This window comes from Eucalyptus grandis, chromosome 5 (genome assembly GCF_016545825.1).
Source record: "Eucalyptus grandis isolate ANBG69807.140 chromosome 5, ASM1654582v1, whole genome shotgun sequence".
Taxonomy (NCBI): domain Eukaryota; kingdom Viridiplantae; phylum Streptophyta; class Magnoliopsida; order Myrtales; family Myrtaceae; genus Eucalyptus; species Eucalyptus grandis.
The window spans coordinates 39,553,354-39,612,955 of record NC_052616.1 but is presented as its reverse complement, the minus strand read 5'-3'; the positions used below and the strand labels follow the sequence as shown (position 1 = coordinate 39,612,955).

The 59,602-nt window shown below is 39.2% G+C and overlaps 2 protein-coding genes across 2 annotated transcripts; both read right to left on the bottom strand.

Annotated features, from left to right (window-relative positions):
* Nucleotides 1–997: 997 nt before the first annotated feature.
* On the bottom strand, nt 998–5,651 carry LOC104445067 (probable inactive purple acid phosphatase 29). Its single transcript, XM_010058870.3, has 4 exons — nt 5,258–5,651; nt 4,336–4,727; nt 3,050–3,494; nt 998–1,353 (listed from the first exon to the last, which is right to left on the bottom strand). The coding sequence occupies exons 1-4, from the start codon at nt 5,544–5,546 to the stop codon at nt 1,319–1,321; spliced, it is 1,161 nt and encodes a 386-aa protein (XP_010057172.2). The 5' UTR covers nt 5,547–5,651; the 3' UTR covers nt 998–1,318.
* Nucleotides 5,652–41,677: 36,026 nt separating this feature from the next.
* LOC104447397 lies at nt 41,678–47,322 on the bottom strand. Its single transcript, XM_039314111.1, has 3 exons — nt 47,318–47,322; nt 47,073–47,156; nt 41,678–43,270 (listed from the first exon to the last, which is right to left on the bottom strand). The coding sequence occupies exon 3, from the start codon at nt 43,212–43,214 to the stop codon at nt 41,829–41,831; it is 1,386 nt and encodes a 461-aa protein (XP_039170045.1). The 5' UTR covers nt 43,215–43,270; nt 47,073–47,156; nt 47,318–47,322; the 3' UTR covers nt 41,678–41,828.
* Nucleotides 47,323–59,602: the final 12,280 nt, after the last annotated feature.

Genomic DNA, 59,602 nt, shown 5'->3' with positions numbered 1-59,602 from the left:
TGGGAAAAGATAGTCGAGTGCACCCTCGGCACATGTTAGATTCTGTTTTGTAACCAGTATCCCTGTCCTCGTGTTCTCAGCAGTTCTGAAAATGTCTCACCTTGGCTTCTGTACTTTGTCATCTGGTGTTGAGAATGTGACTATCCCTTGGGAACATTTGGAGATTACTCGCTTTCGATATGACTTTCCCTAAAAATTATGCCTGCCTATTTAGTCCACAAGTTGAAAAGGGCTTTGTCTTCAGGACAAATAATGTAGCTGTGAAATTACATGTCTCCTCGATAGCAAGAAGAATGCCGACATCTTCAACCTCTCTCGTGCTTATGACAGAGCAAACTTAGGGCAAATCTGACTCCCATCTTCCATCATAATTTCTTGCTCGTTATTAGCAGTAGAGCTTATTATACTTTTTCTTATTAACCCTGGAATTGACTTATCTGGTTTGAAAACTCTAATTGTTTTGGGACTCTTGCATTGACACTTTTGGTGAGCATAGAGGATATCTCGAAATAAAATGCGATATATAGGGTAAATTGCGTATTCGACACAAGAATGGGGGCAAATCAAAATTTTCCTCAATTATTATTAATGAATAACTTGTGTGTATGGGACAAGTCAAATCTCAAAAACAACGAAAAGATGCAAACTCTCCTGTTAAGATTCAGTAATTTTCATAGAAAGCAAGTAATTTTGAAAAGTCAATAATTCGAATCAATCTAATCGACCTAGGTAAATGGCTCAAATAGCTAGTAATAACCTAAAACTATGTGATAATTTCATCGAAAGAAAAGTTGTTGATAAGTAATTCTAATAGTAATTTGACAAAATTTGATAGCAAACTTCTGAGTTCTGCGTGGAACAGGCATTTAGACATATCCATTCATTGCATTCCAATTTGTCATACAATACAATATGCAATGCAACAATAAGACTTGCCAACAAAAGCCTACGAAAGTCTATTTGCGTGCAAAATCTTTCCCCGCACAATCCTTCACAATACTCAGGACAAAGACAATCCTTTAGATAGAAACTTGTGTACAAATATGACCAAAATATAAGTGGATTTTATTCAACGAGATCCTATAATCTGCTAATACTGTTCAACTTTTACATTTATATGTTTTATTGGATTCTTATCTAGGCAGAATATAAGAACAGATGAACAAGAATCCCCTTACAGCAGCATCAATCTACCTCCTTTCCTCAACACAAATAGTACTCCTCCCTGGGGTATAAAGTTGCAAGCAATTAGGCTTGCGAAAATAAGGTGCTCCGCGATTATTCCAGCATACAAGTAGATCTCTTCCCATAGTTCTGTTCAAGCACCACCGATCTGCTTCTTTCTGCGAGTTCCTGCTCCTTGTAAGTTGGCAAAATGAGAAAAGCCAGAAACAGAATACAAGCTGGAATCCAACTAAGTTATGCAAATGAGGCTAGCAAAGTAGTTGATGCAATTGAGTTGATTCCCTTCGATGGTCTATCTCAACCTGTGTGTCTGTGTGTCTGTGAGTGCAGGCAAACATGTGCATGTGTGCGGCTGAGTGAAAGTGGGACTGTTTGGTAATTTAAAGTGAATCTTCTCGCCATCCTGATTTTTTTTTCTGTGCCCTTTGTGTCTTTTTTATTTTTATGGCTGCAGCTCCACTTTCTGCAATGACTATTGTATATGTTCATGAAATTATATTAAGCTTCCACTATCAAGAGAAGTAATAATGCTTTCCCCTCTGCTTTTGTAGAAGTTTCATTGCTTTCCTTGCAGCCAGTAATAAACACCATGAGAAGATGAAGCAACTTGATAAGATGGGCTTTTTAACAAGATAAAAATTTCCAGTTAAACAACTTTGCTTTGTACTGCTTATAGTCCAAAGCAGATGAACAAAGATTCAATCATACATAGTGAATGCTCCTAGTCTTGGAAACACTAGAGTTTGCCAATCATCTGGGATACATTAAGGAGAAGCCCCTGTCTCATCGGATAGAAGAATTTGGAAAGTTTACAAAGCAAAGGTTCCTCTTACTCTATCAGGTAATAAAGGAAAACATTGAAAAAGGCAGTTGATTTATCCCATATCTAGCATACTCACTGAGATTATTCTAAAAATTAGCATGGAAGTGGTGAGATGAGAAGGATGCGGCTCTAGAAAACTTATATTGTGGGAAGAAGGATTAGGAAGCATAATTTATTAGGTAAAAACCAAAAGTATATGACTTGTACTAAACTGTCGGTCATCTTTTAGATTCTAAAGAGGGGTCAGTATTCAATTTGCATTACATTATTACGCAAAATATCACAGGGAATATGTCAACGGCTCAATTCTTTCTGCAATGATGGTGCAATCAAATCCATTCTGAAAATTCAGAGTTCTTCCAGGCGAGTCAGATGTCGGTATTTGAGAAATAATTGATTTGCCCAAAACTGAGGATGAAGATAGACAAAATTGGTCAAAAGAGGTTTAAACACAGGAAAATGAAACCTCAATGTGATCTAGCAAGAAGTCTGCCTTTGCGGCAAGGTGCAGGTAGATAAGGCATGGAATGCTATAAAACATGGAGAGATATCTCCAGCAACCTTGTTTGAGAGAGGCTTTATTTGTTGTTGATAGTTCCAAAGAGGGGCCAGAGGATCTTGCTCGTGGAATAGGGAGTAAAAATTATGAAAGGAACCATACAGCAAGTTACAGAGAAAAAGGCCAGTAAATTTGTGGGCCTGCTTCCTAAGCTTTAAATATCAAAAGCTATATCTACATGGAGATGAAATCGATCAATCTGGAGATATCTAGGAAGCCACTTTGATATGACTTGAGTGAGATTCAGCAAGATAATCAAAAGATGAGAATATGAAAATTTTCTATATGATCCAATTTCAGTTGAGAACAAATTGGTCTAGGCCAAACAGATTTATGATCTCTTCCCATCACACTGGTCATTAGTGTAGCATATCCAGCTTACATGCATACTCTAAACAAGTGAAGACCTCTAGACTATTTGCTGAATGACGGACGAAGACTTGAAGCGTGCTGCATATTGACTGAGATTTTGTAATGAATACCTTTAGTTCTCTTGCTCCAAAGTACTTGACCATCAATTGCAGTAAGGTGTCGATCATCAAGGCGCTTCCATGTTTTAATTGACTTCACAGGACCCCATGTTGCCTTGTCTGTTTTCTCTAACGTTGCCAAGACCACCCTTGCCCTCCTTGCCCATCCAGCCTTCCCATAGGCATGGTATCCAAAACCCCCAGCATAACAAAGCTCTATACCAGTTAATTCACCACAAAAATCATTAAGGTGATCATGGCCCGTGAAAACAGCTTTAACATCACCTGCTTCTACCATAGTTGCAAAGAAGCCCGAGTTTACAGAAGCAGAGCTGATGCCTTCTTGTTTTACACCAGTAAAATTTGATGAATCAAAACTAGCAAACTCGGGCAATGGAATATGGAAGTAAACAAGCCCTGGTGCAGGTGCTTTCCGGTGCTTACTCGTATATGCTCTCTGAAACACAAATACCCAAAACGAACTAGTTAATCACATAATTGTTGTCATCAAGCTGGGATAAAGCAGAAGAATCTTAGTCTGTTTCTTTTCTCTGTTAAAATGCCCCAAGACTAATCATTGATGGCTCCTAGCCCACGAAACCAATTTAGTAGCACAACAGCCTGATTGAGATGGCTTGGTAATTGGCTAACTGTTTTGAAGTGCACAAAGTGCTTTGCTGGAAGCAAACTGATTTTTCTTTCTTGAGCGAAGGCTCGGGTTTACATTCATCAGGAGCATATATGGAAGAAAAGGATGGAACATTTCTAAAAATCATCCAACACTCAGTAAGATTATTCATGAAGAAATGCCAAATAAAAATAAAAACTTAAGAATTAAATGATCCTAATTAAGAGATAGTTAGAGACGATCCTTCAAAATATGTATGACCAACACTTCCATAAACCATATAGTGCTTGGATCCACAGCAATGTAGCAACAGTGGGTCAGTTACAGCAACAAAGATTAATTTCTCATTTTGAGTTTGCATTTTCTACCTATAAACCAAGGTGATAAATTGATTAAGTACCTTAGCTCCTCTTACTCAAAAGCAAGAAAAGAATTTTCTCTTCATTTCTTGCCCTGGAAAATTAAAGTCAATGCAGTTCCTGACCAATGTTCTTTTGTTTTATGACAGACATTAGTACCTCCATTAGATACCCAAAAAGAACATCAACAACTATGCCTTTTCCTTCTATGAATCTACACTCGATAGCTATCCATTTTGAATTGATGTTCACTCTGTTGTCTGTAAGGAGGACAGTAAAAGACAAAATAAAGGAACTGGCAACATTCATACCCGAAGCTTCTTAGATGTGTGTTGAAACCAAACTTGCTGAGTGGGTTTGATCCAATCGTAACCGAGGATTGACGGAACTGTCGAATAATCTCCACTATCAAGGAAATAGAGATTCAGGACTGATTTGTTTTCAAAACCAGAGCCTTCAACTCCATGGACCTCCAAGTTGTAATTCCCAAAACCATCAATTTCAATCCCGGTAGGATTGACCTGAGACAAAGTGTGCTCGAGGGTAACTATGTGTTTCATAACCCCTTCTCTTGACAAGGTGGACTCTTGGTCGTGGTTTCCCAATATGGCAGCCCATGGTATGCTTGAGGACACGGCGGGGGCAAATGCATATTCCAAAGATTTTGCAGCATCAGTCGCATCGAAGCCAAATATATTATCCCCTTCATCACATTGTAAAAGATGAAACAGTTAGCTTTGGGTACCTTACAACCTCTCACCTATTGATGCAAAGGGAAGCAGAGCCAAATTAGAGAAAAAAAAAAAATCAAGGGACTGGAGAATCCGAAAGCTCCAACCAAGAATGGCCATTAATATTTCAGATCTTTCAATATACAAAGACACACTACCGGCCAGAAATTCAAGTATTCCTCAGCGCAAATTCTAATTGCCCAAAAATTTCTATAATAAGAAACCCAGAAACCCAGAAACCCAGAAAAACAATTGCCACATTCAGAATCACAGCAGAAAATCACAGTGAGATCGTCCTTTCTTTGACAGCTGCAACTCTCACAAAAGACAAACAGATCCCAGCATTCATCCATTAAGATTGGCCCCTAAGTATGAAATGCAATTTGCAAAATCTCTCTATACCTCAACCGACTGCCATCTAGAGTGTACGCGCATACCACACTCACAAGCACAAAAAGACAAGATATGGTGGCGTCTTGAGAATAGGGAGAAGGGGAATAACCCGTGAACACGACGAGGTCGGGCTTCTCCGCCTGGATCATCCGGTGGACGAAGGCGGTGGTGTTGAGGTCGGAGCAGCCCGCCATCTGGGACGACAGGACGTCCTCGCAGGGCGTGGCCTTGCCGTCCCCGTAGTGCATGTCCGCCACCTGCAGTATCTTGAATTCCCCGTTCTCCCCGAACTGCAGCCGCTTCTGCCCCGCTACTCCCGCCGCGCCGGCGAGAGAGCTCAGGCAGAGGACCACCGCCGCCGCCAACAGACACGGGACGCCGGCCGCCTTCCTCTTCATCTTCCGCTCCTCCGTGCTCCCGATGCCGACGGAAAACAGAGCTCCCCTGTTCAGGCGCGGACAAAAAACAACCGAGCGGAGTTCGCCACTCCACAAGCCGAACAGCGGTCGCGAGTTAGATTACCGATGATTTATGTCCAAGGAACGATTTGACTTGACTTGGAGAACACGTGGCGATTTCTGATTGGCGAAGTCATTATTATACAGCGTACCTGGTGCAACCTACTTTTGTCTTCTCATTTATTGGGGTCCATGCTGAATTTTAGTAATAAAGGAGTGACGGGCTTTGAGTTTTCTGATTGGCCACTAAGCGACATTCGAAAAAGTTTCATGCGTAAAGAACACGTCACTGAAAAAGAAATCTACATAGGCTCGTGACGAAAGGAAATTGACTAATCGATATAGCATACTTTGGTGATAAGATCATCTTTTTGGATTCATCTAATGTAGGGTCAAACTTGTTCCATTCGAAACCGACTCTTAGAGAATACTAGGAAGAGAGAATATTTAGAAACCCATTTAATTCAAAGTTGAAGTAAACAGAGAAAGATTAAGAGAGTTGGAATGCCCCAATTTCGGGAGTGAGTACCCCAATCTCAAGATGCTCTCTTCATGAGTATCACATGATGTCCCAAATCCTGAGATAGAGAGACGAGGAGGACTTTATGACTTTAAATATAAAAGAAAATAGTAAGTGAAAATTGGTCGGAAAAAGCATACTGAAATTTCACCCAAAAAGTTTAAGATTACATTAGTAAAGTTGAAGGATTTATGATTGAATTGACATTATAATATATTTATGACTAATTTAGTAATTTTACCCAATATACGTCACATACTCTAAATTGTAGAAAAGCAAGAAATACTATCCCAAAACTCAAAAATTGTAACAACCCATAAACAAACTCAAATAAAGCCTTCCCAATATAACCCATAAGTCCTCTACACCAAATGACCTTGGAAGAATCTATTATACTCATAAACCTTTAATAACATTTAAATTGCAAAAGCCAAAAAATTAGCTTCTCAAGCCTCTATAATCTTCCCCTGCCAAAAACCTCCATAATCTTTAAAAAAAAAAAAAAAAAAAAAAGCTCCTAAAAAAATCAAAATAGGGCGTTGGCCTGGTAATAAATGCACCACATCAGAATTACCCCTATAATATAAAAACCCTACTTTTACCAATAAACCAGAACTACAGTAGCCAAATCAATACTCAACAACTAATTAATAACCTCTAATTACTCAAGCAGCTTAGATAAACCTAATATCCTAAATAAGGATAATCTTTATATAACATATAGTATACAGAATACCAAGAATATAACAACAAAACCTTAAATTGTGGGGGGAAAAAGCCATGAAAGCCACAAATGATCTCTGATCTTGAAATAACCCCTACGCTTGAATAATTCTGATTTCATCCTAAAATCGTTAAAAATGGTCAATCTTAAAATAATTCCTAAACTCAAAATACCTACAAGTAACCCCAATTTTGAAATAAGCAATACATCTGAAACAAGAAAACTCAAATTGAGCATCAAATAACCCCCATCTAACCCCAAAGCCCTTTAGAAATCAAGAATTACTAGATAGGCTCAATATCCTAAATAACTCATAAACCCCATATTACATTAACAAAGCATCAATAATATAACACCAAAATGTAAAAATAAAAGAAATAATCATGAGTAACCATGATCTTGAAATAACTACTAATTCTAAAATAAACCCAAGATAGCTCAAAACGTGTCTCAAACCCCCGTATCACACTTCTTTTATTTTTGTTTGTTCAAATTCGGCGTTTCTCCAATTATTCGTCCTAGTATGTTGAGTTTAAGACGGCAAATCTTCGAGAGGGACCCCCATATCACACTTAAACCATTAATAAATTATCAATATTGAAATAGCAAAAATTCCTTCATATTACGTTGAATGGGAAACAACACAAGAGCCAAAAGTGTAGCCCCATACCCACGCTCAAAAGTCTTACTAAAAACAAGAATATAACACCAAAACCCTAAAGATCCAAAAAACAACATATTATTAACCCCTAACCATAATAAAAATATCCCTAGACTTGATATAGCCCCTAAAGAAACTAAGAAAGAGATTCAAGTAACCTCAATAAAACCCCAAGCTCTACAATAAAGCTCTACACCAAATGGGCACGAAGAATCTATTGGATAACTGAATGTCATAAAGTAGTCATAGCACCTAGCTTGAAATCATCTTTGAATTACCTTAACTAGATCTTAAAATTATCAACAAATGCTCAATATCAAAATAAACCCCTAAACCAGAAATGTGACTGCTAAATAAAGACTCGATAAGCCCTAAATAACATATAAGTAGCCAAAAACAAAAAATATAACGAAACCAACCCTAGAATACAAAAAGATTCGCAAATGAATATGTTTAAATAATTAACTCATCTTTTCCAAAAATAAATTAAAGTAATATCCCTTTTTATTCTCATCATGCTTCTTTTTAATAAATGAAATATTATGACAGTCAAGTTAATGTCTATAATCTCTCTACATGTCACATAGGTCAATAATCATGCCCATTCACACAAAAGATGAAATTGAACAGGATTTTGACCGGTTGTGCAACTGCTGAAGCTCATTTTACCCAACTTTTTTATTATTTGTGCATACAGATGTCGAGAAAATATGGGGGGGGGGGGTATGTTTGATTAAGCCATCAATTGTTAAAAGACTTCTAAAAGGTCTTTAAGCGTGGCAACCTTCAACTGGATGATACTGCTTGATCGCTTAATTACATACATCTTTCCATTTTCATTGCATGATAAAAATAGGGTGTCATATGTTAGTTGCGAAAGCACACCCAAGAAGATTTATGTACCTGATTTGAAATCAATCATTCTTGATACGAAATAGCTCTATTACTAGCTTAATGAAACTGCCCCTCACCCTTAGCATTTAGTAAACGCTCTTTACGTGACAATAATTGTGTGTTGGAATTAGAGGAGAGATTTGAACACTATTCATAGAGTTTTTAGCTAGGCCATCTCATCATGGGTTGGGCTCAACTTAGTCTACACTAGCCAATCTCATATTAAACTAATTAAAAACTTTATATCTCACCTTATTAGACTAATCCCATAAAATTATAATATTAATCAATGTAGCTCACATCTAAAAAACTCTTACATCATAGACTCATATGTATGGAAGGTACCACAAGTGATTGAGCCGAACAAGCGGTGGTAGAGTGGTGGACTAGACGGGTGTTGTTATGATCTAGGGAATAATTGTACAAGAAGAGAAAAAAAAAGGAAAATGAAAAAAATAAAAAAATAAAAATTAATAATAGTTTAGAAAAAAATTAAAATATTATAATTGTCCACATCAATGTTGGTTGCACCACATGAGACAATCAATATCGACGTTAGTGATTTTAAGTCAAACTTAACCAAATAGACTCAATTGACAAAATGTGAAAAGATTTAAAACTCAATTAGCATAATTGAAATTTTGGAAAAAGCCACGAAAAATCCCGAACTTTCCAAACCGTGACACATTTACCCCATCAAGGGCATTTTTGTCTTTTTATTATATTTTTTCTTCTTTTTTTTTTTCTTTTTCTTCTTCTTCCCTCCGTTGGCCATGGCGGAGGGAAGCCGGCGTCTAGCGACCTCGCCAGTGTTGGGCGAGGGCACGGTCTGGCGAGGGCAGGGACACCCTCGCCCAGCGCGGGTGAGCCATCCTCACCCGTCGCCGCAAGGACGGCCCTCACCGGATCGACGAGGGCAGGACACCCTCGCCCGTCGCCGGCGAGGGCGGCCCTCACTGACGCCGGCTTCCCTTTGCCGGCTGGCCGACGGAGGGAAGAGAAAAGAAAAGAAAAATTTTAAAAATTTTAAAAAATTTTAAAATTTTAAAATTTTTAAATGAAAAGACCAAAATGCCCTCTAATTTTGGGGTAAATGTGTCACATAACGAAAGTTTAGGATTTTTGTATCACAAAAAAAGTTTGGGGTAAATGTGTCACGGTTTGGAAAGTTTGGGGTTTTTCACGTCATAAAAAAAGTTTGGGGTAAATGTGTCACTTTGGGCAAAGTTCGGGATTTTCGTGGCTTTTTTCCCTAAATTTTTTTACCTAAATTAACAAAAGTACGATAAATTTAGGACTTTTGGGACAAATTTCCCTATAATTTAGTATAACAATGGGGGTGATGGTTAAGTGTTGATATTGTTGCAAATGAAGCAACTTGATCCGATCAAATCAAAAAAATTCATTATACTTTTACAGTAGTGCACATAGTTTCAATTTCAATAACTATTACCATGCAAATATAATTTTAATTATTAAATATTTTAACAATTTTGGAATATTTTTGAAAGTAACGACTTTGATAGAAATTATAACTATCATGAAAGTCATTATTTTGTCACGACTATATAACAGTCTTTTAATGGCCTTGTAACGACTTTATAATGGCTAAAACCCTTCATTATTTTATTGGAAAATTCCAAAGAAGGGCTTGAAGTGTCATTATTTTCTCAAATAAGGGCTTGAAGTTGAATTTGTTTCAAATAAGAGTCTAGAGTACTCTCATTTTGTCAAGTAAGGGCCTAAAGTGATTATAACTATTTCAAATAAAGGCCTAATTTTGCCAGCTCACTAGTCGGCAAAATATTCGATCGTTCAAGGATATTTTCGTCCAAGTACATTTTCAATTTAAATTTTGATTAAACTATACTTTAAAAAGATTTTTTTTTAAAAGGCAAACACACAGGAAAGATGGAGCCATCTTGCCTATAGTCCTCATTGCCCATAGGGTGGCGATGATTGCTAGCGAGGTCTCTAGCACCTCACCTAGGACCCTGAATGACCCTTGTCTAGATTTAGGAGAGGGTTGTTGCCGTCTCCCATTTCTGGCAAAGGTCGTTGTGTAGCGTCCTAATAGCGCCACTTCCTATGTTGGAATGCAACATGAAAACAAATTTCAACTAAATGATAAGTCCTAAGAATGAATGATAAATAAGTCACACACGGCCCAAGCCAAAATTGGCATCCACAGCCGACCCTGCTACGTTCATTCCATTCCTCCAAATGCTTTAACCATGCACATCTATAGAAATACGATCTCAAATTCCACTTATTAGCATTTAATTTAAAAAGTATAAGGTAAAGAAAAATATGCTTTTATATCCTTCCATGTGATAACCATTTGAGACACATATAACTTACCAACTTGCTTTGACCTGCATGCATATCATTTACACTTCATCAAAATACAAACAGAACATGTAGTGAAATGTTTGGGAGAGAGGGTTCAAAAAGTGTTCTAGCTCCTCTACTTAAAGTCGACCTATGTGCAAAATATTTTTTCGAAATAAAAAAGAAAGGTACCGAAAGGGTGTTAGAGAAATCTAGGATAATCAAGTCCCCGAACTCACAATCTCTAATTCATAGGAGTAAAGTAAATCTCCCGTTACTTTACTTGGGTTTCTAATCGATCCACGAAAAATAGATTAGTGATGACTCTTAATTTAAAAAATCACATGCATGTTAAGAACTTGAACTTAAGTCGCAAATTGGTATGGGCTTAGGAGAGCCCAAATTAATTTTGGGCTTAGTAATCCATTAGCCAAATCCTAGGTGATTTACCTGAAATTTAGGTCGCGACATTGCACATTCAGCCTTACATAATCTTGAAGCAATAATAGGCACTCCCAAATATCGAAAGGGAAGGGATCCTTCCTAGAAACCAAAGAAATTCTTGATGCTAGTCCGAGCATCCGCCTGGGACGCCAGAGAAGAAAATCTCACTCTTGTGAAGGTTCAGGACTAGGCCACTCCATTGAGAGAACCAAGAAATGTCATCCTTTAGCAGGGACAAGGATGTCATATTCACCTCTAAGAAGAGAAGAACATCATCCGCAAAAAAAAAGAGATGGGACAGTTGAGAGGGCTTGCACCGCCAGAAAAAATTAAACTCAGGCCGCTGGGTTTGAAGATTAAGGATCCCAGTGAATACCTCCATCACCAGCGTGAATAGGTATGGAGACATGGGATCGCCCTCACGGATACCCCTACCGCTTGGGAAGAAACCATATAACTCACCATTTAGAGCAACATAAAATTTGGGTGTTCGCGCACACACCATTATGAGTTTAGCCAAATGCTCAGGATTCCTTGGAGATCTTTTGGTACTTGCAAAATGAACAAATATAAAAATGCAACATGTATGCATGAAATACATGGTGCAAATGTCCTAAAGTGGCTCAGATTCAATCCAAAAGCCACTCAAAGGCCTTTCACTTTATTCAAGGATAACATTTCTTGACAACATTAGCATTTACAAGTCTTAACAATTCTTGACCATCCATCTCTACAAGAATCAATGTTCCCCTCGGTAGCACCTTCTTTACAACATATAGACCTTCGAAGTTTGGAGTGAACTTCCCACGTCGATTTGGAATGATAGGTAAGAACTTTCTTATGACAAGATCATTAATCTCAAATTGTCTCGGTCGAACTTTGTGGTTGAACAGCTTGGCTACTCCTTTTTGATAGCTTTGTCCATGGCAATAGGGTTTTTACCCTCTTTTCAACAATCATATTGAGTTGTTTAAATCTTTATTGAACCCATTCAATTTTAGAGAGCTTGACTTGAGAAAGTATCCTTAGTGAATGGATTTCTACTTCCACGAGTAGAACAGCTTCCATTCCATACATCGAAGTATATGGTGTTGCCTTAGTTGAAGTGTGAATTGAAGTTCGGTAAGTCATCAAAGTATATGGCAACCGATTATGCCGGTCATGATAGTTTTCAGCCGTTTTGGCTAAAATATTCATGATGTTCTTATTTTCCGCTTCCACAGCTCCATTTATTTGTGGGCGATAAGAAGAAAAGTTCAAGTGACGAATATGGAACTCATTGAGTAGTTCGTCCACTATCTTGTTATTCAAATTTGATTCATTATCAATGATGATCACTTCAGGAACTCCATATCAAGCGATGATATCACGATGTATGAACTTTGCCACACTCTTTGTAGTGATATGAGTATAAGAATTAGCTTTAATCCATTGGGTAAAGTAATAGATAGCTACCAAAATAAAGTGATATTCGTTCGACACTTTAGGATTAATCGGTCCAATGATGTCAATGCCCCACGTTAAGAAAGGCCAAGACTTGGACATTTAATACAATTCATTAGGAGTGTTGATTTTGTCTCCATAGACTTGGCATTAGTGATAGTACCTCACATGTTGAATACAATTGGCTTCCATTGTCAATCAATAGTAGCCTAACTTCATATTTTTATTGCCAAGAGATGACCATTCATATGAGAGCCACACTCTCCTTCATGTTTCTTTTTCATCAAGAGTTTGGCTTCTTATGCATCAACACACTTTAGTAAAACCAAATCAAAATACCTTTTATAAAGGGCTCTTCCACTGAGGAAGACTTTAGATGCCAATCATTAGCTTGACTCCCTTGGGGAAATTTACCCTCTTGAAGGTAATTCACAATATCGTAATACCAAGGTTGATCATCAGGTTCTTCTTCAATCATCATGCAATAAGCAGGCTTCTTCAAGATGTCGATTTGTAAAGGATCAATGTTCAAGCCTTTAGTTGCTTGTAACATTGATGATAAAGTCATCAGGGCATCAACAAATTGATTTTGCGATCTTGGCAAATAACCAAAAGAGATTTCGTAAAATTCCTTTATCAGGTCCTCGAGATATTCTTGGTAAGGAATTAACTTTGTGTCTCGTGTTTGCCATTCACCTCCCGTCTAGAGGATGATGAATGTGGAATTGCCATAAACTTGAAGTTTTTTGACTTTCATATTAATGGCCAACTGTAGACTAAGGATATAGGCCTCATATTCAGAAATATTATTGGTACAATGGAACATCAACTTTGCAGCTATTGGGTAATGTTGACCTTATGGGGATATTAAAATTGCTCTAGTGCTGGAACCAAAAAGGTTAATAACGTCATCAAAATACATGGTTCACTTATCATGTGAGACTAGCTAAATCCATTCATCAACTTAATCCCACTCATTAGACTTCTCGGGATTTTCTATTGACATATCAATTATAGTTCGTCCCTTGATAGACTTTTGTGCCATACTTCAAATATCCAACTCGGAGAGTAATATTTGCCATATGGCAAACCTTCCAACCAATGCAGACTTATCAAAAAGATATTTGATCGGGTCATTCTCAATCATTAGCAGAATGCGATGGTGAAGAGTATATTGTCTCAATTGGTGTAAGACCCAAATTAGGGCTATGCATGTCTTTTCCATCTCAGGATATCGGATCTAACAAACATGCTAAATGCACATGTATACCTCATGCTTTGAATTTGAACTAAGATGAGATGTGACAACAATAGGCAAACTCACACGCCAAGTGGAATTTATATTATAGTGTGTATATCAAAGTCAACCCTCAATCAGTTTACCCACCGGAATGCAACCCGGCCTGATCGAGTCACTTTCGGAATCCCACATCTGAACTTCCACGATATTTCTATCATGGGCATCTCACTCTGAGGCATCCCAGTATCACACAATTGAAGCATCCCAAGATCACGCAGTATGGGGCATCTCACTCCGAGGCATTCCAATATCCCATAACTAAGGCATCCCTAATCACACATAGGGGCATCTCAACTTCGAGGCATCCCACTATCTCACTCAATTGAGGCATCAAAGTTCACACAGCATGAGCATCCCACTCCCCAGGGCATCACTAGCATCTTAGTACCGATGGAAATCTCTTACTCATTTAATTCACACATTCCACACATCACACCTCTGACTTATATCACATCACAACATGTATAAGACCTCAAGAGCACATAATCACTTCAAGCAGCACTCATGTTCACACAACATTTCATTCATGTCGCACCCATTCAACACACATGCTACAATTAGTAACCATACACTGACCACACTTCGAATTATAGAAGAGGCATGCTCATGCACAAACTAACCATTATTACAAGACCATTAGACTCCCTATATGCCATGAAAATTAGGTATAAGAGGCATGGCATCCATTGCACAGTCTTGGATCAAGGCAAGATACAAGCCAACATGGGTAGTTTCAATCACAGAAGCAGAAAGTGCATCAAATCTCATTGAAGTGCTGCAAAATTTTAGTATGTTACAGAAGAGACATAGATTAACATTTTTCATGAAGAAACCTAGGCCTATGTCTCATTGTATAAAGAGCAGTAATTTGCTGTCTTTACCCCTACCCCTAAATTTTGCAACAACTTCCAGATTGAGTGCCTATTGAAGAAGGATCATTTCACTACCCAAATCTCAACTGTTTGTTATCAAATTTTGATATGTTGTTTGTAAAGATGTGTCCTAAAATTTTCATGCAGAGTTTAAGGTCCAAATCCATCTAGAAAATTTCATAAAATCCATAGAACTACCTATGGTTCTACTATTTTTTTGCAGGTCAATTTGCTGTTTTAAGGGAGGAATGTTCTCACCAGCAATTTATTGCTAGAAAATCTCTACAACTAGTAGTCGAAGCCTAAAATAGTTGGTGCACTCCTAAGAAAATTAGTTCTTTCCTTTAACTACACCTTTAAAACCCCAAGTGGTGCATAAACTAGTAATTTTTTTATCTCTGTCTTTCTCGAACAAAACATCCCGAGCCACTGTTCCCATCTACAGCTCAATCAAATTATTTTGTTCATCTACAACCTCTTTTAGTACCTTGAAACCTCTCTAACAGAACCTAAAAGTGATCTCATTAACTCATCAACTACACACAGCAACCCATAGCTCAACTCGAGGCTAGTATTCATGTCTTGACCCCTCAAAAGCAACATGCAACACCCATCTATCACTCAGCAATCATCTACCCACCAACTCGACCAACTCAGCTCCCTCGCACTTGGTTCTTTGACCATCCGAACCCCAATCATCACATGCAAAGACTAACAGCTTCATTTGAGTGCCCATCTAACCTATTCCAACTCAAAACAGAAGCATCAAACTTAATCTTCCACCATTCAGTATGCTTTGCAAGTTCCCTCGACAAATAGTGGATAAATTCTAGTTTAGGACCTCATCATTTCCTTACCGGTGGCTCGCTACTCTTCGGAATTCTGCCCTCAAATGCACACAAAAAGAAGAGGAAGAAGCTGAAGTCACTGTGTTCTGCTTCTATGCAGGTCACAAATGAGAGAGGGAGGAAGAAGAAAATGGAGAGAGAGAATTTTGGGTCTATTTTGGGGAGAAGAGAATGACGTGAATTCTAACGAAAAAAATCAAATATGTGTAGATTTTATTTTAAATCCCAAGAAGAGAAGTAATCATTAGAAATGGATAATAATGATGTCTCCTCTGAAGGCTTTGAGTTGGGGAGAAACCGAGAGGGAAGAGATGAATGTCGTGGCTCCCATGCATGCACTCTTCTTCATGGTCGACACTTGGTGCCCGAGAATGGTTAAGATTAAGTTCTAATATGTGTTTTTAATTAGTCTAATAGATTCTAACATCTTCTACTTAGTTTCGTTTCAAATCCATAAAATTTTCGATCCTCTCGTAACTATATGAATCTATGAGTTTGCACAAATCAAATTGACTCGTTAATGTCTTAGCGCTAATCTATGATACAAACAAGAATTAATCATGAGAAATTACTAAAGTTAGTGTTCGATAATAGAAGTACAATCGTTTATAAGTTTTTCAATAAAATTTCTAATTAAATCCCTCATAACGGTAATCTATAAACTTAATCAAAAATTAAAGCTCTTAGGCCTAAATACCCGTCTCTGGACCACCGGGCTCATCCCACGACATTTCACGACCCACTAGACATAATTCACAATTTTAATGAACTCGACTCTTAGCCTGCTCCAAGCCAAGCCCAAGTCCATATCCTATCTTTTGATCGATCGAGCCCATGCTCGATATCTTCGTGCAACCCATTAACTACTTAAGCCCATACTTTCCTCACGGCCCATCAAGCTTGTCATCTGGCTTGCTTTAAAATAATCCAAGCTCTTATCAATCCGATTACACTTATAGGGTTGGTAAAATTCAGGATGTCACACTTGTTCCTCTTGATCACTTTAATGGGATTTGGTATGCCTTGAGCAAGCTTGCCCAAGCCTTTACCAACAATGAACTCGTTTTTGAGTAACTCTTTACTTGACATTAAAGAGGCCTTTGAGAACCGAGGCTTCCTCATAATTGTCCTAGTAGACACATGAATACCATACTCAAGCTCAAACGAATGATAGCTCAACTCTCCCTTGATTTCGCTCAATGTAGGGTAGGGCGATATTGTGGAAAGTCTCCACATTGCTCTCACATCAGATGGTCACAATCTTACTATTGACAGTGAGTTTCATCATCTAATGAAGGCTGAAGGGAATGATTCCAGCAACATGACTACAGGGACATCCCAATAGTAGGTTCAAGTTGCTCAAGATATCAAGCACTTGGAAATTTTAAGTGATGGTAATGGGCAGATGGTCAATGGTAGGTCGATTTCTCCCATTGCTTCCTTTCTCATCCCATCAAAAGCTCAGCCGGGGTTTTTGGAGGGAGAACGTTATCCATGCCTATCCCCAATTGATGAAGGGTGGATAGAGGGCATATATTCAATGTGGAACCATTATTGATCGGTGCTCTAAAAATCCTATCTCCAAAATATTGAGCAGACACATAAAATGCCTTAGTGTGCACTTGGCCTTCAAGAGGAAGATCTTTCTTAGAGAAGGATATTTGATATCTAAGAAGTATTGCATTGACAAATTCCTCTAATTGCACCTCTCCAATGATTTCAGGCACATGGACCTCATTCAAGATTTTGAGAAAGTGCGTTTCTATGCTTCTCAGAAGACTTAAAAAGCTCTAGTAAGAAAATCTGAATAGGCATCTCGCACAACTGCTCTATCACTTCTACCTCACTCGTCTTGAGTGTTTTGAGGAGTTGTACATCTTCCTCATCGGTTACGGCCTTTTTTCTCAACACCTTCACGTGGTAGGTAGACTCGACTCGATCGGGTGACGGCGTTAATTTCATTGGCTTTATAATTTCACGTGACCACCTTGGTTCTATGAGTGGGAGGCACCTTGGCTTTAGAACATTCGCCGACTTGAGGTGGTAATTCAATAACAATGAGTTTAAAACCCATGCCTGAGATCTTCATGGCTTCAAAGTGTTCAACTAATGAGGTCATCTTAATAGTATTAACATCAATCACGCAAGTCTTGGGAGAGAATACTTCTTGGTTAGGTCAATTACAATAGACTCAATCATGGGTACCAAGTCATTGTCAAATTCATTTACCCATCCAGTAGGGACGATGTCCTTGGGGTTTTAGAAATAATTCGGAGGAGGAGTATACTTGACCATAAAGTAATACTTCTTGCTTGATTGCCCAAAGGTATCCACTACCTCACTCTTCTCACGGGCTTTCTTTACAAACTTTCGACCCCAATGGGAGGTTTTGCACTCATCTTTATTATCATCATCAAAGTAAGCTTCTTCATTCCTTGACAAAGTTGGAGTGAGGTCCCCTTCATCATCCCATCCAGTTGGAACAATATCCTTCACATCAATAAAGAAACTTAGTGGCGTGTGAACTTCACCTTGAAGTCGTATTTTCCACTTGGTTGACCAAGGATATAAACTACTTCACCACTCTTGTGAGGTTTTTTAACAAACTCATGGTTCATGCGGAAAGCTCAATGTTCATCCTTGCTATCGCTATCAGAGTATTGGTATATGGGGCCTTCCTTTTCAAGGCTCGATGATCCTTCTTTCGCATGTCATCTCGACTTGGGTTCTCAGCTTTCTTTATGACCTTCAAAATATTTTCTTCACCAACCAAATCAACCTTGACTAAAGTCATCAGTTCTTGGGTGGTATTGGAAGATTCCTAGCTCAACCAACTTACCTAGGCAAGCTATCTTCTTATCGCGAGTGACATTACCCTTCCTTTGGTGATCAATGAGGGACACAATTTGCTTCAACTTATGCATATTTGTGAGAAATATACGCTTGTCCTTATCCCGAAAACTCATGCTGACATCTTCAATGTGTTTCAAAAGGAGATTTTGTTAGACATTCGGCATCAAATCCTTAAAAGGTGAGTAGTTTCGGTAGTTTCTTATCCAACAAGTTCTAGATCTTGGAACGGAGTGCAAAGCAATTATCCACATGATGACCCTTCTCTCCCATGTGATATTAGCACGTCTTATTAGGGTCGAACTTAGAAAACTTTGGTGGATTATCCTTTCGGATTTCTCTCGTCATGAGATGACTTTCATTAGTATCGAAAGTAACTGAGACATGAGTCTAAAAAATGGAGTAAATCAACTTTGTGGGACTTTTCCTTTGCGATTGAAATTTTGGGAAGAATTCTTGACCACCACAATAGGTTTATGAGCAAGAGGATTGTATACTTTCTGAGATGAAGAATTCTATATATAAGCAATCTCCACAATTGACTCATTGTCTTTCTTTGGGGCATACCTACGATTCCTGGTCTTAGCCAACCTTCCTTCTCGCATGATCCCCTCAATGCGTTCACCCAACTCCACTAATGCGGTTAATAAAGATGTGATTATACATCTTTTCAAAAAGTCCTAAGGCATGGCTTGAAGAAACAATTTCATGGCCTCTTTCTCAGACAATGGTATTTTCACTTGAGACACAGTGGTCTCCACCTTTGAGCACACGCTCTGAATGTTTTAGTCCTTCTTTTTTGACCTAAACTAACTTCTCTCGAGTCGAGGCAATTTCAATGTTTAACTTATATTGTTGCAAGAATTCATTGACAAGATCCTCCTAAGTATGGATCTTTTCCAACTCCAACTTAATAAACTATGTTAGCGTAGAACCAACCAGGCTATCTTGAAAAGAGTTAATCATGAGTAGAGGATTGTTAGAATAACGGGCCATCTTGCCTAGATAATACTTCAAATGAGTCTTTGGGCACCCAATATCGTCATACTTTCTTGTGAACTCTAGCTCCTTGTAGAATTTGGGGATCTTGACTTTAGCAAAGGGCGACAGTTTGTTAAACCCCTAACGTTGGTAGCCTCATAGCATGCAAAGGCATTCCTGAATCTTCGCGAGACGTTTTGAACCTTCTTCATCAAAATATGGAGTTGGAGTCTCTTTAAATGGAGCCTCTAGATCAATGACCATCAGGACGGTAGTAGGAACCTCTTCAACAGGTCCTTTGCCCATGGGTTTAGTAACTAGCACATCAGAATGTGTGGTAGAAGAATTTGTGGCAGGAGCAACAGGAGCTATAGGCGTCAGATTTTTAACTTGATTAGAGAAATCAGTAAATAACGCCATCATCTATGCCATTGGTTCTCCATGTTAATGACGCAAGTGTGTGTGTCTTCGTTCTCCATCCTTGCTTGGTGGTGAGTATGTATAATAGATCATTTCTTAGCCGTCTTTTAGTACCTTTGAAAGAAAATAGCTCAAAATAGTATATAGGTCAAGAGAAATCAATAAAATACTAAATCTTGTCAATTTTATATTTTCTTGAGATGAAATAGTGATAAGAAGCATATATGATCCCAACATCATATAGCATCCTCTTATCAAAATTTCTTCAAAAAAATTATAGAATTGAAAAGGACGACAACAAATATTTAATATAGACGCCCCCCTTTCTAAAAAAATTACATGAAAATGAAAATCCTCATGAATTTTTATTGATTACATCGAACAATTATAAGGGAAATAGGGCCTTGCATTCTTGAAACTTACAAAGCAGTTTGATTTTACATGTAATATGAAAATGAATACATGAAAATCTTGATAGAAAGGAGGGAAATACAAAGGAAATCCCTTTACAAGAAAAGAATATCAAATAAAAGTTTAAGGACTACGTGAGATTCTACGGAGACACTTATTGTCATGGGCCAAGCGTTCCTCATCAATCAAGGCTTTGTCTTTTGCTCAATATGAGCTTGTCGAAAATCTTGAGGCTTAGGAAATATCAAACAAATGAACCTCAAGCTCAGGTTCTACTTGATAGTAGATATAATCAATTGTAGCATGATGAGTCCTCATTTCTCCCTCTAGGTTGATTTTGTCAATAGTGACCATGTAATGTGAGGAGTGGGAGTACCAAATTTCAGTAGCGGCTCGAATCGTGGGCTCGACATGGCCAATTTGGTTTTCCTCGATAACCACATCGTGATAGTCGATATGATATAGCCCCAACTTAAGGATTGACAAGATCGTTTGAAGCATGTGATATTGGTGGAGCACCCTTAAAGGGTGTCGCGACCCGATCTCGCCGCCCTCAAATCCCTCATTATCGCGAGGAGAGAAAAGGGGGAAAGATCGGATTTAGGGGTACTTGATCACGAAAGTTCCCTCATAGCTTGCATTTCCAAAAGACGTCATCACCTCGCCTTTTGGATCAAGCCTCTCATGAGTTCACTCCACGAGATCGCGAGCTCTCCCAAGCTCGTACCCCGCGTGACAGCGGAATGTCACGATCCATACCCACATAGCGACATACCTAAAAAGGAGTCGAATGTGGATATTGAATTTAAGGGTACTTTTACCATGGTAGCCCTCTTGATAGTTAGCTTCACCCATTAGGATGGCATCACTTCATCCTTTGGGTTATTCCCACATCAAGTATGCTAAACCATAGTGAGTTTTATCAAAACTCATACCCCGCGTGACAGCGGATTTATTTATACGATCTACTTATTTATGACAACCTAAAAATAGACGGGAGTCGCCACTAGCCTCATTTTAGGGGGTCGACTAGAAACCCAATCGAGAGTCGGGAGTGTTCCCTCGATTTCTACGCAACCAGATATCTAGGTTCGGGGACTTGGGTTACACTAATATTGCTATTAGCGCCCTTTCGGTACCTAAACAGTATGTTGTGTTTTTCCTAACATGTCCATGCGTTTCTTTTATATTTTCAGGATCATCAATTCCTATACTAAGTGATCATGCGTGGTTGATCATTTTCATGCTATTCTATTTCTAAGAAATAAAAGGAAAACAAACAATGAAATTGAAATTGCAAGACATGAAGTAAACAATCAATGGAAAGCAGTTAAACCTATCAGACAGTCCTAAAAATATAAAAGAGAAAACAAACGAGAAAGAAAGGAAACCCGCAACTCGTCGGGCTTTATACAATGCATAAAACCCGATACATATGTCGGGAAAACAAAAAGTACAAGACAATGGTCGGAATGGACATCGACCTCCACCACCTTCATGCCTTCTCCATCCTCAAGGTCCTAATCTAAACCTAATCTAAGAAATTTATGACTAGGTGCATACAAATAAAAGAAACAATCAAACACATCAAGCAACCAAAAACAATACATCATATCAAAATCAATTGTTTAAAAGAGGTTCAATGCGAAGTCAAGTTTCGAGTGATATCCTAAAGTTCAGCATTAATATGTGTCGCACTAAAATCATTTATCAAATGATTACATGCAAAGCATATAATATGACATACATCCAAGTCATATAACTTTGGTTAAAAGATCATTCACCAAACAATATGCATCATCAATCGTGTTCATGCTACATATATGTCCATCTAATCAATGCTTAATTCACAACTTCCAGCATGCAATCAATGTTGTAACAGAACACGTGGGACTATAAATTGTAATTGTTTGATGACAAATTGCCATGAAATTGAAGTCATGTCTTGCCACAAGCACGTATGAATTTTCTTGATCAAAATGGCATCAATTAATAACCAAACTAACCTCAAGTTAGAATCAAATGCACACCCAATCATGGTAACAATTTTCATGAGGAAGCTTCTCAAAATTTTAACACGTGAATCTCTAAAAATTCAAGAGCATGAAGAGGTCAATCAAAAATAGAACATGATAGCATGTCACACCGTCACTCTACAACAATATTAAAAGCAATTGGACAAATCTACTATCTTATCTTTAAAACTAACAGCAATTAGCCACAGAAAAGACAGCGTTTCTAATCAAATCAACTCCAAAGAATTCTATATATTGTAACCCAAAGGCATTTCATAAAGCACCCATTTATGATCTAAATTCTACTCCATTAGAAATCAGTTCCTCACCAAGCATGATTAACATCCTATCAAGACAACCAGCTTTTATCAATTCATTTTGCACAGAAGGTCATCCGAAACGGAGAAACAAATATTTGGCAGATTCTGGACCTAACTTTGGACAGGCAAAAACCATATTAAATGAAGTTCGATTAGGGCATTTTATAGATCATTGGAAAGATAATCGAACCATCTTCAACCTATATGAAGACTTCGAACACAGACAACCACAGCAACCCGCTCATCTAACGTCATTTTGCACAGAAGGTCAGATCAGAACACAGAACACAATAAACAACACAGGTTCAGTAACAATGGCACAATGAGTGGCATCAGATCTATATGCTCGGTAAATCAACTTCTAAGAAGTGTTTCATATCAACACGTTTTCAGATTTGACATTATCATGATCTATTTCTTGCTCATGCTTTTGAGGTATTTCATCAAACACTTCACGTACAACAAAACGATTAATTCAAGCTATGGAACGGGACTGAAGCTATGTTCTCATCTAACATTCTGAAATCAATATTAAAATCACAGAGCCATCACAAGTCATCTTAGTTACAGCTCAGATCTTAAGTGAATCACACTTGAACTACGTGAACGTGATTCTTCTACAAATCTTTTTGCAACAGAGCAGGAGAGAGGGGAATGAGTTTACCTGGTTTATTAGTGATACGGATACTGATCGAGCCAGAGACAGAGAGCTGAGCCGAGGCTTCCAACTTGGCGTGAACCCGAACCACTGTATCTCGAGCTCCGGAAGGGTGTGATCCGCAACAAAGGCGTCGGATTGAGCGTCCGAAGGAGGGATAGAGAGGTCAGAATCCGCGACCCAAATGGATGCAAATAGAGAACAGAAATTGAAAACCCTAACAAATCGAGGAGGATGGAAAGAGAGCTCACCGATCCGGTGAGCCCGATCCAGAGAGAAGATCGGTTAAGCGCGGACGTCGTCGCCGATGTCGCCAATCCTTGCCTCAAACCGAGAAATCTTCAAGAGAATGCCTCCGATCCGCGAAGAGGGAGACGCTGGTGTCGTCCCCTTGCTGTAACCACCACCATTTTCGCTCGATTGAACCAGCGAAGAATCAACTTCTGGAGATGTCCACCCTTCAACGACAATGAAGCTGCTCTTCGATCTCGCTTCAAGAATCGTCGAACGAGAAGAATATCAAGTTCGACTATAATACGAGAGCTGTCCAACGCCGATCTTCAGATTCTGACTTGCTGTTTTGAAGAGAAAATCTCGACCGATGATGGAACAACGACTTTCGGTGTTCGCTCAACTTCAAACCTCGATTACGAACAATTTCCTTTGATCAAATCATGAGGAACCGCTTCTTCGTATCTACTTTCTCATTCAATCGGAGAGAGAATGAATGGAGTCCCTCCACTTCGTCAAAGCTCATGCGCATGAAGCAAGATCAAACCAATCCGAGAGAATGAGCGGAACCTTCGCGAAAACTTGCGAGAAGCCCCATCTTGCGAAAATCCACTGCAGAAGTCTTCGAAAGAGAAGATTCCAAGAATCAACATCGCTTCCGCAGACGAAGGATTACTTCGTTCTCCCCTTTGCTCGACCAAGTGCGGAGAGAAAAATCGGAGAGAGAGATGTAGAGAGAGAATTTTAGTCCCCCTGAAAACTCTGGAAAAATGACCCCTTTTTATGCTCCCTCTTTTCTTTTTATTCTAACTTTTCTTTTGCTTTTCATTTCATTTCATTTTTTTTGTTTTGTTTTCATTTTCACTTTCATTTCATTTTTTTTATGCTTTCCTTCATCCATTTTTTTTTATCTTTTGGGCTCTTTGTTCTTTTTCTCTTCTTCTTTTTTTTTCTTTTATTTCTAATTTTTTTTGTCTTTTCATTTCATTTAACTTTTGCGAATTGAATGTTTAAAACGTCGACAAAAATTTCGGGTGTCAACAGCTGCCCCTCTTTGAGTGGGAGTTCGAAGAGGTTCCACTCAAAGATAAAATTGATACCTGCAATTTTTAGTCGACCCAACTTCGGAAATATGGAAATGACGAGCAATGATACTTGGTTAGAGACATACCTGATACTTACCTTTGCTCATGAGGGTATCTGAACTCTTATTGGGGTTTATTCGCTCTATTTCTGTTTCTCTCTCTCATGGAATGGAATGAAAACAATGAAATCACTAAATGGAAAAGGAATGGTTTAAGGATAACCTAAAACCTAAAACAAGGTTTAAGGATGGACCCACAAACCATATGGTTTAGACTGGGAGAAAGATCTCACTGTGTAAAAACAGGTTTTGACTGGGTGTGATGTCTCACCGTGTAAAAACGGGTTTCGACTGGAATAAAAATCTCACCGTGTGAAAACGGATATTGACTGGATGTGATGTCTCACCGTGTAAAAACGGGTTTTGACTAGGAGAAAAGTCTCACCGTGTGAAAACGGATATTGACTGGATGTGATGTCTCACCATGTAAAAACGGGTTTCGACTAAGAGAAAAGTCTCACCGTGTAAAAAAGGGTTTCGACTGGATGTGATGTCTCACCGTGTAAAAACGGGTTTCGACTGGATGCGATAATCTCACCGTGTAAAAACGGGTTTCGACTGGGAAAAGGGGCTTACTGTGTGGTTTAAGGATGGACCCACAAACCTAAGAGACAAGGTTTAAGGATAACCTGGAACCTAGTGGTTTAAGGATGGACTCACGAACCTAAGAGACAAGGTTTAAGGATAACCTGGAACCTAGTGGTTTAAGGATGGACCCACGAACCTAAGAGACAAGGTTTAAGGATAACCTAGAACCTAAGAGACAAGGTTTAAGGATAACCTGGAACCTAGTGGTTTAAGGATGAACCCACGAACCTAGTGGTTTAAGGATGGACCCACGAACCTAAGAGACAAGGTTTAAGGATAACCTGGAACCTAGTGGTTTAAGGATGAACCCACGAACCTAGTGGTTTAAGGATGGACCCACGAACCTAAGAGACAAGGTTTAAGGATAACCTGGAACCTAGTGGTTTAAGGATGAACCCACGAACCTAATGGTTTAAGGATGGACCCACGAACCTAAGAGACAAGGTTTAAGGATAACCTGGAACCTAGTGGTTTAAGGATGGACCCACGAACCTAGTGGTTTAAGGATAAACCCACGAACCTAGTGTGGTTTAAGGATGGACCCACGAACCTAGGAGACAAGGTTTTAAGATCACCTAGAACTTGGGGACAAGGTTTTAAGATGACCTAGAACTTGAGGACAAGGTTTTAAGTTGACCTAGAACTTGGGGACAATGATATGATTTAGGATGACCAAAACCGGTTCACTAAGGAACAAATATTTTGAAAAGAGTTTCAAGATTACTTGAGAGCCAATCTTGCAAAATAATGCCAATTATCAAATCCTTTCAGAGGGGATTTTAACAAAATGAGATTTGATTAACCATCTAAAGGTTAAGTCAAATATGCCAAGTGGAAATATCCTAATCAAAAAAGGTCTTTCACACTGACTCTCAAAAAGGGCTTTAGTTCCTAACCATTGATATGGGAAAACTGTTTAATCCTCACTAGAGAAGTCTCACTCAACCTATGTCTATGGCTTTCGGAAACGTTCATAGTGAATACAATCCATTGATCAAAAGGTCTTTTAAATGGACCGTAATGATGGCTTGGTCATGGGCTTACACAAAGGGTATGCATTTTGAGGCCAAGAAATGAATATTCAATCAATATCTTCATCGGGTTTACAAGTCAAGAACCTTGAAGATAAGATAAGATAGGATTGCTTCCACTCCTTCTAGCGGTAGCTCCAATGTGATATTCTCATTTCAACTCGAACCATCCCAATCGGAAGAGACTTCGGATAAGGGTTGTAGTGTTGGTTTGAGTGAGGCTTAGAAAGGCTTGAAAAACTTTCGGGTATCAAAGGGTTAAAAAGCGAGTGATTATCTTGGCATCATTACCATCACACGACTTCTCAAAAATCCGACTCTTGAAATTTAACCTATCTCGAGAGTCCTTTTGGTAATTTGTCTTGAGACATGAGAGCTTCGCTCTCTGTTCTAATGATATTGCTTGCAATACATGTTTTCTCTTGCAAGATATTTCTTTTGTTTTTCAATGAATGATCTTTTGCACGATCATGGATTTCGCTCTTTTTTGCACTCTTACTTTTCTTTGCATTTTTTCTTTCATGGGCATTGGCCTTGCTTTTACCGGGCACACTGCTTTTTCATGCCCCCTAGTTTTTATCCTCTTTTGAGTATCTAGGACTCTCGAGTGACATTTACAAACATTACCAATATTCTCAATTTTGTTGGTAAATCATGTGCCTTGCCCCAGTGTGGGGAGATAATCATCACCTGGGGTTATGAAAGAATTGCATATGGCTCAAATTGGCTAAGCAAAGGATAATTGTGTTTATGGTAGTGAACGGAATGCTCTTTGTCACTTCGGGATGCTTCGAGTTTCAACAAGAAATCACTTGAAGTTAGCACAAGAAGATTAATGCAAGTGAAAGCAATAAAATCTTTCTTAATCTTTTGCTCCATAATTTTCAACCAAGACCCCCTATTTTGCCCCAATGTGGGGTTGTTCTTGACAGGGTTATTTTGGAAATACTCCCTATTTGGCTCAAAGTGGCTTGCAAGGGATATCAATAGTGTTTGGGATTGAGAAATGAAATGCCTTTATCATTTCAAATCATGTATTCACTGTGAATGAATCCTATGCCCTAAGACATGGTTCTTTCCACTCAATTCTCTCATAGTGTATGAGGACGTGTTTGGTAAAGGTGTTGCCTCTCATCATTTTAGGCACTACCACCTGGCATATTTAACAATCATTTTCAGGTTTTCCAAAACACACTTTAGTTAAATTCAACTCCTTGGGGAAATGAAAATATAATGAAATTTTGCTTGAAATGACACGTTTCCTTGACCCTACTGGAGAGATTTTTGAGACTAAGATTGGACAAAATTTGTAGACAGAACAAGCTTTGCTTAGCACATGAGTTCATTTCTAGAATTCTAACTGTACTTCTAGAGCTCTAACCGACTCTTTTGGCATTCTAAAGGATAAGGTCACTTCTAAGTTCTAAAGAAGAATGGACACTTTTGAAAGTTTTGCACTCTTGAGATGAACCTCTTGCGGATAGATAGAATCTTCATCAGAGATCCTGCAAAATGAACAACATGCAGATGTAATATGTATGCATGCAATGCATGATGTAAACATCCTAAAATGGCTCAGATTCAATCCAAAAATGGCTCAAAAGCCTTTCACTTTATTCATGGATAATACTTCTTGACAGAATCAGCATTTACAGGTCTTGGCAATTCATGACCATCCATTTCTACAAGAATTAGTGCCCCACCAGGTAGCACTTTCTTTACAATATATGGACCTTCATAGTTTGGAGTAAACTTCCCACGAGGATCTGGAATGATAGGTAAAACCTTCCTCAAGACAAGATCGTTGATCTCAAAATGTCTTGGTCTAACTTTGCGATTAAATGACTTAGCTACTCTCTTCTGATAGCTTTGTCCATGGCATAAGGCTTTTACCCTCTTTTCATCAATCATATTAAGTTGTTCAAATCTTTGCTGAACCCATTCAGCTTCAGAGAGTTTGATTTGAGAAAGTACCCTCAGTGAAGGAATTTCCACTTCCACGGGTAATACAGCTTCCGTTCCATAAACCAATGAGAACGGTGTTGCCCCAGTCGAAGTACGAATTGAAGTTCGATAAGCAAACAAAGCATATGGCAACCGATCATGCCAATCACGATAATTTTCCGCCGTTTTGGCTAAAATCTTCTTGATGTTCTTATTTGCCGCTTCCACGCTCCATTCATTTGTGGGCGGTAAGGAGAAGAATTCAAATGGCAAATGTGGAATTCTCCAAGTAAATCATCGCTTCAGGAACTCCATATCGGGCGATGATATCACGGCGGATGAACTTCGCTACACTTTTTGCAGTAACATGAGTATAAGAATTGGCTTCAATCCATTTGGTGAAGTAATCAATGGCTACCAAGATAAAACGATGTCCATTCGATGCTTTAGGATTGATTGATCCGATGATGTCAATGTCCCACATTGAAAAAGGCCAGGACTCGGACATTTGATGTAGCTCATTAGGAGGAGCATTGATTTCGTCCCCATAGACTTGGCATTGATGACAGCACCTCACATGCTGAATACAATCGGCTTCCATGGTCAACCAATAATAACCGAGCTTCATGATTTTTCTAGCCAAGAGATGACCGTTTATATGAGTGCCACACTCTCCTTCATATATTTTTTTCAAGAGCCCAATTAATCCATTGGCATCCGCTTGAGAGAGACCTGCCCCAATCTTGGTTTCTTTAGGGTTGTTTGAATCTCCCATATTTACAGTGATCGGCTGTTTGGTGGTAAGAGGTTTGGACTCTTCATGTCTAAGCCATTCTTTTTCAATACCTCGAGGATTATCTTCATTCTCTGAGTCAGAATAATCGGGTTCGTCAAAGTCTTTTGAATGCGAATCCGAGCCATGCAAATGACTATCATGATGTGAAATGTCATGCCTGAGATGTAATTGAAAAATGATTAGTATATATACATATGAATGAATGCAATGCATGTAAATGTCATGAAAAATTTGTTTTCAACTTCAAATTGTTTTTTTGAAAAATTTATTGGGAACTAGCCCTCATGTCATTGGACGCCTTCGTTCCACCAAAACGTTTTGAAACTATAGATCGTGTGAATGCTCAGGCCTCAAAGCATCATCATAGGACTGGTTTCGGCCTCACACGTCTATTAACAAAACATGAATTTTATTGATATGCGAAAATTGCATTACAACGTATATCATCTTGGATTTAGAAATTTTATGATCCAGATCATTGTAACACCCGAACCCTTCGCAGTCGTTACCAGTGCCAATGTTACACTTTATTACCTTTCTTTCTTTCAAGCAAGCGTCCTTATTTGCGGACACCCATTTTTTTTTTTTTTTAAAACAATCGGTCCCAACGCGACTCATAGCGGAAGCAAATTAAACATCACCATCTATCCCCCTACCAATCCATGATACAATTACACACCACTAATCATCAGAATTTAAAAGATAAGCCATGCCACTTTTATTTACATATTATCGAGATGGGTTTTTCACGGGTCGATACAAAAAGGAGACCAAGATTTTCAGCCACACTCAGCCTCATCCCAAAAAGATACTACGACCCCTAAAGAAATTCACATGACATCCCCCATCCAACAGTGGCGGCTACTCCCAAAAAGATGACACCAGCTCTCTACCCTTCACGTAACCATCACACCCATCCAGGTGCATCGGGTGGTGGTGGCGGCAACATCCCCCTAATCACTCCGTCTCGGCGGACATGAACAGACAAAAACTCCTGGATGACTCGGGCCCTCGCCCAGGCCCACGTCGTACATGACCAGCACACGCACTCGCACAAATGTCAGTCCAGGGATAGTGACGCAGTCGATCTCCGTACAATCTACTTCTATATCTGATGGAATACCATAGAAGGTGCCTCGCATGACGGTAGGAAGCGGCATCTTTCTAATCTCAAATGTTATCCCCAAAAGGGGTGAGTACATGCCCACTCAAGAGATAGGAAATCCAATAACAACTCAAATGCACCATGCATACCATCATACAATGCAGGCATTGCTTACCTTTTTGATGTCAAGCGTATTCATGCATCATCATAGCATATCACATCATATCATCATTAACCATGCATCACCATGCATATCACATCATATCATCATTAGCCATGCATCACCATGCATATCACATCATCATTAGCCATGCATCACCATGCATATCACATCATATCATCATTAGCCATGCATCACCATGCATATCACATCATATCATCATTAGCCATGCATCACCATGCATATCACATCATCATTAGCCATGCATCACCATGCATATCACATCATATCATCATTAACCATGCATCACCATGCATATCATATCATCATTAGCCATGCATCACCATGCATATCACATCATCATTAGCCATGCATCACCATGCATATCACATCATCATTAGCCATGCATCACCATGCATATCACATTATACCATCATTAGCCATGCATCACCATGCATATCATATCATCATTAGCCATGCATCACCATGCATATCACATCATCATTAGCCATGCATCACCATGCATATCATATCATATCATAGATCAATTTCCACTTTTACTTATCAATTGATCCCCACATTATCTTTTCTCAAATCATCAAATTCACCATCATCACCATCCCTTCGGGCAAAACCTCCGACAGGGATCCCGAGTATCCCCATCTCATGGCCACCGGGCTTCCGCCCCCACATTCCGGGCATCTCGCATCTCAACTAGCATCACGAGGCATTCCCTTCGGGCAGAAACCTCCGACAGGGCTTCCGGCCTTTACCCTTCTAGCTAGGGATCTCGCACCCCAAATCCTGGCATCGCGAGTCACTCCCTTCGGGCAGAAACCTCCGACAGGGCTTCCGGCCCCCCACATTCCGGGCATCCTGAAACTCCCAGGGAATCTCTGGAATTACGCCACCAGGCCACCAGACAACATCCTCCACCACAACCTCTTACTCACATACCATTTTCCACTTTTTATCATCCTTTTCATCTTATTATTTCATGGCATATGAATCACACACACGCATCATGATTCATAATCATACATGCATCAATGCCATATAACAATGCATCATATTCATGTGCATACATACACCCATGTCATATAACAATGCATTATAACTCAATAGAACTCTTGGCCAATAAAGTAATCCACTTTTTATTTTATTATTATTTTATTATTATATTTATTTATTTTCATAAATATTTTATTTAATATTTATGATTTTCCAAAAAATCATAATATTCAAACAATCATTAAACAAACAATTTAAAATCACAATTTCACACAAATTCATGGCCAATTCGCATTTTACATAATTTCCCAAATTTCCACAAAATACACACAACATTCGGATCACGGCCAGATTGCACAGTTTTCGAATTAATTCAATTAAAATACTCATATGACCTCCGAAAATTCCCAAATTTTACAGGATGATAGCCAACACATTTTCGTGCATTTTTCATGAATAACTCTAAGCCAAATTCTATATATATTAATTTATATAACTCCACGAAGCTTCTGGAACCTCTACCGTTTCGTCCAGAACGTACATCACCGAAAAACTTATGTTTGACCCATCAAATCTCTTTCGTTTCTTCTGAAATTCGAGTATGTTATGTATCAATGTGTCCTTTACAAGTTTCATGAAGAGATCTAGGTTAAATAACCAAAGTATGATCCTCTTTTAAGTCCTTGAAGTCTCGGGTGTCTCGGTATACTTCAACAGAACCAAACGTCTCAAAGATCTAGCCGATTAACTAGGCTATACTTGTTCATTTCTCTTCAAATTTGAGTATATTGTAGTTTAGGATGTTACCTACAACTTCCATGAAGACAACAAAGTGAGATCTCCAACAGAAATGAACATGCAACCAAGAAATCATCAAGAGGTCAGTAGGAAATTCGCAGATCTGAAGTCTCCGTATAACAGAGCTTTTGACCCCTCATATAACCTTCGTTTTCCACGAAATTCGAGTATGTCATACTACAAGATGATAGCTTCAACTTTCATGAAGACACCGAAGCCAAAATCGCACTCCAAGTACACATGCAAGCTCGACTAAGATACTGGCTACCACAAACCGAACGGAAACAGCCACATTACATGAACACATGCAACCCTTACTTCGGTATTTCGCCCAAATCACCCCTAAACCCGAACATGCAACCATCAAAACAACATGCAAGAGAAGTTAAGGACCCCCCACTTGCCTCCAAAATGAACGAACAGCAAGCACAAGGCGGCGTAGGACGGTCGGACAAGGCGGACGTACGGCGGCAACTCTCGGCTCCACCTCCTCTCTCTCGGTTCCTCTCTTCCGCTCAAGCTCTCTCTCGTCGCACACCTCTCTTTTGGACGGAAATGAAGCAAGTAACCGGCCATTTCTCTCTCTTAATCCCTTTTTATACTCCCCCTAGGCTCATCATAGGTAATGATTGATCCACCACACCTATGGCCAATGCATGAGGACTTGTCTTGCCACTTGTCATTTCTATTTTTGAAATTTGATTTGGGTTAATGGGCTTGGGCTTAGGCCCAACCGGCCATTTCTCCTTCTTGGGCTGGTCGAACTCCCCTCTTGGGCCCAATGGGCCGACTAACTTGGCCCACCAAGCTCTAGGCTAATGGGTCCAAGGCCCATTTCGAAAATAACCCTATTTTCTCTTTTTTTTTGAATTCCTTTTTATAAATATTTCTAAATTCAAATTTCATCTTGGCCAAAGTCTTGGGATATTTCAATTATTGAAATTTAAATCATATGGCCAAGCATTTAAATTTAAATTTCCACAACACAAGCAAAATTCATCAAATTAAAAGACAAATTGGCTAAAGCATAAGCCATAAAATTCTATCACCTAATTAAAGACATTTAACACACCTTAAGGCTTGGCTTTGAATTTCCGGGATGCCACAATTCTCCCTCCTTAGAGAATTTCGTCCTCGAAATTCAAGCACTACTCGCGCCTTCCCGAAATAAATAAGGGTACTTTTCCCTTATCTGATCCTCACTTTCCCATGTGGCTTCCTCCACGTCATGATGTCGCCATAACACCTTAACCAATGGGATCTTTTTGGTCCTAAGAATTTGCTCCTTTCGATCCAATATCTGCACAGGCTCCTCGATGAACCTTACTTTCTCATCCATTTTGATGGCTTCATGATCGAGTATATGACCAGGATCCGGCTGGTACTTCCTCAACATCGATACATGAAACACATCGTGCAGATTTCCTAACTTAGGAGGTAACACTAAACGATAAGCCACGTCACCTATTTTCTCAAGTATCTCAAAAGGTCCGACAAATCTAGGGCTTAACTTACCCTTCTTCCCAAATCGAGATATTCCTTTCATTGGAGATACCTTAAGGAATACATGATCTCCTATACTAAACTCCAAAGGCCTCCTACGTCTATCTGCGTAGCCTTTCTGTCTACTCTGAGCTGCTCTAAGCCTTTCTCTGATAACATCAACAGCCTCAACGGTAACTTGTACCAATTCAGGTCCTGTCAATTTCCTCTCGCCCACTTCATTCCAACAAACAGAGTCCTACATCTCCTTCCATATAATGCTTCATAAGGTGACATGCCTATACTCTTCGAAAACTATTGTTATAGGCAAACTCCACCAAATGCAATCTTTCATCCCAATTTCCTTTGAAATCAATCACACAGGCTCTCAACATATCCTCCAGTATCTGGATTACTCTTTCCGATTGACCATCTGTCTGAGGATGAAAAGCTGTACTAAACTGAAGCTTAGATCCTAATGCAACTTGAAGACTTTTCCAAAAATTCGAAGTAAACCTCGGGTCTCGATCTGAAGTAATAGTCACTGGAACACCATGTAAGCGTACCACTTGACTTACATACATGTCCGCATACTTATCCATTGGGTAATCCATACGAATCGCTAAGAAATGTGCCGACTTAGTCAAACGATCCACTATAACCCAAATTGAATCATGACCACTTGATGTCCTTGGCAATCCTTGCACAAAGTCCATCGTTATATGTTCCCATTTCCATTCGGAATGTCTAATGGTCTCAAAAGTCCTGCGGGTTTTCGATGCTCGCTTTTACTTGCCGACATGTCAAACATTGAGAAACGTACTTAGCCGTATCTCGCCTTCATACCTTTCCACCAAAATTGCTGACGCAAATTTCTATACATCTTTGTACTTCCTGGGTGGATACTATAATTACTCTTATGCGCCTCCGACAGAATTTCCTTCCTTAATTCCTCATTGTCGGGAACACAAAGTCGTCCTTGACATCTTACTATTCCATCATTAGAGATCTGAAATTCCGATCTTTTCCCTAAAGATACATCATCTTTCACTTTCAAAATCTCTGGGTCAGATTCTTGCAGAATTTTAATTTTATGGATAATCTCTGGCTCAATCCTTAATGCTCTAAGCATACCAGTAAGACAATCCATTTCCAATTTAAATTCTGAATTTGCCACAGATTCCAACAATTTCCATTCTGCCATCCTCAAATTAGCTATCTCTACGGCCGACTTTCGACTAAGAGCATCTGCTACTCTATTCGCTTTTCCTGGATGATATTTTATCTCACAATCATAGTCCTTCAACAACTCCATCCACCTCCTTTGTCTCATGTTCAACTCCTTTTGTGAGAACAGATACTTCAAACTCTTATGATCCGTATAAATCTCAAACTTTTCCCCATACAAATAGTGTCTCCATATCTTCAAGGCAAACACTATAGCTGCTAGCTCTAAATCATGCGTCGGGTAATTTAGCTCATGAGGTTTCAATTGTCTGGATGCATAGGCTACAACCTTGCCATGCTGCATCAACACACATCCTAGTCCTTTGTGAGATGCATCACTATACACCGTGAATCCATCGGTCCGGTAGGTATAGTCGAATTGAGCTGAAGTCAATTTCCTTTTGAGCTCCCCGAAAACTCCTTTCACATTCTCCATTCCACTCAAACTTCACATTCTTTCGGGTCAACTTAGTTAAAGGTCCTGCCGCTTTGAAAATCCTTCAATGAACCTCCTATAATAACCAGCCAATCCTAAGAAACTTCGTATCTCAGTAGGTGTCGTCGGTCTCGGCCAATTCACTACCATTTCAACTTTTGCCGGGTCTACTGCAATTCCTTTTCCTGACACCACATTTCCTAAAAATACTATCCGATCCAACCAGAATTCACACTTACTAAACTTAGCATACAACTTATGCTCTCTTAGAGTCTGCAAAACTATCCTCAAATGCTGCTCATGCTCTTTAGGCCCTTTTGAATATATCAAAATATCATCAATAAACACAATCACAAATCGGTCCAAATAAGGCTGAAATATCCTATTCATCAAATCCATAAATGCAGCCGGGGCGTTAGTCAATCCAAATGGCATAACAAGGAACTCATAATGTCCATAACGAGTCCTGAATGCGGTCTTAGGAATGTCCTCCTTCTTAATTCTCAACTGATGGTATCCCGACCTTAAGTCAATCTTAGAGAAAACTGAACTTCCCTGGAGTTGGTCAAATAAATCATCAATTCTAGGCAAAGGATACTTATTCTTAATGGTCACCTGATTCAACTGCCTATAGTCAATACACAAGCGCATTGACCCATCCTTCTTTTTCACAAACAAGACCGGTGCACCCCAAGGTGAAGCACTTGGTCTAATGAATCCTTTATCAAGCAATTCCTGCAATTGCACTTTCAACTCCTTCAATTCAACTAGAGCCATTCTATACGGGGCTTTTGATATAGGTCCTTCCTCCAGGCATTAATTCAATTTCAAATTCAATCTCCCGCTTCCGCGGCAATCCGTAATTCCTCGGAAATACATCTTGAAATTCGTTAACTACACGAACTTCCTCGAGATTAGGCTCCTCCCTTGCATAATCTCTAACTATGGCTAGGTACCCTTGACATCCTTCGTCAAGTAACTTACATGCTTCTACCGCGAAACAAGAGTTACAGGAAAATGGGTTTGACCTCCTAGAAATTCACAACTAGACCGATCGGGTAAAACAAATTGCACCACTCTTCTATAACAATCCATTCTAGCCCGATACTTACGAAGCCAATCCATTCCTATAATAACATCAAAATCATACATAGCCATTACAACCAAGTCTATTTCCATGTCCTTTCCTCCCATTGAGATCTTACAATTTTCACACACCAATGTAGACAATACCATATCCTTTAAAGGCGTGGAAACACAAAGAGGCGTCTCAAGCGGCATAACTTCTATCTTATTCAAACATCTATATCTTTCAGACACAAACGAATGCGTTGCACCCGTGTCAAACAATGCATATGCCTTTTCACCATTAATAAGAATCGTACAAAATAACATTTTTGGAAGCTTCCGCTTCCTCCTGGGTAATCGCATACACCCTTCCTTGTGCAGGTGGTCTCTGAGGATTTCCTTGCGGATTTGACCTAACAGCACTCTGATATCCCTGTCGCACTGAGCCAACACTCACTTGCGACCTCTCTCGCGGGCAATTCCTCCTAAGATGACCCACTTGTCCACAGCCAAAACATTTCTGTTGTCCAGGCTGATAGGGTGCTTTCCCTATGTTCGGACCACTCCTTGCTCCTCCAAAATTTCCAAAATTTCCCTTCTTCTTCACATTCCAGTCGACCTTGACCGAATAAGGTCTCTTCCCCTTTTTCACATCACTAAAATTCAACGCTTTCTTAAACTCGACCGCTCTCTCGGCAATTCCTGCTCCACTAACTGCCCTTTCATAAATCTCATTATAATCTCTTATGTTCAAAGGCACCAACTGCTTTCTAATGTCAGTCCTCAGCCCTTTCAGGAATCTCTTAGCCTTCTCCTCCTGATCCTCAATCAATCTAGGAGCATATCTAGACAATTCAGAAAATCTAGCCTCATACTGATCTACAGTCAACCCCTTTTGTTCTAGCTGAACAAATTCAGTAATCTTCCTATCCTTAGCACAGTCAGAGAAATGCTTCCTATTAAAAGCTCTAACAAACTCCTCCCAGCTCACATCAGTACCTGGTGGAAAGATTATGTCCTTCGAAGCTCTCCACCAAAACTTCGCATTTCCCTCCAATTGGTACTCTGCTAAGACTATTTTCTCAGCATCAGTGCAGTCCAACAGCCGGAAAATTCGTTCCATCCCATCAATCCAATGCTCTGCCTCCTCAGGACTTCCTATTCCATTAAACTTAAGTGGCTTCAGCTTCAAAAACTGCTCCACTAGTCCTTGAGTACGGCGTTCGCTCCGGGCTGTTCTTTGCGCCCGCCTCTCCATCAGATTTCCAATATTGGCTAATGCCTGCAGGATATCTTCCATTCGGGGTTCAGCTCTTGCAGAGGGCTTCAGCCCTCGATGGATGAGCACTTCCAGCTCGCACCATGACTCTCCCCGCAATTTCCAAGCATTGCCTCGGGAATAAACCGAGACTCACTGCCTCCACTCAAAGCAATTACTATCACTACATAAGTAACATATACATGTTACTGGCACCTAAAATAACTCAAAATAAACTACTGGGGATCTACGAGTGAATACTCATCACCCGTTATTCATTCATATCGTCTTACATCCTATGGTGTGCATTGTCATCATGTCCTCAATTCCAAATAAGGCTCCTTATCACTCCACCTATAACCATTCGCTCTGATACCAAAAAAGGGCGACTGTAACACCCCGAACCCTTCGCAGGTCGTTACCAGTGCCAATGTTACACTTTATTACCTTTCTTTCTTTCAAGCAAGCGTCCTTATTTGCAGACACCCATTTTTTTTTTTTAAAACAATCGGTCCCAACGCGACTCATAGCGGAAGCAAATTAAACATCACCATCTATCCCCCTACCAATCCATGATACAATTACACACCACTAATCATCGAATTTAAAAGATAAGCCATGCCACTTTTATTTACATATTATCGAGATGGGTTTTTCACGGGTCGATACAAAAAGGAGACCAAGATTTTCAGCCACACTCAGGCCTCATCCCAAAAGATACTACGACCCCTAAAGAAATTCACATGACATCCCCCATCCAACGGTGGCGGCTACTCCCAAAAAGATGACACCAGCTCTCTACCCTTCACGTAACCATCACACCCATCCCGGGTGCATCGGGTGGTGGTGGCGGCAACATCCCCTAATCACTCCGTCTCGGCGGACATGAACAGACAAAAACTCTGGATGATCGGGCCCTCGGCCCGGGCCCACGTCGTACATGACCAGCACACGCACTCGCACAAATGTCAGTCCAGGGATAGTGACGCAGTCGATCTCCGTACAATCTACTTCTATATCTGATGGAATACCATAGAAGGTGCCTCGCGTGACGGTAGGAAGCGGCATCTTTCTAATCTGAAATGTTATCCCCAAAAGGGGTGAGTACAGCCACTCAGCAGATAGGGAAATCCAATAACAACTCAGTGCACCATGCATACCATCATACAATGCAGGCATTGCTTACCTTTTTGATGTCAAGCGTATTCATGCATCATCATAGCATATCACATCATATCATCATTAACCATGCATCACCATGCATATCACATCATATCATCATTAGCCATGCATCACCATGCATATCACATCATCATTAGCCATGCATCACCATGCATATCACATCATATCATCATTAGCCATGCATCACCATGCATATCACATCATATCATCATTAGCCATGCATCACCATGCATATCACATCATCATTAGCCATGCATCACCATGCATATCACATCATATCATCATTAACCATGCATCACCATGCATATCATATCATCATTAGCCATGCATCACCATGCATATCACATCATCATTAGCCATGCATCACCATGCATATCACATCATCATTAGCCATGCATCACCATGCATATCACATTATACCATCATTAGCCATGCATCACCATGCATATCATATCATCATTAGCCATGCATCACCATGCATATCACATCATCATTAGCCATGCATCACCATGCATATCATATCATATCATAGATCAATTTCCACTTTTACTTATCAATTGATCCCCACATTATCTTTTCTCAAATCATCAAATTCACCATCATCACCATCCCTTCGGGCGAAACCTCCGACGGGGATCCCAGTATCCCGGTATCCATCTCATGGCCACCGGGCTTCCGCCCCCACATTCCGGGCATCTCGCATCTCAACTAGCATCACGAGGCATTCCCTTCGGGCGAGAAACCTCCGACAGGGCTTCCGGCCTTTACCCTTCTAGCTAGGGATCTCGCACCCCAAATCCACGGCATCGCGAGTCACTCCCCTTCGGGCGAAACCTCCGACAGGGCTTCCGGCCCCCCACATTCCGGGCATCCTGAAACTCCCAGGGAATCTCTGGAATTACGCCACCAGGCCACCAGACAACATCCTCCACCACAACCTCTTACTCACATACCATTTTCCACTTTTTATCATCCTTTTCATCTTATTATTTCATGGCATATGAATCACACACACGCATCATGATTCATAATCATACATGCATCAATGCCATATAACAATGCATCATATTCATGTGCATACATACACCCATGTCATATAACAATGCATTATAACTCAATAAAACTCTTGGCCAATAAAGTAATCCACTTTTTATTTTATTATTATTTTATTATTATATTTATTTATTTTCATAAATATTTTATTTAATATTTATGATTTTCCAAAAATCATAATATTCAAACAATCATTAAACAAACAATTTAAAATCACAATTTCACACAAATTCATGGCCAATTCGCATTTTACATAATTTCCCAAATTTCCACAAAATACACACAACATTCGGATCACGGCCAGATTGCACAGTTTTCGAATTAATTCAATTAAAATACTCATATGACCTCCGAAAATTCCCAAATTTTACAGGATGATAGCCAACACATTTTCGTGCATTTTTCATGAATAACTCTAAGCCAAATTATATATATATTAATTTATATAACTCCACGAAGCTTCTGGAACCTCTACCGTTTCGTCCAGAACGTACATCACCGAAAAACTTATGTTTGACCCATCAAATCTCTTTCGTTTCTTCTGAAATTCGAGTATGTTATGTATCAATGTGTCCTTTACAAGTTTCATGAAGAGATCTAGGTTAAATAACCAAAGTATGATCCTCTTTTAAGTCCTTGAAGTCTCGGGTGTCTCGGTATACTTCAACAGAACCAAACGTCTCAAAGATCTAGCCGATTAACTAGGCTATACTTGTTCATTTCTCTTCAAATTTGAGTATATTGTAGTTTAGGATGTTACCTACAACTTCCATGAAGACAACAAAGTGAGATCTCCAACAGAAATGAACATGCAACCAAGAAATCATCAAGAGGTCAGTAGGAAATTCGCAGATCTGAAGTCTCCGTATAACAGAGCTTTTGACCCCTCATATAACCTTCGTTTTCCACGAAATTCGATTATGTCATACTACAAGATGATAGCTTCAACTTTCATGAAGACACCGAAGCCAAAATCGCACTCCAAGTACACATGCAAGCTCGACTAAGATACTGGCTACCACAAACCGAACGGAAACAGCCACATTACATGAACACATGCAACCCTTACTTCGGTATTTCGCCCAAATCACCCCTAAACCCGAACATGCAACCATCAAAACAACATGCAAGAGAAGTTAAGGACCCCCCACTTGCCTCCAAAATGAACGAACAGCAAGCACAAGGCGGCGTAGGACGGTCGGACAAGGCGGACGTACGGCGGCAACTCTCGGCTCCACCTCCTCTCTCTCGGTTCCTCTCTTCCGCTCAAGCTCTCTCTGTCGCACACCTCTCTCTTTGGACGGAAATGGAGCAAGTAACCGGCCATTTCTCTCTCTTAATCCCTTTTATACTCCCCCTAGGCTCATCATAGGTAATGATTGATCCACCACACCTATGGCCAATGCATGAGGACTTGTCTTGCCACTTGTCATTTCTATTTTTGAAATTTGATTTGGGTTAATGGGCTTGGGCTTAGGCCCAACCGGCCATTTCTCCTTCTTGGGCTGGTCGAACTCCCCTCTTGGGCCCAATGGGCCGACTAACTTGGCCCACCAAGCTCTAGGCTAATGGGTCCAAGGCCCATTTCGAAAATAACCCTATTTTCTCTTTTTTTTTTTGAATTCCTTTTTATAAATATTTCTAAATTCAAATTTCATCTTGGCCAAAGTCTTGGGATATTTCAATTATTGAAATTTAAATCATATGGCCAAGCATTTAAATTTAAATTTCCACAACACAAGCAAAATTCATCAAATTAAAAGACAAATTGGCTAAAGCATAAGCCATAAAATTCTATCACCTAATTAAAGACATTTAACACACCTTAAGGCTTGGCTTTGAATTTCTGGGATGCCACAATCATTACAAGTACAAACAAATGAAATGAACGGAATTCCCTCGCAGGGGAGAAATGAATGAAAATCCCTCACAGGGGAGAAATGAATCGAATTCCCTCGCAGGGGAGAAATGAATGGAATACAACTAAAAATTGAATGCAAGAACTAAAAACATCTTTTACACAGTGGGAACTATGGGTTCTTCATTTCCATTGATAGCACCGACCATGTTGACATCTTCAGAATGCTTTGGAAGAGGATTTTGTTGGACATTCGGTCCCGAGTCCTTAAAGGTGAGCAGCTTTTTATCCAGCAAATCCTGGATCTTATAACGAAGCATCAAACAGTTGTCCACATGATGACCTTTTTCACCCATATGATACTCACATGTCTTATTAAGGTCGAATCCGGCAAACTTTGGTGGATTATCCCTTGGAATCTCTTTTGCCACAAGATGATTTTCGATTAGCATTGGAAGTAATTGTGACATGGGCCTAGGCAATGGAGTAAATTGCCTTTGAGAGGCTTTTCCTTTGCGCTCGAAGTTTCTTGAAGAACCCCCTACTTCCATGGCAGGTTTATGAGCTTGAAGGTTGTATGGCTTTTGAGAAGAGGAATTTTGTATGTAGGCGATCTCCACAGCCGACTCCTTATCTCTCTTCGGGGTATATCGACGGTTTGTGTTCTCCATCAACCTTCCTTCCCGCATGATCCCCTCGATGCGTTCTCCCAACTCTACAAATGTAGCAAAGTTCATACAAGTATGGTTGTACATCTTCTCAAAAAGATCATGGGGCATAGCTTGAAGTAGCAATTTCATGGTCTCTTTCTCAGATAATGGTGGTTTTACTTGAGATGCAGTGACCCTCCATCTTTGAGCGTAGGCCCTAAATGATTCAGTTCTTCTTTTCTCAACCCGAACCAATTCCTCTCGAGTGGGAGCAATTTCAGTATTGAATTTGTATTGTTGAAGGAATTCATCAACGAGATCTTCCCAAGTACGGACTTTCTCCATGTCCAACTCTATAAACCAGGTTAACGCAAGACCAACCAGACTATCTTGAAATGAATTGATCAAGAGTGGGGGATTATCTGAATAACGGGCCATCTTGCCCAAGTAGTACTTCAAATGTGTCTTAGGACATCCGATGCCGTCGTATTTCCTTGTGAACTCCGGCTCCTTATAGAATTCAGGGACCGTAACTTTGGCAAAGGGTGACAGTTTATCAAGCCCCTGCAACTGATAGCCTTGCAGCATGCAAAGGCGTTCTTCGATCTTGGCGAGGCGCCTTGCATTCTCTTCATCAAAATGCGAAGTTGGAATCTCTTTAGATGGGGGCTCTGGACCGATAACTATCGGGATTGCAGTGGGGATCTCTTCCACAGGCCCTTTTGCCATGGGCTCTACTACCGGCACTTCAGGGGGCGCGGTAGGAATATTCATGGTAGAAGAAGTAGATGTCAAGTTTTTGACTTGGCTAGAGAGATCAGCCAATAATGTCATCATTTGTGCCATTTGATTCTCCATATTAATGACACGGACTCGGGTATCTTCGTTTTCCATTTTTGTTTGGCGGCGAGTTCGTATAACAAATCTTTCTTCAGCCGTTTTTTCAAAACCTGTGAAAGAAAATGACTCGAATTAGTACCAATCAAAAGAAACCATTAAAGTACAAATCCTAGTCAATTTTATATTTTCTTGAGATGAAATAATGATAAGAAGTGTATATGATCCCAGTATCATATAACATCCTCTTATCAAAATTTCTTCAAAAGAAATTATACAATTGAAAAGGAACGACGACAAATATTTAATCAGAATGCCCCTTTTCTAAAAATTACATGAAAATGTTCATGAATTTCATTCATTCCAATCGAACAATTACAAGGGAAACAGAACCTTGCTTTCTTGAAGCTTACAAAGTAGTTCGATTTTACAAGGAATATGAAAAATGAATACAGGGAAACCTTGATAGAAATGAGGGAAACACAAAAGAATTCCCTTTACAAGAAAAGAAATATGAATTCGAAACCTAAGAACTATGTGGGATCGTGTGGAGACGCTTGTTATCATGGGCCAAGCGTTCATCACCGATCAAGGCATCGTCTTCTTGTTTGATAATATGAGCTCCTTGAAATCCTTGAGGCTCGGGTAATTTTTCCACAGTCTTGATGTCTTGGGTCGAGATTCACCAATAGTCTTGAGATTCCCAAGCATGGGATCACATCCACTTCAAGTTTACCCATCTAAACCTAAACCTGAAGGGGCACTCATGATTAAACATATCGTCGTTGGAATATAAAACACATAATTGAAATATGGAAAGTAAAAAGATAAGGACGATAAAAAAGGAACGATCACTTACCCACAAAACATATGGCAAACACAAGTCACATGTCGCATGAAACTGTGAGGTTTTGACGCCTAAGGTAAGGGTGCTAAAGGCTCAAGGTCCTCATCCCAAAGGATAAAAAATAGTTTACCCACCGCTACTATCGTCGGTCAGTGCTATTTTTATCGGTTGGGATGAGCAGGTTTATGTAAGTAATGGATTACCACGAGCATCCACTCGCAGATTCCACCCATAAACCCTCCTAAGGTCCTAAATTGGGCGATCGGGGTTTTAGACCGCGGTTGTGTGTGCGGTGTCGTGCTAAAGCTGGTAAACATGCATTTAAATTTAAACATCCAGCACTTCAATATAAACCCACATACATTCATTCATCCTTACACCACCTGCAAAACAAAGGGTTTACAAGCACGCCTCCCCTTATAACTCCCACCTACAAAACCATTTAACACGAGGTTAGCGACTAACCTGATTTTCCACGCGACTTTGACATGTAGACGATCCTACATAAGACATGTTAGTTTAAACACAACAACCATTTTTAAACAGCTTCAAGTCCTCTTAATCTAGTAACCAGTCCCCAGCGGAGTCGCCAAGCCTGTCGCGACCCGATCTCGCCGCCCTCAAATCCCTCATTATCGCGAGGAGAGAAAAGGGGGAAAGATCGGATTTAGGGGTACTTGATCACGAAAGTTCCCTCATAGCTTGCATTTCCAAAAGACGTCATCACCTCGCCTTTTGGATCAAGCCTCTCATGAGTTCACTCCACGAGATCGCGAGCTCTCCCAAGCTCGTACCCCGCGTGACAGCGGAATGTCACGATCCATACCCACATAAGCGACATACCTAAAAAAGGAGTCGAATGTGGATATTGAATTTAAGGGTACTTTTACCATGGTAGCCCTCTTGATAGTTAGCTTCACCCATTAGGATGGCATCACTTCATCCTTTGGGTTATTCCCACATCAAGTATGCTAAACCATAGTGAGTTTTATCAAAACTCATACCCCGCGTGACAGCGGATTTATTTATACGATCTACTTATTTATGACAACCTAAAAATAGACGGGAGTCGCCACTAGCCTCATTTTAGGGGGTCGACTAGAAACCCAATCGAGAGTCGGGAGTGTTCCCTCGATTTCTACGCAACCAGATATCTAGGTTCGGGGACTTGGGTTACACTAATATTGCTATTAGCGCCCTTTCGGTACCTAAACAGTATGTTGTGTTTTTCCTAACATGTCCATGCGTTTCTTTTTATATTTTCAGGATCATCAATTCCTATACTAAGTGATCATGCGTGGTTGATCATTTTCATGCTATTCTATTTCTAAAAAAATAAAAAGGAAAACAACCAATGAAATTGAAATTACAAAACATGAAGTAAACAATCAAGAAAAGCAGTTAAACCTATCAGGTAGTCCTAAAAATATAAAAGAGAAAACAAACGAGAAAGAAAGGAAACCCGCAACTCGTCGGGCTTTATACAATGCATAAAACCCGATACATATGTCGGGAAAACAAAAGTACAAGACAATGGTCGGAATGGACATCGACCTCCACCACCTTCATGCCTTCTCCATCCTCAAGGTCCTAATCTAAACCTAATCTAAGAAATTTATGACTAGGTGCATACAAATAAAAGAAACAATCAAACACATCAAGCAACCAAAAACAATACATCATATCAAAATCAATTGTTTAAAAGAGGTTCAATGCGAAGTCAAGTTTCGAGTGATATCCTAAAGTTCAGCATTAATATGTGTCGCACTAAAATCATTTATCAAATGATTACATGCAAAGCATATAATATGACATACATCCAAGTCATATAACTTTGGTTAAAAGATCATTCACCAAACAATATGCATCATCAATCGTGTTCATGCTACATATATGTCCATCTAATCAATGCTTAATTCACAACTTCCAGCATGCAATCAATGTTGTAACAGAACACGTGGGACTATAAATTGTAATTGTTTGATGACAAATTGCCATGAAATTGAAGTCATGTCTTGCCACAAGCACGTATGAATTTTCTTGATCAAAATGGCATCAATTAATAACCAAACTAACCTCAAGTTAGAATCAAATGCACACCCAATCATGGTAACAATTTTCATGAGGAAGCTTCTCAAAATTTTAACACGTGAATCTCTAAAAATTCAAGAGCATGAAGAGGTCAATCAAAAATAGAACATGATAGCATGTCACATCGTCACTCTACAACAATATTAAAAGCAATTGGACAAATCTACTATCTTATCTTTAAAACTAACAGCAATTAGCCACAGAAAAGACAGCGTTTCTAATCAAATCAACTCCAAAGAATTCTATATATTGTAACCCAAAGGCATTTCATAAAGCACCCATTTATGATCTAAATTCTACTCCATTAGAAATCAGTTCCTCACCAAGCATGATTAACATCCTATCAAGACAACCAGCTTTTATCAATTCATTTTGCACAGAAGGTCATCCGAAACGGAGAAACAAATATTTGGCAGATTCTGGACCTAACTTTGGACAGGCAAAAACCATATTAAATGAAGTTCGATTAGGGCATTTTATAGATCATTGGAAAGATAATCGAACCATCTTCAACCTATATGAAGACTTCGAACACAGACAACCACAGCAACCCGCTCATCTAACGTCATTTTGCACAGAAGGTCAGATCAGAACACAGAACACAATAAACAACACAGGTTCAGTAACAATGGCACAATGAGTGGCATCAGATCTATATGCTCGGTAAATCAACTTCTAAGAAGTGTTTCATATCAACACGTTTTCAGATTTGACATTATCATGATCTATTTCTTGCTCATGCTTTTGAGGTATTTCATCAAACACTTCACGTACAACAAAACGATTAATTCAAGCTATGGAACGGGACTGAAGCTATGTTCTCATCTAACATTCTGAAATCAATATTAAAATCACAGAGCCATCACAAGTCATCTTAGTTACAGCTCAGATCTTAAGTGAATCACACTTGAACTACGTGAACGTGATTCTTCTACAAATCTTTTTGCAACAGAGCAGGAGAGAGGGAATGAGTTTACCTGGTTTATTAGTGATACGGATACTGATCGAGCCAGAGACAGAGAGCTGAGCCGAGGCTTCCAACTTGGCGTGAACCCGAACCACTGTATCTCGAGCTCCGGAAGGGTGTGATCCGCAACAAAGGCGTCGGATTGAGCGTCCGAAGGAGGGATAGAGAGGTCAGAATCCGCGACCCAAATGGATGCAAATAGAGAACAGAAATTGAAAACCCTAACAAATCGAGGAGGATGGAAAGAGAGCTCACCGATCCGGTGAGCCCGATCCAGAGAGAAGATCGGTTAAGCGCGGACGTCGTCGCCGATGTCGCCAATCCTTGCCTCAAACCGAGAAATCTTCAAGAGAATGCCTCCGATCCGGCGAAGAGGGAGACGCTGGTGTCGTCCCCCTTGCTGTAACCACCACCATTTTCGCTCGATTGAACCAGCGAAGAATCAACTTCTGGAGATGTCCACCCTTCAACGACAATGAAGCTGCTCTTCGATCTCGCTTCAAGAATCGTCGAACGAGAAGAATATCAAGTTCGACTATAATACGAGAGCTGTCCAACGCCGATCTTCAGATTCTGACTTGCTGTTTTGAAGAGAAAATCTCGACTGATGATGGAACAACGACTTTCGGTGTTCGCTCAACTTCAAACCTCGATTACGAACAATTTCCTTTGATCAAATCATGAGGAACCGCTTCTTCGTATCTACTTTCTCATTCAATCGGAGAGAGAATGAATGGAGTCCCTCCACTTCGTCAAAGCTCATGCGCATGAAGCAAGATCAAACCAATCCGAGAGAATGAGCGGAACCTTCTGCGAAAACTTGCAGAAGCCCCCATCTTGCGAAAATCCACTGCAGAAGTCTTCGAAAGAGAAGATTCCAAGAATCAACATCGCTTCCGCAGACGAAGGATTACTTCGTTCTCCCTTTGCTCGACCAAGTGCGGAGAGAAAAATCGGAGAGAGAGATGTAGAGAGAAATTTTAGTCCCCCTGAAAAACTCTGGAAAAATGACCCCCTTTTATGCTCCCTCTTTTTCTTTTTATTCTAACTTTTCTTTTGCTTTTCATTTCATTTCATTTTTTTTTGTTTTGTTTTCATTTTCACTTTCATTTCATTTTTTTTATGCTTTCCTTCATCCATTTTTTTTTTATCTTTTGGGCTCTTTGTTCTTTTTCTCTCTTCTTCTTTTTTTTCTTTTATTTCTAATTTTTTTTTGTCTTTTCATTTCAAATTTTTTTTAACTTTTGCGAATTGAATGTTTAAAACGTCGACAAAAATTTCGGGTGTCAACAAAGGGTAATACGACGTTAAATCCGTCAATCCCGCGAAGGGGAGTGGGTTATCAACTCCACTAACAAGGTGCACCTTGGAATTCCCAAGCCACCGGACTTGCCATTGGATTAAACTAGGGGTGGGGTTTTTAGGAAATAGAACCATACAGAGACAGACAATGATGGGAAAAATTCATTTCTTTGCTGAAACCTAAGATAGGATGATGATATTTTGTGATATTGACAATCCTCATCTAAGAGGTGAATTCTTTTATATGCGAAAAGAACCAAATTTGGAGAAGTCCTAATAGAGCTCTAAGAGCTCCTCAACCATTTGTCTTGATTCGGTTAAGAGATTCGAAAGTTTCGGCAATGATCATGTGTGTAAAACAATTAAAGGCACACACTTAATTAACAATGTGAGTGACTAAAGGATCCATTGCTTTTTGGGTATATGGGAACACCACAAAGCCGAATAATATGAGAAGGAAAACACGAGAAATTTGGTTCCTATCTTTAGGGGCAAAAGTACAGCCCAAGTGCCAAAACGTGGCATAAAGAGACACTTAAGTGCCAAAAGTTTCGAAAGGTATACTTAAATGCCAAAATCGGAGTAAAATGGATCATTTAGGCGCGTATGACAAAATTTCTGATTCTCGATTTCTCTGTTTCTCTGTTCCCCGGAACAGGTTTGGAATGTAAATCCATTTGGTAACGCAATTTGATTTCTCTATTTCTGAAACAGATTTCTATTTCAGAAATAGAGAAATTGAAGAAATCGAAGCTGAAATTTTTAACTTCTCGTTTCTAAAATAGAAATCATAAACTGAAATCAAACCATATAAAAAAACATTGCGCTTTATTGCTAACTTAATTTACTCATAATCACAACTTCACAAACTATTGCTAATTTTCTTTTTCTTATTTTTCTCGTGTTTTTTTTTTATTTTGCATTTTTTGTTCAATTTCTTTTGATAACTTCCTCTTTAGGATGAAAGGCAATCGAATGGGTCTCCAATTTTCAAAAACGACCAAGGTTCTTAAATGTTTACTTAAAAACAATTGGGCTCCTTCCTCCTAGAAAAGGCACGCGCATGGCCAGTTGAAAAAAAAAGTTCTTACGTAATAGATAAATAAAAAACGTGCCTAGAAATTTAACTTTATTTTTTTACGGATTCAAAATTCTTGCAAAATCAAAATAATTAGATTGTTACACAATCTTGAATTTTAATTCGAAGGCAAGAGATTCAAGAGAATCTCTCTCTTTGCTATGCAAGGGCCATTAAAGGTTTATTGAGCAATAATAAAGAAATTAGGGATAAGCAATTGGACTGATTCAATTCAAGAATAAAAATAAACTGACATTCCCTCGATTGGTTCCTAACCATAAACGTTACTTTAAGGTAGAATTCTCATATATTCCTTTACGCTATTAATTTTATTTTGTTGATAATCTTGTATAATACTAGTTTTTGATAAAATGACAAGATTGTAGGTGCCATTGATGGCACCCATATTCATGCTTCCGCAGTACTTGTCTGAACCTACACAGGATGAGCTTGCAAATGATACATTGACCGAGGAGGGAAACCAAATAAATACACTTAGGAAAACAATTGCTAATAAAATGGCAAGGAATAATAATATGCCGGAAACTCCATGAAATTGTATTTTCAAATTTTGTAATGTATTAGTATTATTTCGACTATTATTTTGTATTTGAGGATTTTCTATGTTGTTATCTAATCAATTTCTATTCCTAGAAATAGAAATTTTGTTTTGTTATCAAACGGATTTCTATTTCAAAAATAGAAATTTTGAGTCGTTATCAAACGGGTTTTTTCGCTCAGAAACTTGTCCGGGGAATAGAAATTAAGAAATTGATTTCTGGCCAGAAATCAATTTTTGTTTCAGAAATTTTGTCATGCACAGCCTTAAATGCTACTCTGGCCAAAATCCCACCAAATTGCTGATGTGGCAATTTTCCGGCAAAGTGAGTGCAAAACGGCGTCGTTTTGCACGTTGACGTGGCTACAAAATGCAAAAATGACGTCGTTTTGTCTCTACGTGGTAAATAATTAATACAAAAATTAATTAAATTGAATATAAAACTAAATTTATTTAAAATATTTAAAAAAATTTAAAAGAAGGGGCGGGGGCGAAGGGAGGCGATTGAGGGCCGAGCCCTCGTTCTTTGCCGCCGCCCGGAAGGGCCGGCGACGGAGGGAGGAGGGTCCGCCGGGTTGTCGCCCCCGGCCGACCGGTGGTGAGGGCTTGCGAGCCCTCGCCCGCATCGCCGGCCCTTGGTTGACTGCGGTGAGGGCCCGCGAGCCCTTCTCGGATCTGGGGCGAGGGTCACCGACCTCGCCACCGTCTGGGTCAGCTTGATGTCGCTGGCCCCTAGCCAAGGCGCAGCGACCCGCTGATGCTCCCCTAGCATCACCAACCCTTCTTGGCGGGGAGGTGGCGAGGGCCCACGAACCCTCACCGCCCGGTTAGCCTGGGCGGCGACCCCGGCGACCCTCCCCCTCCATCGCCGGCCCTTCCTAGTGGTGGCGGCGAGGGCTTAGCCCTTAGCCACTCCCCTTCACCCCCATTTTCTTAATTTTAAGTTTTTTATTTTTAAAAATATTTTAAATAAATTAAATTAATTTTTATATTAATAATTTACCACATTAGAGACAAAACAACGTTGTTTTTGCATTTTCTAGCTACATTAGCTTGCAAAATGACGCTGTTTTGCACTTACCTCGCTGTAAAATTGCCACGTCAGTAATTTGGCCGAATTTTGGACGGACTGGTATTTAAGTGATCCATTTTGCTATGATTTTGGCACTTAAGTATCCTTTCGTGCCAAGTTTTGGCACTCCAGGTGTCCGTACCTCTAACTTTAGGCTTTAGATTAAAGAGATGTTGTTCAAGGAATGTATAAGGCATGGAATTCAAATTTCCTTTAAAAATGACCCTAATTATGTTGGTAAGAATATTGAGGAATTGACTTATGAGGGAGATTACATCTTGACCAATAGGTGGAGTAATGAAACCTAAGAAAATTTTGTCTAATAAGCCGGACTTGGTCCGACACTGGCTGAGTTGCCGCTGGTCATTGATTGGGTTCGATCAAACTAAAGACCGATTTGATCACCTGTCTTCAACTTGGACCAAATCCGGGCCAAATCTAGAGCTATTGAGGTCGCCAGTTGTTGATGATGTGGATGAACTCAAGAGGAAGCTATTGATCACCAATGATAGTGGAGGTCCATCGACGAGAGGTTGAACCGGCGTTGATCGGCTTGTCTGAAGAGGAACCAATCGGGCAAAGAGAAGAGAGAGAGAGAGAGAGAGAGAGAGAGAGAGAGAGAGAGAGAGAGAGAGAGAGAGAGAGATCTGAAGAGGAAGAATGATTTTCGTGCCAATGAGCCCCCTCTAAAAATGGAGGGAAAATGGGTATATATACTCTCTCCAAATCAAGTAATCTTGACCGTCGATTTGATCCTATAGTCGAAATCATAATCCAAAGATCAAATTCAATTTCAAAGGTTCCATTATGATCTCAATATGTTAAGTAATCAATCTAGTAGGTTTGATTTGCAAAAACCCAAGCAAAAATTGAGAATTGAGTCAAAATGTCCAATTAGGGGTCAAATTGCAATTTTATGAAATTTGAGGACCAATTTCCAAAATTTCAGGAAATTGAAGGTGCAGAAGTAAAATTGACATGAGGAGTATTCAGGAACCAATTGCCGGAGGTCTAAAATCGGCCAACAAGCGTCCAAATCGGCCATCACCGTCGGTGGCCGGTCAGATCAGTCAAACCGGTTCGCTCTAATTTGTTCAATTTTTGACTGATTTGGTCCTATTATGGCTATTTCGCTCACTTGGGACCCTTGTAGGTTCAAAATTTATGCAATTTGAAAAGAAAATTTATCTTGTTTGAGAAGAAATTACCCGATTGTGATTCAATTAAACTAATCAAACTTTATGAATGCAATTTAGGGGTCTTTTATTGACTTAATTGAATGGTTATCATGAAAAGCAATGGGTCAAAACTATGGGTGTTTTGAATTTACCCTAAAGGGCTAAAATGATCAAATTTGCAATTCGATGGGTAAAATTACAAATCAATTGAAATTGAATTCAATTAGTGTCACAATTATCATATTTAATTAACCACCCATGTGTAAGATCACTCATCACGTTCAAATTGGCCTCGAATTCAAATGCTCAAGCTTATGTAAAAAATGGATCTAAGTCAATATCAAAATCGGACCTAGGTTATGAAATTAAACCATAACCTTAAATAGGTCAATTCAAAATTTGTCATTTGAAACTTAATTGCTTAACTTTCTTATACTTGGAAGAGTAAAATTCTTCAAATCGAGAAGTATTGATGTGAATTTTCCAAAATTGATTTTGGATTTGGATTAATCTTAAGAAACTGAGTGAAGAACAATCGTCCGTTCGAAAGTCATGAATGATCGATTTTGGTCCCCTAATTAGGACTTAAAAAATAATTTGTATTTTGACAAGGCAATTTGTAAAATTGAATGCATGAGCAGATTTAAAATAGTCCTTAAACCAAATGTCAGAAAATGAACTACACCTAATGATGATTACAATGAAAGTAATTTGATTTTTGGCCGATTTAAAACTTAAACAAAAAAAAAAAATCGGAATTTTTTTAATTGATTGTTGCGAAATTTTTGACATACAATTAAATTGACACTAAAAGAAGTATGTTTGGAAATTTTCGATTTTTCCAATTTTTTTGGTTAAAATTTGACTTAAAGTAAACATCTTAGTTGTCTTTTCTTAAAATGTTGATTTATTGGTCAAATCCTTGAATTTTTGAGGAATTGATTTGACAAAAGTGAAATTAAAGTTAAATGGTATCTTTTTGGGTGAAAAATCAATTTTGACTCGAAGTTGACTTTTGGTCAACCCTTTAACCAAAGGTTAACCCGAAAGTCAACCATTTGACTTTTTGAGTTTTTCTCAAATGGCTTAGAAATTGCTTAAAAGTGACAATATAAGAGAAAGAAATAAAAAAAAATGACACTCTTTGGCTAAGAAACGAGCTTTGTTGCAATCAGAAACCAAAATCTTGATTTTTTTTATCTTTCATGATGCGTCGACTGAAAATCAAGTGTTAACAAACTTGACGTTCTTCCTTTCATCGAGTGGCCCACTAATAAATTTTAAGGCCCAAACCATGGCTCAAATCAACCCACTTCAATTTCTGAACTTTCTAGTTATCTTATGATTTTCAAAGTTAGAAAAATTTGAGATATTGCACGTTAGCCCTCACTTAGGTGCTGGCAACCCCGTCGGTCATCATCACCACCCCACTGACAAAGGGGCAGCGGCCACAAGCGGGAAGGAACCCTCAATCTCATGTGTTTGAAACAAGATCTACCTCGGGCCATTATTTAAGAAAATGAGGGCACTTTGAGTCCTTATTTGAAATAATGTTCACTTCATACCATTATTTAAGAAAATGAGGGTACTTGAGGCTCTTGTTTGGATTTTTCCTTATTTTATAATTTATAGATAATGGTCATCAATCACCGATTGATTTATAACAATTTTTTAACATCTCTCTTTGATTTGAATATAAATTCTAACTTCAAACTACAATCCTTTAATATACACTGAATTAAAAGAGAATTCCCTTTCTTTACTAAGTTATACACATAATATTGTTATTATTCCTTTTATTATTTTGTGTATCTGTTGTATCTTGGGAGAATAGCTACTAAAGCCTATTGCACCGAGTCTCATACTTCGAATGATGGAATTATCCTTAAAGATATTGCTTGCATGTCTTAAATAATTGATGTTATTTTCTCATATTTTTCAACAAATTTCTAGCAATGCTTATTTTTCATATTATCTAATATTTTTCCAACACCAATAGCCTTATTTGAGAATGCCAACCGAAACTAATGTTGTAAAAGTGTTAATGGGAAAAATCAATGGCTGACCTGTGACACCTAGATTTTTTTATCCTAAAATTATGAACATACCGGCATGGGCTTAGAACCATAAGGAAGACATGAACTTAAAGACTTAGTGGACCATGTGAAGGCCATGAGCGTCGGCTCGATGGGCCTATGTGATGGGCCATGAGTTGAGCTCAACATGGAATAGGTCGAGTAAAGGACCCACTGGGCCAAGATTTGGACCCAGGAGGACATGATTGGGGTTGGTGAGCCGGGGATATATGCATGAATCTCAGTTTGGGTGAAAAAGATTTTTATTTATTGGTAGGAAGTTTTGATTGACTGTGTTTAATTTAATCTAGGAATTCATGTATGAACATGGGATTAATCTTAACACTTTCTTATGATTCCTCTTAGTCCTTGATCTCAAGCTTAAATCGTGACATCAACGCCGCTCTATAGGCCCAAATGAGTTGGGGCAGAAATGGAATGAAATAAAATAAACTAGGACCAAGCACGTATGCATGGGAATTGTATGCAAGGGTACTCACGCCGCCTTTCTTCTTCCTTTGCATATGCGCCCATCCCTTCAGTCATCATGGCCTTGGATTGAAAATTTTTCAATCATGAGCCACCCAAGGACTCGTGAAGATTTAAGGAACATCCTCAAGGCAAGAAATCATCATTGTTCTCTCTCTCCTTCACTCTCCCCTCCGACTCATCTCTGTCTTTCACTCTCTCATTTCTTCTTTCCTTTTCTTCTCTCTCGGCTCAACAGAATATTTCTTGTTCTTCCTTTGCAATTTTGCTGCGGTTTCAAGCTCGAGAGGGGCAAGATCCTAAAGAGCTAGCAAATGAGGAAGGCGAGGATTGGTCGGGTAAGGAAAGGTGGGATTCTAAGCTGGGATTATCCGTGGGTTGCTGAGCGAGATGCGAGACACACGGGTTTGGGGAAGACACGATCTTTGATGGTTCTATTTTGAGGTCTAGCTCACTGGTCGTGAGGTTAGATGGTCTTGTAGCGGCTTGCATGTGGGTTTCAAGGTGGTTTTATGAAGTGTATGCGTAGGAGAGGAGCTGAGGCATCGCTATTGGTTCGATAGGTGGTCGGTTGTGCGGCAATGAGGGTCGTGCATGTCGATCTAGGTAGGCGAGTAGTTCGTTCGCGGGTTGCAAGCTTTGTCCTAGTTTGGGTGGTCATTTGGTGTTCGGTGTGAGGATTAGTTGCTGTATTGTGCGTGCTTGAGGTTGGGACAAGGCTAGTTTAAGGAGCTCTAGTGCAATAGAGGCAAAGTTATGGGAGTTTTAGCGATATATGGGGTCTGTCCAAAATCAAGTGCTTCTAGTCTTGAGATTTTGTGAATTTTGTACTGAAGAATCTGTCATGAATTTAGGTTTATGTTCTTCGTAGAAGTTGTAGAAAGTTGTGTGGTTTTTGTCATATATTTTTCCTAGGTCTTTCTGGGAGTAGTACAAGAAGTGAAAAATTGAATTCTTTCTAGTGTAGTAATCTGTGGATAGATGAAAACAGGGCATATCAGTTGGTTGTTTGATTTTTTTTTTTTTTGTTATTTTAGGATATAATCAAGTCTTACACTCTTCATGAAATTTGTAGGGTTGGTTCTTGTGTATAAGATACTAAAATTAGGTGGTGATTGGTTAAGTCTTGAGCATTGAAATGCCTATTCTTATTGTGTGACAGATTCTGGAAAATTTTACAGGTTTTGGGGGTTGATTGAATGTCTTGCTGCTCTCTGTACAGTGAGGAATAGGACTAGATTCCTTCACAGAAAATGTTATCAATGTCTTTTCTAAAACATATTAAAATTTCATACTTTTTCAAAATGATTTACTATAGTTTTGACCCCTGTATTCCAAATTGATCAAAACTGTCTTTTTTCTGCACTAATCCGTACTCTTACAAACATCTGTAGACAACTTGTTTGAACTTTTGGTGACATATATATATGTCTCTCTTACTTTTGACAAGATGACTTTGAATTGTGAATGGTCAAGTCTCTTATGTGTGATGAATGAAGTACACCATGAGGTCGTGTATGTAAGCAATGAATCTTGACTTTGGAATAGTTTTGTGCACTAAGTTGGTAAGCATGCTAATATGATGTGATTATTCTAAGGTATGATGCATAAAATGTGTGGAATAAACTGAATTTAAGAGATTTTCATCGGCTTTGTGATACTGGTGATGTCTCGGGGAGTGGGATGTCCATGATGTGTGATCTTGGATGCCTCAGTTATGTGATACTGGGATGCCTCAAAGTGAGATTCCCTTGCTATGTGATTAGGGATGCCTCGGTTGTGTGATATCGGGATGCCTCGAAGTAAGATGCCCATACTGTGTGACTGAGATGTCTAAGCTGTGTGATATTGAGATGCCTTTGAATGAGATGCCCATAGTAGGGATTCCATGGAAGTCCAAATGAGGGATTCTAGAAGTGACTCAATCGGACCGGCTCGTGATCTGGCCAAAATCTGATTCAAGGGTGGATATTGAAATACATGATGAATTAAATACACTAGGCATGCGTGTTCGTTTGTGATTTGCATCATATCTTGGCTTGGTCAGTTGCATAAGAATTGTGTGCCAATATTATTGTGCTTTGTTTGTGGTAAATATGAATGTGAATAAGGGTGACAATGGAGTGGTCTGTGCGATAGTTTGTCCTAGTCTATATATGTTGCTTATTGTTGAATCTTGCATTTTTCTTAGTGACTAATGGATCACGTAGTTTGGAGCGCTATTGTTTCTTAACTAGGCATTGCTCATTCCTTTATCTTTTTCAGATCATTGGATTGGACCTTCCACTTGTGGCACAATATGGGGTCATCGCTAATATCGACGTGTCTTTCCACAATGTTTATGACCCTGACATTGAAATGAACCTACACCCAGTACGAAGCCACACTATGGATGGACGATGAGGGTGTCGACTGAATCCCTATGCAGTTTGAGGCCTGGTTCATTAACCATGAAGGAGAACTCTTTGGGCCTCATCGGTTCGATGATAGTGGACCTAGAGCTGGAGCAGGTGGTGCTTAGAGCACCTAGTTCATGTGGAAGCTGAGAATTTTTTTTTTCTTTTGAACAGCATGAGTTAGTTTAAGGGGTAGTGAAGATAGACTACTTTTGACCCTTTCCCAGGATTGACGCGTACACTTTCAATTAACATCATGTCAATATTTCTCTATATATGTATAGTTCATGTAAGCTCTCATGTTTATGTAAGTAAGCAATAGGTGATGATCGTAAAAAGGTAATGAGATGGTGCCACTTCCATGATGAATCGAGTATGTCTATAGATGGATTGTTGATATTAACGAGATTCCAAACTCTTGCAATATTCGTGTTCTACATGCTAATCATTTAAATCGGAATATCTTAGCGTAATTATTGATTATGACAAATCTGGTCTTATTAATGTACTGATAATTAGTTTCCGCTTGCATTTAGTATGTGATGTTAGCGGGACATCACACGACCACTGGCCAAAATTCTAATAGGTGGTGGTCAACACCAAACTAATGTCGTACCAGTTCTTGAGGAAATTGGGCAGAGATAATGAGGAGATTATACCGTCCATTATTACCTCGTCGAATCTTGCCAGGGAAGTTAGTGATAGTAAGGGGGCAACAGTGGTCGAGGTTACCATTAGCACAACTACATCTATGACTACCTTTTTCATTATTTATGTCGATGTTTCCTACAACATCTTGCTAGGAAGAAATTGGATACATAGTAATTACTGTGTACGCTCTACGCTCCATCAAATGTTAGCGTAGGATGGTGATAAAGTGGAAGACATTTCGGCTAATCACAATGTTAGCATTACGTGGACAAATATAGTTCGGTCTCCTTGACACATAGTCGACAACTTTTTTGTGACTTAACCACCACAGGCTAATTTGAAAGATCAGGTTTCCGGTTGCCTATCTTCTAAAGAAGTCAAATGGATTCTGAAGAGAAAGGGATTGGCGACCTAGCAAGCAGATCTGCTCTAAGGAAAGAAATACTACATTGGAACATTTGAAAGAAAGGTATTTCTCTTACCCTATCTTCTAAAGGGAGCTTATTATTCCTCTTTATGTCATGGAAAACTCAATCTTGTACACATGTAATAAGATTACTTCAAATTAATTTTTTGACTACAAAAAACTTAAACCGGCACATCTACAACAAATTACCTCAAATTAATTTTTTGATTATCAAAAATCTCAAACTGGTATAATTATGACAAATTTACCCTCTATTAATTTCTATTAATTTGAATTAATACCACGAAAACTAAAAACCAGTAAACTTGTGACAAATGGAGAGTAATATCTCAGATTGGTACATTCATCAACTGCCACGTGTGATTCATCTCAACAATTTGACACTAAAATTTAGTGGAAACTAACGAAGAGTAAATTTATTGCAGGTCTACTAATTTGAAGTTTTTAGTTTAAAGTAAATTGTAACAAATATATCAATTTGAGTTTTTTGTGGTATTAACCATTTCTTATTTGAGCCGGAATTGACTCATAGAGGAGTTTAACACTCTATATTAATTTGGAATATCTGACTTATTATTGAATCAGTTTTCAAGGAAATTGTACCACGATGTGGATAACCTTCTCTTTTCCCTCGGTAAGTAAGAGCTGCATGAGTTCAATAGACACCAGCCAAGGAATCCAGCCCGACCATGACGCCCTTGGGCCAGGGCACTAGTGACATAAGTGCGGGGCATGGCCACCGAGGACTTGGACATGAGCAATGAAGTCTAGGGCCCAGCCTCTTGAGATCCGGACATAGGTGTTGTGCCCAAGTTTCGAGGTCGCGCATCCAAAGGCCAAGTCATATGTTGGGCAATGAATTTTGATATTTAAAAAAGGAAACTACTTTTTAGAATTTAAGCATAAAATTTTCGTTGATTATGAAAAGGTTTTCTAATTACTTATTTTCTAATCGATTCAAACGCCAGAGATTAAGAAAATGTTTTTCAACATAACTTTTTTTTTGCAAAATAAACTGAATCTTGGGTTAGAAGTATTATCCTCTAGTTTTAGCTCCATTAGGACGAGTTTGGCATTGTACTCTCCTTTATGAGAAAATAGTTGAACTTTCACGCTTTGCAGTGGTTTCAAAATTGATATAGAGGAGTTTAGTTGGATGCTATAATTTTGAACACTAAGGGAAAAAGGGCTTTGCCTTTAGACCAAGCAATGTAGGAGAAAGTCACCGAAAAAGTTGATAACTCGGAAACGAATTAATCAACCTTGGTAAATGGCCCAAATAAGTACTACTAACCTAAAAATAGTCGATAATT

Bases quoted from the DNA above. Each gene is read 5' to 3' on its own strand.
- LOC104445067 (XM_010058870.3), bottom strand. From the start codon at position 5,546: ATGAAGAGGAAGGCGGCCGGCGTCCCGTGTCTGTTGGCGGCGGCGGTG. The intron at 4,728-5,257 runs GTTATTCCCCTT...AATGTGATGAAG, and splicing joins CGACCTCGTCGTGTTCACGG to GGGATAATATATTTGGCTTC. The intron at 3,495-4,335 runs GTATGAATGTTG...TTTGTGTTTCAG, and splicing joins ACACATCTAAGAAGCTTCGG to AGAGCATATACGAGTAAGCA.
- LOC104447397 (XM_039314111.1), bottom strand. From the start codon at position 43,214: ATGGAAAACGAAGATACCCGAGTCCGTGTCATTAATATGGAGAATCAA.